General features: G+C 43.4%; 1 protein-coding gene across 2 annotated transcripts; it reads right to left on the bottom strand.

Moving 5' to 3' along the window:
- Nucleotides 1-39,675: 39,675 nt before the first annotated feature.
- pcdh18a (protocadherin 18a) lies at nucleotides 39,676-47,914 on the bottom strand. 2 transcript variants are annotated; one of them, XM_035183499.2, is made up of 4 exons: nucleotides 44,910-47,914; nucleotides 44,091-44,179; nucleotides 43,260-43,432; nucleotides 39,676-41,370 (listed from the first exon to the last, which is right to left on the bottom strand). In XM_035183499.2, exons 1-4 carry the CDS (start codon nucleotides 47,397-47,399, stop codon nucleotides 40,526-40,528), a joined length of 3,597 nt encoding a protein of 1,198 aa, XP_035039390.2. In that variant the 5' UTR covers nucleotides 47,400-47,914; the 3' UTR covers nucleotides 39,676-40,525. The 2 variants fall into 2 exon arrangements, with proteins under 2 accessions (XP_035039390.2, XP_035039398.2); XM_035183507.2 differs by having other exon boundaries at nucleotides 44,091-44,146; nucleotides 44,910-47,912.
- Nucleotides 47,915-72,089: the final 24,175 nt, after the last annotated feature.

Below are 72,089 nucleotides of genomic sequence, written 5' to 3'. Positions count from 1 at the left end.
AGAAGAAGAGAAACACAAACATATTATATTGATTTGAATTTATTACAGCAAACACAGCTGTCCCAGGTATACAGATGTGCTGTCAGTAACTTACCTGTACCACAAGCTCTGGAGGACGCCACCTATCCATTGCTTAGGATTGTTGCAGGCTAAGCCAAAATCAATGACTTTTACTTTCAGTGGATGCCTGACATGATCCACCATCATAATGTTTTGTGGCTTCAAATCTGTATGAACGATCCTTGCGCTTTTCAGGAATTCCAAGGATGTCGCCAGCTGAAATCATGAATAACAAAATATAAATCATGAGCTACAGAGTTCTTCTCATCTACAAACACACATGTTCATTGATGGCTGCAAAAACAGAAACAACTGACTATCAGTCAGATATTACAAACTCGTATAGTTGACTATAGGAACAGGTAAACAAGATAGTTTGGAGATAGACCAACATACACAGCACTAGTGATTGTACACTAAATGTAAGGATTGGAAGAACTGAAGGCATCTTCAGTCTATAAGGAAATCATTTAACTTAACATAGTGCAAACATCTTTCATTAGTTGTTACTGAAACAACAAAACTGCATTTTAAATGGAAGTTACAACTGGGATTTTGACAACTGTAAAAGACACATTTAAAAGTTCACCCTACAAAGTAGTTAGTGTAAGAAACAAACCTGCTGCAGAATGGGGCGGATCTGCTTCAGCTCAAGATGTTGACCCGGGCTGATCTGCATGAATTCCTGCAGATCGATACCCAGGTGCTCAAACACGAGGCAGTAATGTCCCTTGTAGGTGAAGGAGTCTTTCAATCCGACAATGTTGTACATTTCTGAGTGGAGCTCCATCATATTTTGAAGGATGGCCTCCTCTTCCTCCCCAAACTGCATGTGTGCCGTGCTTTTCATCATTTTTAAAGCCACCGTTTCATTGGTGATCACATTCCTGCATTGGACGACGATTCCATAGGTTCCACAGCCGAGGTATTTCTGCACCTGGTAAAGTATAGTGGGGGAGGGGATGAGGTCTCCCATCTTTAATTCTAAAACCCTGTTGTCAGACATGGTGACGGAACAATTCTGCGGTTGATTTCTCACACCTGTCGGGAGAATAGAAAAGAAGGAATTTAGACACTTCAACAAAATCAGTCATTTTAAAACTAAAACAACTCCCTTAATCAAAGATACATTACAGACCAATAAATGTTGCTTACTTCTGTTACTAATACTACTCCTTTGACTTTATGTACATATTTATTGTACACAATTCAAATTGAGTATACCACGTAAAATATATATGATGATAAAACTATTAATGACACACATACTTTTTACTTTTACTCCCACCAAGCTCAAATTGTAACAACACACTTTGTAATAACATACTTAAGCTGCTTAATTCAATCAAGTGTCAGGTGGAAAATATTCAACTCACCAAAGGGTTGATCCAGGGAAGGTGATGTTTGTTTGGGCAAGAAGTTTAAATCTTTAAAAACAAAGTGTTAGTCTCTGAAATCATGCAAAAGATTTTCTCCAACTACTTCTCAAGTAAGGATGACTGAAAATCAGGAAGCTTTGTGTGTTTATCAGCATATGGCTGTGATGTCCAATTACAGGACACATTTGTTACCTTTTATGGATTCATATAGAGACATCAAAGGACATATGTCCTTTGATGTCTCTATATGAATCTTTGTTAAACATCATGATTTCAACAGTAGGTGGCGGTAATTCACCTTGACGATGGTTGCCACCCGCCAATAAATCAACCAAAGAAGAAGTAGAAGGCGATCGTGATTTGTTACAGAAACACTAACACAAGGCTCCCAATAAACTCAGCCTGTGCCAATCCAAGTGTGTTTTATCTCTTTATTCAGTGAAAGCTGCACTTCTGACATACACAGTTTGCTAACTTAGTTACCACCTTATTAGGTACAGCTCAGAGTACTGCAGTTTAATATTGCAGTTGTGCAGTCAACCCGACCTTCCTCTGTGGTAATTAAGCCGATATAATCAGTTTTGCGCCTGAGTCACGGCAGGCTGTTTTTCATCAGCTATGGTGGTGTGTTGGTTTGAAAGTAAAGTGTGGTCAGGCACACTGTTGGTGCCCTGAGTGCACTTGTGCCATGTGCTTAGCTAGTTAAAAAAAAAAAAGTGTTCTAAACAGAGGGAAGCAGTTAGTCAACTCTAAACACTGGACTGGATCAAGGACTCTGGTGTGTCATGCAGCGCTTATCATGTTTTTTATGAATGAAAGGCCATCTGTGTATGCAGCAACACATGCCAATGCTGCCAACATGACCTTTGTGGCTTTATGGCTGTGACTACAAATGAAGCTAGCGTAAGTTCAGTAAGGAAGACCTAACCTGCATATTAATCAGCTGATGTGGGTGTTCCTAAATGTCCAATCAGGTCTGCGCGGTCTCTTTCAGCCAATCATTCAGCACCTGTCAAACTTTAAAAATCCCTTCTCCTCTCTTCCGCAGTCAGCCGTCTTTCAGTGACGCGCATAACGCAAGCTTTCGCTCATCTAGCTTATTTCACATCGGTTTCATCTCGATGTCGGATCCTGACAATGATTATTCCCCAAGAGGTTCGGACCCACCTTCCAAGAGATCGTTCAATCCTACGGATCGTCATTGCAGGAGCCTTCGCCGAGCGAACCCGACGAGTCTCCCACGGGGAGGCCGATTTCCTCATCGCTCAGCTTCAACATCGCGGCATCATGCCAGCTTCAGGCCGGCCTCCTTCTCGGCTCCGTAACCCAGCGGTTCAAGTAAACTGTCCATCGATTCTACCTGATCGCAGATTGAGCACGATCCAGCAACCCCAGCCGGGTCCCCCGCCGCGTCTGTTCGCGGTCGCAAAAGTTTCAACTAGCGACTTGTTCCAAAGCCCCCTCCTGAAGATAAGTATCACATCGTACTTCTTAACACTCCTGCAACCACTTTAGCTTTAGATAATATTCTGACGACCACTCTGCAGCCCCCGGTCCTCACCGTGCAGAACATTGACACTAGTCTAAAACCCTCAAACAGCGCCGCTTATTGCTCAGTGAACATCAGCGCGCCTCCCCGATGCAACCAGGCACAGGTCACCCAGCGGCCCGGCTCCGGCTGAACGTGGCCACACACACCTCAGTCTGCTGATATTCGCACGGCTCAAATCAGAGTATTACAAGGCAAAAAACATAATTCAGTCAGCCTCATTTCGCCATCCAAAAGTGCGATAAAGCACTTTGGCTGTCTCGCATATCCTGAGTCCATTTGGAGCGTCAGTTGTGCACGTCCTCAGAAATTAACGCTACGCGAACGCCAGATGCAATATGCACTTGAACGGCAGGGTAGTGTAGCAGAAGGTGGGGAAGCTCACTTTGTGTCTTGTGGTGTATGATCAGTGGGCCAATCGGGCGGAGCAAATAATCAAATACTGGGTGTTTCTCCATTAATTTCTTGCATTGGTGAACGAGAGAAACATACTCGCACTGTATTGAAACGCCTTACAGACCATCTACGTGGCGCCGCTGTCTCTTTTCTGCTGTAATCTTAAAATTAACAAAACAGTAACCTCCTAGAGTGTCACATGCTTATTGTTTACGTCATGCAATTCCAGAAGTCCTACACGGTCTGATTTCTCCGGTGTGCCCTCCAATGGTATCCTCCGGTAACACGCGTAGTACGTCGGCAAGTATGCCAACAACATTTCAAGTGTCAAATTGATCCCCTCATGTCCTCAGTGCACCGACAGGCCCCAGGCGCATCATTCAACAAGTTTCCAATTTGAAATCAACGAACTTGGAAGTTCGTACATTCCAACAGCTAGTTCTTAACAGCCACAAGACTCTCATCCCGGTCAGTCTGTCCAGGTGCTCGATCCCATCCCGGATCCTACATATTCAGGAGACAAGCGATGATTTCCGACCTCTCACGCAAAAAATGTGAATATAATATGCTTGATGAAAGTGCCGATCTGACCTGCATTCTGGTCCCATCTGCACGATCACTGAAGTGATCTCACTTTCTTCAAAAAAATTAAAATTAAAATAAAATATATTAATAAAAATAAAATATATAAATAAAAATAGCTAGTGCATCCCTCTGATTCTCTGCAATTATTCACAAATGCACTCCATCTGTGAGTTTTGGGGATTTTCAAGGATAGTGGCTGCAAGCGCTGGCCCACTCCTTCCTAAACGAGTCTAATTAAAGCAAACTTTTGCCTGCACTCTATTCAGCTCATGCAGGATAGGAGCTGCTACTTCTTCAGCCAACCAAGGTGTTTCCTCTGGTTCCGTACAACAATTGGGAAGATGTTCTTCTTCTGCCTTCACTTCCTATATCCGTCCTCATATAAACGCACTCCTTCCGAATCAAAGTTTTAAAAACCTGATGTCGGTAAATCTTGCATATAACTGGTGGTGGTTTTGTATTATCTGCTCACTCTTTTGAGTCACGCTAGCTATACAGATAACTTGTCATTAAACACACACCTGGGCACTCTCCTCACTCATTGCCTACGCGGTCTTTGTGACCCTGCTTGGTCGGAAGGACCCATACATGCTTCGCAACGTATTGCACAATTTATTTACTTTCGGTCCAGCGGACCTTAATTTCTGTTTGTCATGCGACTTAATTTCTGTGGCGGTTGCTGTACCGATTTGCATTTCTGTTGATATTTTATTTTATTTGGTCTTGGACCTTAATTTCAGTTGGTCAAATGACCTTTTATTTAAGTTTGGTCCTTGCTGACCGTTTATTAAGTTCTACATTTAGATCTTGCACTCACCATGGCTTTAACTTGGTCCAGCGGACCTTTATTTAAGTTTGCCATGCAACTTAATTTCTTTTGGCGGTGGCCGTACCGTTTTAATTTCTGTTTGTCATGCGACTTAATTTCTGTTGCGGTTGCTGTACCGATTTGCATTTCTGTTGACATTTTTATTTTATTTGGTCTTGGACCTTAATTTCAGTTTGGTCAAATTACCTTTTATTTAAGTTCAGTCCTTGCTGACCGTTTATTAAGTTCTACATTTAGATCCTGCACTCACCACGACATTCAATTTCGGTCCAGCGGACCTTAATTGTGGGTATCAAGCAACCTAAATTTTGTTGCGGTTGCTTTACCGATATATATAATTTCGTTAGCATTTTATTATTTAGTCTTAGACCTAACTTTATTTATGTCTGATAACCTTTAGTTATGTTCTACATTTTAGATCCCATATCATACCTGCACATATGATCTTTTACTTGGCGGTCTCCAGACCTTTATCTCATGACATGTTCACTCGGGCTGCAGATGCACTCTAACGAGTCATCTCTATAATTCTATCCGATAAATGTTATAACGATTGTCTGTTTTACCAAAGCATGTATTATTTTGCCTAGAATACTACAACACGAGGTAAGACTCATCATTATCTCACTTCTCCTGATCTACCTTCTTGGTCTTACTTTCTTTTGGGGGTATTCCTGTTCGATGCTCTGCTCCACCCCCTTCTAATCCTGATGACATCTCACAGGGGTCTAAAATGCCAAAGACTGTAAACATTCACTTTGCTTCTGTGCATTTTTCAAATAAACATCGTTAAATTGTGAATCAAGTCTCTCCTGATTGAATTGCTGCAACGTCTTTGGGCTGCTTTGTCAATTTTGAATTTCCTCTTCAGAGGATCACTAAAGGTACAGCTCATCTCATCTTGTCTCATCTTCTGTTGCAGCTCAGAAAAGAGTAAAACCACAACCTTCACTTTCATAAAGAAAATCTGTATTTCAGCTAAAAAGAAACTAAACAACAACGACACATTTATCACAATAATTATAAATTTCGACTGATATGCACATTTTTATCATGGACATGTGACCCAGGCCTGGTGCAGACACACAGAGGCAGGAAGTGCAAGGGGACATTTTCACACACACACACACACACACACACCTGTAGATTAGTGAGGAGCATACACACACACACGGAATAATACACACTTTGAGCAGAAATGAAGTAAGTCAGCAGACAACTCTGCCTCATGCGACGCTCACACACTGCACATGCCTGACATTTTCAGATGGACGCACTGTTTTCACTTTCAATCATAAGCTGCACGTCTCAACACCTAATGAGTCAGATTAAATCAGACGCATTGAAGAGACAGCAACTTGTTCCATTAACCTCAGTCAGTCCACCACATGACATCCGTTGGCCTTCTCCCCTGATTCTATTCTCCACATCAGTCTGATCTGTGTGTGGACAGGTGACCTGCCACTCACTCTGTTTACCGACGACCACCATTGTGTTCTGCTGCCAATTAGCCAGGCCACACACACCCTGAAGAATGAAACCCAGCTATAAACATGAACACGCGGTAACAAGAGGGCGCTGTCTCACCTCTCAGCTGTGTTTAGTCTTCCTCTGCACTAAAGTCTTCATCACAGTCACTGACGCATGCTCTCCACTTCCTGTGTCAGTCCACAGACGTCACCTGCTCCAGGCCTGGTGCAGCACATGAGCTGTTAGCACATGGGAGTTTGTCTCTTGCTAAAAGGTCAGGACTGCTCCCCAAGGGTGGAGCCCCCTGGTGGCTGATTGAATCCTGCATCCTCCATGGTAGTGGGTGGGACATGGCCCAAACTAAAAAGTCAAAGCACATGTCAGATAAATATTTCTCTAGGCTGGTTCGATCTTTTACAGAAGGGCCTAGTTCATATCTATGGAGTCCCTAAAGGGTCAAGGCAAGTTAAAAAATATTTGTTTTTTTAGAACTTACTTTTGCCTTTCTCGCAATATTTTCCTATTCCCATCATGCAACATTGTCATTTCTTTAGACCTTTAGGTGCAGTCATCTGTAACCATCCACTTGTCCTGAGTGCAGTAATGACACCCTGCAGATCACCATACTGCATTCTTGCATTTGGAAGAATTTGTTTAATTTGACTTTCATTAATTATAACAATTATAACAATGTTTATTGATCATTAAATCACCAACCTTCATACCCAGTTCAGAGTTAAATTCCATAAGATGATCCATACTGCAGGGTTGTAGCACGAAATGTTGAAATGTCGAGAACCCACAGGCCAGGACCGGGTCTACCAAAACATTTTGAAATGCCATTTCGGTTTGGATCATTCACATTAGCTGCACATATCTGTAATCATGGAAAACAAGCAATAACCATGTGTGTCAGGGACATGGTAACAAATTAACTACTTACTTAATTTTCACTGTAATTTGGGTTTTCATTAGTTATTTGATGCTATAAACAAAGGGGGCTTCAGTTACTGGAAATACTCTGTACTCCCATCGCTTCACCCTTCACCTACATCAGTTTGCTGCAATGTGTTTTCCTTTCTTTACATTAGAATTATATTTCCATTAATAGGAATTTGATGAACCAGCAGCACCACCAGACACATGTGTTAATCACATCAGTCCCGCCCACCTTGGTTACTGTTGCTACATCTGTCCAGAGTTCTAATCGTAGATATTTACAGTCACTCCTACAACAATGCCTCTTTAGAGACTTCAGAGAGACAAAGGTTGTTATAATTTCTAAGCAATGAGCATCCGTGTGACCTTCTACAATGACAACAGTCATTGTTATCAGGTTTTATCAGCTGCAGTTAGCTGATCAAGCTGTTAGCTCGTTGAGTTTGATTAAAACTCTATTGATTTTTTTTCATTCATTTTTCTGGATTCATATATTTGCGTTTTAATTCAAAATCCTAACCACTTAATGATTGTTGAAAGAGTCTGTGAAATAAAGAAATAACTTGTCGTTGTATTGCAGTGTGTTAGCCCCAGGCTGCTATTTGTTTCTAATATAACATTTCTTTTGAAAATAATATTTGCGGATGTTTTACTACGGCAGTGCACACCAAAGTGACTCGTAGTGAAGTTGGCCTCAGTATGTAACTGTAAGAGAAAAGAACATACCCACTGTGATTTTTGTTATCTGACACCATTATTAGCGATGTTACCATTAGTATATTATACGGATGGATGGATGGATGTTGTTTCAGAGGTAGCTTGTTTATTCTGTTCATTTTTTTCTCCATATTTTTGTTTTATTATCATCATTCCCATTTCCAAAGCAACGTGTCGTGGCCAATGTCTGTTTCAGACGTCAAGCAAGAGACCCTGATATGTCTGTTAATGATGGGGTTCAGGGCTCAAACCAGATAAATGAACATGTAACTTTCTTGATCCAACGTGTGGTTTGCGTCGCACTGATTTCTCTTTTATTTGAAGACACACAGCCGCTGTTAGGATGTCAGAATATGTAGTGAGACTTTTTGGTAAAAGTGGGAAGTGCAGTTTAGTAAATCTTTCTTCCTGTCTGGCTTTTCAAGGACATAGATTTTCACACGTCAACCCTGAATCTCTGAAATGTAAGTACAGCAAAGTAAACTTGACCCAAGGCAATCATTGACATTGCCTCGGAGGAAGGCCACTCTACTATGTACTTACTGATTTGCATTGACAGAGGATGCAAATTGAACAAAACAGACTGTACATGCGCTCCATGTGAACCTGCCACCATTGTTCTGCAGTAGCTCCATCATCAACTTCAGCAAAGGTCACAGTACTTGAACTGTTTCATTTTTAATATTTGAAAAAATAAAACGCTGTGATACCTCGTCTGATTAAAATGATTACTGGCATGAAAATAAAGTTCACTACGGAATAATGTGGAGCATGAATGTGAAGGAGCCTTTAATTCTGCTCATAATTATTACACTGGGCTTTGAAAGGAAACAACAGCCTTCAGAGTTTGTGCAACTCATTTCAGTGCAAAGGGGTTTCTGAATTAACATGTTTCTTTATTGCACTTAACAAGGATCGCTTTGGTAAAAAATTACCCTCCAGTGACCTGTTTGAATATTTATGCTAAAAAGGTCATTTTAAGGACGGATTCAATTTGATGTATTATATTTTAGAAATGTGTAAAACTGTATTTAATTTACTAATTCATAAGACTGCACTCAGAAATAAAAAATATTTCTCTTTAAAGAACTCAATGAAATGTCAGATATTATTACCTAATTGGCAAAAGTTTGGTGTTTTGTTGAAAACGGCTTTAGTTATAGTTTCCAAACAAGATTTCAAACAATTTTCATGGCTTTAATAATAGACATTTCTTGTCTTTTTCTTTTCTAGTTCCACATTAGGGCAGTGACATTACACTGACACATACAGTAATTACTTTTTGGTGAATAATTTAAGTAAAAGCGATTATTTACTAATAAAAACTATTTTTTTAGTTCTATTTTTGGTCTCTCAAGGGAAATAAATGATTCTTTAGCTGCCAAATGCTCCTCCATGTTCAGCAGCTGGTCACCAGCTTTTTGTCTGTCTGTTACTTAGTGTGTTTTTTTCCACAGAAAACAGATGCAGCTGGAATCAAGGTGGATGAGAGCAGCAGGGGTGGAAGTAACTCGTTACTTTCACTCTTGTTACTGTGACAAAGCTGTTATTTGTGTATTTTTCATTTTCAATCAGTAATTTCTACCCTAAAATATTTCCCTCGGCCACATTTAAAGTTCGAAATCATTACGGAGAATGTCACATGAGGAAATATGTGACACTGATCAACCATGGAAGGATGCAACGAATGAAAATGGACAAATCAGCAGCTGCAGCAGAGAAGAAGCTGCTGCTGGTGGATGTGTAGCATTGTGGTCTGAGGCTGCAAGAGGGCAGAGCTCTGTGTTCAGAGACGAGCTGCTCTCAGATCACTGTCAACATACAAGTTCTCTGGCAACAGCTACATGTTGGGCTGTGACTCCTCTTTCTGCTGCTGTACACTGACGATGAACACGCAGAGAGGTTGGAAGAAGAGGTTGAGAATGACAGAGGGACGTTCATGCAAGTGTGGAACACACGACTGATTGTTGTTAGTCTTTGTACAGAGGAGAGCATCAACAACTGCTGCGTTTCCTGGCAACCCAGTGTTTTGCCCCTGTTTGTCAACTGCAGCTGATGTGGAGTTTATGTTCTCAGCATTTTCTGCTGCTTAATTCTGCTATTAATTATATTACAAGCAGCAGGGCATTTGATTTATGTAGCTGAATAACGCTACATAAAGTCTATGGACACCAGCTGTGGTATACAGATATTTCTATTATTCTGTCCATGCTCTTATATAAGTACATAAAAGACAAGTCTTTCTTGCTTGATACAGTACAGCTCAACAGCCTCACACACATTTTACAAAATAATCAACAACTCTCTAAAACATGTTTAATGAAACCCAACATTACAATTATCATGAAGGGAGAATTTATAACTGGACTGTTGTGTTTGATGCTGTTGCTCCATGTACCTGATAAACTGACAACTGACTGTAGTTATTGGTTGTTTACACAGGCTGATAATCGCCTGACTGGAATTTATTGGTTGCTTTCGGTGCATTTCTCACCTGGGAACCAAGTATATGCATTAATGTAGCAATTAATGTACGCCTGTAGCCAAAACATGTTCTGTAATACACCCCTTTAACACCAAAATAAGTGGGTCTGATGACACTAATGTGCCGGAAACGGAGCAGCTCTCTCACCGCGCTGTCTTGCTAGAGTTGCTTTTCGTATGATACGAGGAAAGTAAGCGCTGTTGCACGTTGTTCCCAAGATGTAGAAAATAATAAGTACACAAATGTTCCTGGCTGTTTATGTGCTGACGTCCAGACGTTCAATGCACATCACAATTACACACAGAGAAAGTGAAGCGCCTGAAAAGAAAAGAAGTAGAAGGACTTAGAGTGCATTCATTTGAGTGTCATGTTTCCATGTTTGTATCAGATGTTAGTTAATGTTAGTTTTTTTGAGCAATGGGGATCTATATCAGAACGTTTTTATTATTATTATTATAGTAATGTTAATAATAATGTTCTAACTGTATTTGTGTAGCACCTTTCATAGAAGACATGCCACTCAAAGTGCTTTTACATACAAAATGACTTTACACAAGTCATTTTACTTCTACTGGAGTAAAACTTTAAGGTAACAGAACTTTCATTTAAGTACAATGTGCCAGTTCTTTTTAAAACCCAGGAGAACAGCACAGTGAGAGTGAACCAAAGCTCTAATGTTTTGGACCATACAAAATATATTGAAGATGCTAAACCTCCATTAATCTGTATGTCACTATCTGAGCCAGTTCCATTTTAAGTCTGCGATTCAAAAATGCGAGTATTCCCATAATATATTTATTATTTATCTCCTAATATTTTCCTTACTGGGCAAGGATGCAGGAATTTCTTGCAGAAAAAACAGCAACAACACCTTCAGAACGCATAGGTGTTAACCTTGTCTTGTTAAGGTCTGTTCCATCTGGGATCAGTCATGTGTGACCTGCAGCCGCCTCTAATATAAGGAGGCCACTGAGATGTTAGGATATATGATGCCCTGTAAAATACCTTCTAACCGAACATAAACATTGATGCTGCCATGGTGAGCTTTCTGGGATGAGCAGCTCTAAAACAAAAGCATCAGAAGAAAGTTGATGCTCTGTATATATGCTTTGTGCATGTGTGTGTGTGTGTGTGTGTGTGTGTGTGTGTGTGTGTGTGTGTGTGTGTGTGTGTGTGTGTGTGTGTGTATATAGGTTTATGTGTCTGTGTGTGTGTGTGAGGGGGGGACGTTCCATTTAGTTGTTTTCCATCATCTGAATGCTTCTTGTCTCAGTTTATATTTTAGACCCTATCATTTCAACGCCTTCACATTTCCTCCGATACACCTCTGTTGTGTTTTTAGCATCACCTCCTTTTCCTTACCTGTCTCTCTCCCTCCTTCTTTCCCTGCCACTAATGTGCCTGTGACTGGTGAGAAGGCAGGTATTGTCATTGTCAACTATTTAGATGGCAGATCCACCAACATGTCAACAGGGTGGCCCTCCTGATGGCCGCGTATCATTGATATGGACTCTGCCTCTCGGGTGTCTCACTGTCCCCACTCTGACGTATGCTGGTGTGTGTGTGTGTGTGTGTGTGTGTGTGTGTGTGTGTGTGTGTGTGTGTGTTCTTATGCACGCTCCGTCCACTTGCCACTGAAGGTTGCTCCCAGGGTCTCCTCTCCAAGTAAGAAATGACAGAGACGACAGCCGAATCTCGGCCTTGTCCCTCTCTCTCTCCGTCCCACTTCCCTCACGGCCTCACGGCCTCCCTCCCTCCTGCCCGCCCGCCCGTCCGTCTATTGACAGGTCTGCGGCCACAGCACCGTGCTCACAATGAATCCCAATGATCGAGCACGCATCAGGAACCATTACCTGCGCGGCACAAATGTACACTGTGAATATGAATGACCGGCGTGGGTGTCACTGACCACTTGAAATACACGCACACATGCCAAAGTGTGAATACTAAATATCTCCTCGGTGCACCGCCGCGCTCCACTCCTCTGTCAGTCTTGGAGGGAAGAGGATCCATGCACAATGAAGCTCATGAATTATCTGCTGAGCATGAATGTCAACTATCGGGCACACACTTGTATCCATCATTCTTATATGCTGATATGTCGAAAGATCAGCCTGTGAGTGATATGTGTGCAAAGCTTTTGTCATTTACACATGCAATCAATTATACAAATCACATGGGGGCGGGGGGTGGGCATACATGTGCATACAACAAAATCCCAGGACACCACCCTGGATCTGTCACACTGATAGCCAGCACTTTCCATCACATCTTCCCATTGTCGCCTTTTGATTGGATACATTCAAACCACTAAATTTGCTTGAAATGTCGGGGCCAAATGAAAAACTCAACCCAGGTCACATCTTTCATAATTCTGTGATGTTTCAGATGCTACGCCGTTTGTTTACTACCTCCCGCCGTGCACATCACCGTAATGCCTGTAGGCAGGGGAGCAATTCACATACACGTAATGTATGTCTGGAGACTGTGATGGAGGGAAGTCTACTACGCTTATAAGACTGCTTAATGTTACGCTAGCTGTTCGCACACTGTGTCCGCATGCAAATGCTCACAACAGTAAAAATCAGCACAGTAATGAATGAATAACATTTACATATTATTTGCTAGTCATCAAGTTACCAAGAACCAGCTGGCCACATTTGACCTTGGATTTAATGACAACTGCATGATACAATGTGTCTATTCAGATGTTGAGAAAACTGTAAAGAAACATTTCTTTTTTCTTCGTTATGGTCGTGTAAGAGCACAAGTCTCCCTCTGAGGCACGGAGAGAGAAAACGACACCTGAAAGGAGCTTTTTTTAACAGAAGCGAGTGTGAAAAAAAAAACGCATTTTCCAATAAATTCTCAGATGTGGATGAGCCGTCGGACTGTAAAGGATTTGTACGTTTATATATGCATAGCATGGTGTGTGCAGTGGAGGGGGAAAAGGGGACTGGGACCGCAGAGTTGAGAATTACAGCATGCAGATAGGGATCAGGGTTTTGGGGATGATACATATTCATACGAGGGATGGGATTGGGGTCGGCCTGTGCTTTGGATTGTTTTCAGTGCCCCGCGTTGACTTCCCCGAAACATGCACACGCAAGATACAAAAGGGGCAACACACACACACACTCGGAGAGAGAGTGAGGGGACACTGAGGTTGCATTTTGGCATCAACACAGTTACATAATTGTCTATTTAGACTTTGGTTTAATCTGAATGCGGCATGTCTCTAAATTTTTCATCATCCTTATCTGTAATGGCATCACTCTAACTAATCACGGCAGTGTTGGAAACGGTCTGCGGCGTCTGGCTTACTGCTAATCCCCCCTCTCACGTGAGAACTCACTTTTTACCCCCCCCCCCCACTTCCCTTCCACCTCTGTCTCCGTCTCACAAACCCACTGTTGGCCCCCGCCCAACCTCTCCAACCTCCAGGAGCCCATCAACTCCCGTTACGAGCCAGTGTAAATTGAATGCTGTGAATCAGGGCCGGCTGTTACTGCATGTGACTGGAGGGAAGGGAAGTGGGGAGGAGAAAGGGACTGCATGTCCCCGCAGCTTTATGGGATGGTGTCTCTCCAAGATATATCACCGCCTGGCCAGATAATACCATCATGTACATAACTACCCTGTGTGTGTGTGTGTGTGTGTGTGTGTGTGTGTGTGTGTGTGTGTGTGTGTGTGTGTGTGTGTGTGTGGTGTGCATGTTATGTGCTTAACGGCTGACCTGCCGCTCAGCTCCTAATAAGGGGCATCTGCTGCTGTTTTACAGGATGGAACCGTGGAGGAGGAAATGAATTGTAGGGGAAAGCTGTGGAAAAAAAGGGAACGCCGCTCTACGAGAAGTGCTTTTGTTGAACGGTAGTAAAAAAAAAAAAAAGAGTAACATTTGGCGACATGTGCGCGGGCAGGCAAAGAAGTATAGAAATTTGAGAGAGAGTGTGTGTGACAGAAAATGAGGTCTGGGAGGGTGAATTTAGAAGAGAAAATGAGATAGATAGAGAGAGATGCCGAGAGACGAGCACACAAACAGAGTGCGAGCGAGCGATGGAGAGCCAGAGAGAGCCCAGATGAGGGAGTTGAGATGATGGGCTGGCAGTTTCCAAGCACCAGGCTGTTTTTCAGGGCTGTCAAGCACATTGTGAGGCATTGTTTGAAATGCCCAGGCTGATGGCTGACATATTCCCCATGAATCTCGCATGCCAGACCGCTGTCCACAACACTACACTCAGACACACACACAAGCTGAAGTGCCGTGCGCTTTTTGGTGTGTGTGTGTGTGTGTGTGTGTGTGTGTGTGTGTGTGTGTGTGTGCTCGCCAGGAAGGGTAATTGGCCGACCTTGGCCCATCAGGGTGGCTGGGATGAGGCAGGGTGAGGGAAAAGGGAGGGAGGGCAGTTGTAAATTTTACCCCACATCAATGTATTTCAGTCAGTGGCACTCCACTCTGGCAGTTAACCAGTACCCCTGGACAATGTGCACAAACACACACACACACACACACACACACACACACACACACACACACACACACACACCAGAAATCCGTACAAACATATGCACACATCCACACGCACATAGGAAGAAGAGGCATGCTGTACACAAATCCATAACTCACTCAGTGGTCTCACACACAACACACACACACACACACACACACACACACACACACACACACACACACACACCAGGTGAGTTAGTGTTTAATCTCTTCACCAGCACTCAGAAGTGTCTTACATCAAATCCAATCTACACATGTGGACATGTGTTTAGGGAAAGAAAAATCTTTAATGGTGATTTTTTTTTTCCTTCCCTCTTCTCCTCTCTTTTTTTCCCTTAATCTCTTTCTTCATCCCTCCGCTGTCTCCCACAATCTCGCCCTCTCTCCCTCTCATCTCTGCTCCCCTGTATCTCTCTATGTCAGCTCACGCTCTTCGTCTGCCTTGTTTTCTCTTCTTCCCGTTCCACCTCTCCTCTCTGCTCCTTTCTTTTTGCTGTACCTCGACCCATCCCTCCCGCTCGCCTCCACCATCCATCTTTCCTTGCATGCAATTTTGTCGCTTCTCCCAGTGTTTCATCTCCTTCCTTCCATGCTTTCTCTCCCCTGTGCCTCTGTATGTTTGTAATCCCACCCTCTCCCTATCCCTTTCACTCCAATTTCCATCCATTCTGCCGGGATGTCTCTCTGCTGTTGTTTTGTCTTTTTGTTTTTTTCTCGGTTGCCTTTGTCCTATCTTCCCCATCCCCATTTCACCCACAGCCATAGGGGGACAGCTGTCGGAGACAGACCTGCAGAAATAACTGTGTTACTCCTCTAATCGATACAGCCAGGCACCAGTGGCTACTGCCTAGTCTTGTCCAGTGTGAGTGTGTGTGTGTCACTGTGACTGTGTGTACTCCAGTCCTTTGCTCGAAGGCAGAAACAGCAGAGAACCAAAGACATATCTACCTTCGCCATCAGAGACGGACAAGATTTAATAGATGTATATCCCTTCCTCATGCTGTCCATCCATCCCTCCGTCCTGCCATTCACCCCTCTTGTCTCCCCTTCTCCCCATGTTGTCATCCCCAGGCTTTTCCTATGATCTGACAGGAAATTGAAGGGAGTGGGATGGCAGGTGTTTCATGAAGTGTGTGGGGTTTAACCATAAAGCACTAACCTAAACCCGACCCCCCCATTGCCTTAAACCTGACCCAATAACTTGAACCTAGCCCTTACCTTATCCTTACCTTAAAACATGTCTTTACCTTAAATATCAATGTTTTATATTGTTGGGAATTGTCCTTCTAAAGAAGACGAAGCCACAAACACACACACACACACACACACACACACACACACACACACACACACACACACACACACACACACACACACAGCTGCATCTGTATTAACACTAGTAGCATGTGTAGCATCTGTATAAAAACACAAACACTGGAAGTTGTAGGTTTTTTCTTTCTTTAGGATTAACCATCATATCCAGTATGTGAGGTCTGTGACAGTCTCATTTATTAGAAAACAGTGTAGCATGTGCCGGATTTGAATATTCTTGCAGACAGCAAACTGAACATGTCGCCCTCCAGACCCACTCCAAGAGGCTCACAGTGACAAATAATCACTTTCTCTGCTTTCCAGGACTCATTCAGCTCAATGGCAGGGAGTTGGTCCATCTGTCTATAACTCCTCTTAAGAAGTTTCTCTCCACGCTCGTCCCTGGCTTTCTCCCTCCGATCATTCCTCTTCTCCGGCTAATGAGGATGTTGTCTACCGGGAGCTGTGTTTCTCCTTTCAGTCTTCTTCCAAAGGCGGTGGCTGAAATTTACTCCAAAGCGCTGCTTAATGGTGGATGGCAGTTTATTGGAGGAAGGGGAGAAAGGGATCGGCTTGGCGGCGCAGATTGGTTAAGATTTCACTTGTTGAGCTCGCTCGCTGAAAGACAGAGATGTGAGAGAGTGTGAAGACGTGAGAAAAAATGTAAACTTTTGCCAAGCGGGAAATAAAGATGAGAAAAGTGATAATTGTAAAAAAATTTGGATGTGAGAGTTATGTGAGAAGAAAAACACGAGAAAAAGAGGCAAACAGATAAAGAGTGGATTAAAGGGAAAATGGAAACACGTAGAGACTAAGAAGGCACTTTAAGCTAATGGCCTACTGGCAAAGAATATTCAGTAATCTGTTGGTTTTATGGGATTAACTGTTCAATAGCACTTCTTTGGCTTTTACAGCTCTACACAGGTTCTATTTATAAAGCAGCTTTAGAGGAGAGGGGTATGTGATCATGGCTCACATCAGCGTTTCTAATCATTTTAAAAGACAGGAAAACGCTTTAAGTGACAGGGATTCTGGTCCTCAGGGGCTGCGCATGTGTCTGCCGGCCATGTCTCTCCAAAAAGAGACGAAAGAAAATGAGAGAATGTGAAAAAAAAAAGAAAATTAAGGTTATTGTATTGTCAGTAAAATACATGCTTTTATATGCCTAAAGTGAGGCTTAGCGTGAGGAGGAAGCCAGAATTTAACCAATTTAATTTATTATTCCCTAACTTTTTTTCACAAGCCCGGCTGCCAGCGCCCATGTAACACACAGTGAAAGCACAACAGCATGGAACAAACAATGACAAAAATAGAAAGCGGGGTATCACCTGTGATCATGTTTCATAAATGCATCCAGAAACACTCAGCTTTTGCCGCTTTTTTTTGGTTTGTGGCTATTTCAGGTCATTCTACAAATGGCAACGTGACAAACACCTTCACCTCCAGCGCACTGATCGAATTAGTTGGTAAACAGTGCTGCTGTTGCCAGACTTTGACATAAAGGCTAAAACGAGGTGCGTTCAGAGTGTCTGCTAACTCAGTCAGTGCTAATGAATCACATGCACACAAATACAAACACATCACATGGAATGCCTTCTAACTTTACGAGGCTACTATGCATGATTGTCGTTATGTATGTTTTGTTTTTAATTTGGACAATACTTACATCAGTGTAATTTATCAATTTGATTAAATTGACCAACTATCAGGGTTATAATGATTTGTTTTAGTTCCCTATCAGGTATGCGTTGGGCAAAATGACTATATGCGAAACATGCATGTGTGTGTGTGTGTGTGGGGGGGGAGTGTTTTTAGTGTGTGCTTGCTCTTCCCTACTGTGAGCTGTTGCCATGGTGACTGTATTAAACATGTGCTGTTTGTCTACCTCCAGAATTACATTTCACACAACCCCAATGTTTGCCACCTTTTCATGTTTTTTTTTTGTAATGATAGAGAGAAAGACAGATAAAGGGAGGGAGAGAGGAAAAGAGCGAGAAAAATTAATGATGATTGTTTTTTCGCATTTTTATATTTTTTGTGATTGAGGATAAGGAAACACCTTTTTTATATTTTGGAACAAGAATTAAACAATTTAAACAGTAAACGTGTAAACTTTGTTCATTTGTTTTTGCAAGGCACACTCAAGAGAAGAGAAGAGAAGAGAAGAGAAGGGTCAAGAAGAGAAGAGAAGGGTCAAGAAGAGAAGAGAAGAGAAGAGAAGAGAAGAGAAGGGTCAAGAGGAGAAGAGAAGAGAAAGGTATGATTTTTGGAACACACCTTCAGCATCAGCATAGCCTCTATGCTATAAAAGAGGCTCTATTTTGATGCCATAGTTCTCCATGTAGAGAGGCGCCTCACTGGCTGTGGCTCAGTGGGGTAAGGCTTTACTGCCATCTTCTGGTGATACGAGGAATGACTTATTAAGAATGCAACACATTGCCCTCAGATAATCGAATACAAATGGGATATGTATTGACCTATTGGTAGACACTGACATGACATGTATATATCCAGACACACACACACACAGAGAGAGAGAGAGAGAGAGAGAGATGAGAGAGAGAGATGGGGGAGGGAGCGAGAGAGTCTGTGAATTAAACTGTAGTTTTAATCTTTTAGAAATGTGAGCCTTCCTGAAACAACACACACACACACACACACACACACACACACACACACACACACACACACACACACACACACACACACACACACACACACACACACAGGATCCACTCATACATGCACTATTACTGCATACCGTCAGCATGCAAAAATCAATTTTTAATTTTGTTTGGGAAAAAATTGAAGCACAGTGAGCTATGCAAAATCATTGGAGTGCTGTCTTCTAAAATGTGCGTCCATACACATGAGCACACTAATGCAGAAACACACACAAGGTGCACGCCATGCACCCCTGTCACAAACACACCACTGCTTATTGATCCTTCCACATTCGCTATTTGATTATTGGCGCCCTTTAATGAACTGACCACCTCGCTCTCGGCCCGTTGGCTATTTTTGACCTGTTGCAGGCTATTATTTCCTTGCTGCTCTGAGGATGACCAGAAAGACTGTTCATTACAGCCAGGATGCGATTAGACTTGCAAATGCCTGCCCTGCCCCGCTCTCTCTCTCTCTCTGTCTCTCCTCTGAAAGTGCAGTCATTAACAGAGCCCTTCTTAACCCTGCAATTTGCCTCCTTACCCATGCTAAGAAGCACCAAAGGGTGGAGAAGATGAGCCTGGGTATCGTGGCATGATGTGGTGAGCACATTTTCTACAGTATCACACTGCTGCCAGGAACTGGTGCTCCAGATGATAAGGGATTAATAACAGACAAATGATTCGTCTGCATTGAAAGACTGAGATCTTGAGACTGTGCCTGGTGGTCACTTCTAGAAACACACTGACAAGTGGAATGGGTTCAAAATTGTGTGTTGGAAATAAAGCAGCAAAAGAAAATGTATTTTCAAGAGATTTTTTAATTTTGTAAGAGAGGAATACTACGAGTTTTGCACCTGTATTACTAGTTTGCAGGAAGGTGCTTGTTAAATCATGCAACAATTTTTTTTACTTCTTTGTGGTGCTCAAAACTTCGAAATTTCCGCTATCAGACTTTCTGGACTCCTCATCATCAGGCATTCTGGTCCGTACCCATCATCAATCCCCATTAAACCCTCAGTCCATCATTCTGTACTCGAGCCTGCACCTTAACATCCCCCCAACCATCCCTCCCTCTGTGTCTTCTACTTCATCATAATCTCATTTTAAACCAAATGTGCAGCTAAGAATCATGTTTTAGAATAAGAATCATATCATCACTTCATTAATCGATTGATTAACAATGTTTCCTCTTTCCTCTTCATCCTCTGAAAATACAAGATTCAGTTTTTACTCCTGATTGGACAGAGAAGAACATCTTCAAAATTAAAAAGCCGATAACAGAAAATGGTTAATTTTTGAAACAATCAGTCAAACACAAGGCCAACAGTCAACTTAAATTCAATCACGCTGCACCACATTTCACACACTCACAGATATCAGTCCCCTTAAGGGCCCAATGGCATCATTCATCATATCCATGAATTATTACCTGGCAAAACGGTGTAAATGAAAAATCTCATTCTTCCACCAAATGTTGTGTTAATCTGTCCAGTAGTTTTTGTGAAATCTTGCTTACGAACAAACAAACCGACAAACAAATGGAAAGAGGTGAAAATGACAAATTGATGAGACTTCCTCCGGAGAAAAAAAAAGGAAAAACAGTATCTTGTCCATTCAGGTGGGGAATGAAGGGCTTATTCATGAAAGAGACAGCGGCGTAAGAGAGATCATGAGATTGACTGCTACTAAGGTGCGAAGTCTGAAGTAAGGCCAATCCTTATTGCCTCGTGCTGGTAAGTAAAGAGCTGATCCATGACGCAGAGCTCCCAATATTTTGCCACTTCCTGTTAGATCTCCCTGTCACACCTCACTTAACGGCCACCGACAACTGAAAGAGTCAGAAGAAAGCTCCGAGCAGTCAGAGTGTCGCCTCTCGGCAGTGTGCAGACAGTCTCAGCCTCTTACAAGAGGACGAGACGTGCAGAAATCCAAGAGGACCTTTGAGTTGAGCGCTGAGTGGAGCCGACTGAACCTGACAAGGATGGTGCTCAGGTATCTGCCTTTGGTCATAAAAGCAGCCGAGGCTGACTCGGAGGGGGACCTGAGGAAAGATTCAAAGAACACAGAGAGGATTACATCTCTCATCTGGCCTGGAAGTGATGTGAGACTCCCCAAAAGCAGCTGGATGAATTGGCCCTGAAAACATTTAGCTTGTTTTAACTTGCTCCTTTTTGTAGCTCAACCCTCACTGAAGATAAGTGGCAAAGAAATAGATAGATGGATGGTCAGAAACCAAGGGAAGAACATTGGGTTTAAATTGGGGGAGTTAAAGTTAAATTGAATGGTCAAATACTTGGTCCGTCTGTCTTTCTGTCTGTTGGCCTGTATGTTTAACACATATCTCTCAACCCGTTCATCTAATCGGCCTCACACATGGCATGTCTGTTGTAAACTGCCCATGACAGTGTGGTACCAAGTGGTGGACAAGTCCTCTTCTACGTCCTCGGATAAAACACAAGCAGTGGTCGGCCACTGGGTCAAACCGTGGGCCAAAAACACCACCAGATCATTTTGGTAATTAGATCATTTTTATTTCACCATGTCAGACTAACACAGACACAGATGGACTGACCCATGACGGTTGATGGCAACAACATTAAAAAAATTGTTTGTATTGTTGCTGCAATGTTTTACATTGAGCGGAATTCCATAGCTTTTATTTTGAACTCAGAACTTGGGACTTAAGATTGCTTGAAAGACTTTAGATATACAATGTATCAAACTTTAACAGCAGTTCAGTAAATCATTGAAACTTATATATAAACCACACACGTCAATGGATGAACATAAAGTTTTCTAACTTCATTCTGCAACATATGAAAAGCTCCGCACACAACGTCCAGCACACACACAATAAAACGTGACAGTATATTGTAGAACAGTTTGAGGGCGACTCACTAATGACAAGGAATAATTCTGAAGTATATCTGGATGAAATGAGAAAACCAACCACTTTACCAGGTTTTACAGCTGTCAACAGTTTTCATTCAGTGTGACGGGAGGTGGGGGGCAGGGTAAAGGCCGGTTTTGATTATGCCCCCTTGTAAATTATGGCTTAGTCAAAAGCTCTTACCGACTTGAGAGAGCAGATATGGGTCCATGCCCACTTGTTCCCAGCCAGGTAGACTGCAGGAGTGTTCTTAAGGAAGACTTAAGAGTGGAAAGAAAGAGAAGGTGCCTGTGCTTTTCTATTACTGGCAACTCAAGAACCTCCATTATAACAAATGTATTTAATGCACCAGCCTGTTGACATAATCACATTTTCACCTACATTACCTGTTAGGTAACGTAGGTTTAAATATACATACATGTCTTATACACTTTGAGATGCAAGGATGGTTTGTATCTGGTTCTTCTTATTATTTGTATAAATATAGTTTACATAAATAATGCATGTGTGTGTGAGTGTACATAAAGATATAGAAAAACTTCCCCCCTAAAAATATCCCAAATAATGTCAACAACTTACGAAGAAATAGAGGACATCAGACATTATAGCTACGATTCTAAAAGGAAACATGCAACCTTTGAAAAAGGTAAACATAACTTGTTTTCTACTGATTTAGAGATTTTACCAGTTAACATCCCTTCATCTTCTCTCCATCCCTCCTTTCATTGCCAAAATACCAGTAAATACTCGAAAAATACCAAATGAAATAAAAGATAGAAAAAAGAAATATATACCAGAAAATTACAGAAAAAATACCAGGAATATATCCTTTAAATAACCAGAAATTACTTTAAAATTACCAGACAAATACAAAAAATACTGCAAATTTTAAGATGATATCGGAAATAAAACAACAAGACTGTTACACCAGAATCTTTTACTATGAAACTATACTTTTATGATGGATTTTGGAAATTTTATGGAAAAACTTCATCATCAACAATCTACGACACAAACACACAGAACATCCACATCTCCTTCTAAAGTTGTTATCCTGTCATTTGAATACATTACCTTCCTATTCTGTAGATACCTTCTACAGCTTTGCACAAACATACACACACACAAAACTATTGGTACATCCCAAAGTCATTAAGATCGCTGGAGCTCGGGGCCACAATTAAAACTATTGTGGCTCTTGTAATCATTTTCAAAATGCTATCATGTGATTGGAGCAGACACATCCAATCCTGCGGCCAGATTCTTTTCATAAAGAGGGCCAAGACCTCCGCTCGGTTATTATTGCTGTGAGCACCTACTGTACGTGTGTCTGTGCGTGCGTGACTGTGCCAGATGACACATGGGAGGGAAACTGGGAGACTTGGTGTGTCTCATAATAACCTGAGGATGTGCGTCCTTACAGAACAAATCATTTCCAAGCTAACGAGCTTCCATCAAAACAGAGGACGTTCAACTGTGTGAGGAAACGCAGTGACGTCTGCCGTCCTGCAATGTCCCACAATTCCTCTCTGTGGTGGAGCTGCGGTGAGACTCCTAATCAACATTTAACTAATTACCCGAACGTCCACAAATTAAGTTGTCGGCACAAAGCTGCAGAACACAAGATTAGTAATGATAAAAGTCTGGAGGAAAAAAAAAACCATTCTTTTTAAATCAAACCTATTGATTTTCACAAAAAGGTTCCATCCCTTGCAGTCCGCAACCCACTGCTAAGTAGCGGTGTACTTATCTCATCAGCGCACGCTATTAGATGAAATTACAGAGATTTTCAAAGATCTCCCCCTCGCCGCCATCAACACCACCACGCCCGCTTCCCCAATAAAAGTGCTGCCTGGTCATTTTGGCTGCATTACCTGTCTGCTCTCGTATAATAATGTAATTATGTGGTGACCGGCGTAATAATCTTGCTGAATTACATCGTGACCTCTGTCTGCTTTCACAGCTCGTCACTCTGCGGGGTAATGGGGAAAGACTGAGCCCAAACGATCTGCGCCTGACAAACCAGCGAGCGCATGTGTGTGCGTAATGGACATGGACGTGCTCAAGGACAACAAGGACATAAAGTAGACCACCCCACAAATAAGCAGTTGTGTGGAAGTTACTCGGGAATCATTCATCTGTTATTTCCTCACTATGTTTCCTCTCCTCTTCTCTGGGTTTTGATTCCATTTTTATTTTGAATTTTGAATTCCGCCCTTTCAACTAGAACATTGTCGTCTAAAACCTGACTCATGTTGTTTGATATTAATATGTCACTGAAGGAAATGAGACAAGGGGGAACGCGATATGTCACGAGGGGATCCTGAGACAGAATATCATAGAATGTATCTCGTCTCACATTCTCGTCTCGTCACGTGACCATAATGGATTCCGTCTCGTCTTGTAATTCTACACTACTTGTCTCAGCATGAAGCATGGTCAGTGGCATTAGTTTGGAATGAAGACCTCTACAGGAGGTCAATGGGTCGCCGTCTGCCTTCGATATTTATTATCCCCTTTTCTTTTCCGCACTCTTGCGCTTGTTGTATTATGAAGTGCCAGATAAATGCCAAACAGCTCGCTGTGTATGTGAGCTATATGAGTGATAATCCTGTGAGACATTTAATCATGAAGTGACTATTTAACAACTGTTAAGGATTCTTTTTTTCCTTGTTTTTCATTCAGCTTGGCATTTCAGGACATGCAATAACAGAGGGACAAACAAAAAAAAATACAATGATAGTGATAGAGATGCAGGAAAAAACATTAAAGAATGAGGCCGGTGATGTTCTGTCCCCAGATATTAAAGCTCTTAACCTATTTTCCTCTTTCAGTAACCGAGAGGGAACCAGGTGGCGATTGAGACGTGTTGGCTTCACATTGTGGGAGCCATCATGTCGTCCATCTACAGTCTGTGGTTGTAAGTCTCAGTCAGATTGATTATTCGTTTCACTATGGACCACACCACAACGATGTATCGTTTATATCTTTTGATGGAAATTCAGGCTGTATAGGATATTGCGGATGGATAAATAGTTGTGAAGGGCGACGATGAAGATGGATGAAGAATGTCTCCGTTAGGCTGGTCTGGGAGAATATGCTGTGGACTGGGTGGATGGAGTGTGGGGGGTTTCGTCTCAGGCACATTTCCGCCAAAGCTAATGTCGGACCCCAGACGGAACCTAGGGAGAGACAGGAGAGAAATATTCACCTGATTGAGCTGGAAGAGATGAGGGATGAGGAAAGGGATGAGGATAAAGTAGGGATGAGGTAGGGATGTAAATGGATGAGGGAAAGGGAGGGTGGGTCGAGAGATCTGAGACCAACGGAGCAGAATGAGTTGACCAGGAACAAGAAGGGCTGATGAGTAATGAGAGAAGTGGTTGAGGTGTGGTTCCGCTCCCAAACCTAAATTATTAACTTCAGTTCATGAGGTTCAAGGTCTTGGTTTATACAAGAGACGTAAAGATGATGCGTGTGATTATGGAGGGCCTGAATCTGACTCACCCCAGTGAAGTATGTATGGGGGCACGGGCTGGGAAAATGTAGAGTTTTGGGGGAAAAAATATACATCAGAACAGACAAGAAAGGGAAGGGAGCTGGCTGAAGACGAACAGAGACAGTGGGAGAAACTAAGACGTTGACAGAGAAAGAAAGAGATTAAGAGCCCTGAGTAGCTCCCTGTGCCCCTTTTGGAGGGGGAGAGAGAGAGAGAGAGAGAGAGAGAGAGAGAGAGAGAGAGAGAGAGAGAGAGGAGAGAGAGAGGGGAGATGACAAGACAACAAGACACCAGCATCAAAGCGGGTCAGAGGAAACCAGGCTTAGAAAAAATATCAAAGCCCTCAACAAGGGGCACCAGAGAAGAAGACAAGCGCTGGAGTGGCAGCTGACGCATGTGTGTGTGCAAGTGTGTGTGTATGTGAGAGAGAGAGTAAGTGTGAAAGTAAATGTGGACTTTGCGAGTTTTGCAAGTCTGAGCATGTCTAATAATTTTTTCTCTTCTCCTCTGTGCTACGTTCTGGGCTACATGTATGTGTGCTGTGTGTTTGCATATGTGCTAGTGCTATGCGTGGGTGTGTGTGTGTGTGTGTGTGTGTGTGTGTGTGTGTGTGTGTGTGTGTGTGTGTGTGTGTGTGTGTGTGTGTGAAATTCTGGAGTGCTGACAGAGCAAACACATCAGTGCTCTCCTCTCGCTTCAATATGCAAACCAGCCCTTGGCAGCCCAACTTGTCCGAGCATCAGAAAGCGAGGCGACCAACACAGATGGTCAGATGCTGGAAAAACAAAATGATTTCGCAGCGCACAAGAGGCAGTCGGCCAAAATGCCAACAAAGCCGAGACTAAGAGGTCTCACCAACAATATGTTTACTTAGATACGAGGATGTTAAATGGGTTTGCAGCGACAGTTCCCTGCGACGACCACTGGATGTCTTTTTCTTTATTTTCACTTGGCTGTGTGCAGTGACGGAGGCGTGTGGCTGAAACTGCGAACCAGGCTTCAGTGCAGCAAAGTGATGAGTGGAACGCTCTGTAGCTTCCGAGCTACTTGCAGGAAAATAAAGACTTTTAGTTGTTGTGGGCCTCCACAAGTTACAGGATAGTGTTTTAAAGTAGTTGTTAAGTCGTGGTCATATCATTAAAAGCACGTCACTCACAACAACATTAAGACGCATCTTGAGCATTTGCCCTTTTGCTGCATTTTCTGTGTTGATCTGCAGATACTGAGCTGTGCTGCCACTGTGTTGCAGTAGAGGGCATAATGACTTTAGCACAGAATTTTGTTATATAGGAGGTAGAGATTTTATAGGAGGCAAAGTTACCTGAAACACATTTCACTGAGGAGCAGGACTCTCCCATTGCACACGGTTAGGGCTTAACTGGCACATAACCAGATGGTTGGTGGATGTAAAGATTGGTACTGTAATCCCTCCTCTCTGTTTTAATCTCTCAGACGGTTTCCTGCCCACACCTCAACATGGATGGAATTGCCTCACCTCCCTGTAAATTGTTGAAGCGACTTAAGGATCAGGACCTTTGAGAGCCAGTGGCTTGCAATGAGCAAAAGTCTCTCTCTCTCTCTCTCTCTCTCTCTCTCTCTCTCTCTCTCTCTCTCTCTCTCTCTCTCTCTCTCTCTCTCTCTCATAGATAAATCTTGAAAACACAACTCAGGCATGTATCCTACCTAAAGCTTTCTCTATTGTCTGGATTAAGCCATGTGAATGACTTCTCCAATAATTTGAATGATTTTTCCGGATTTAATTATAATCCTAATAATTTGATATATTGATTAAGTAGATGGTCATTTCAACTTAATTTTGCAGATCATGGTGCAGCAGCTGGAGACGATGTCAGCTGACATTGGGTGAGAGGCAGGGTGATTGTGTCTTGGTCCTGACACAAAGCCGAGCTCGTTTCACAGCCATGTCTTGTGTTAGTCGGAGGTGTGTCTGGGTGAGTCAACGATTCTCGTGGAGGAGGAAGAGCTCAACATTCCTTCAAATTGCTACAAATTTAAGCAGTTTACATTTTTCCAACAAAATAGAGGATTTGATAAGACACAATCTCTCTGTATCTCAATCATGAAAGTGTGTAATATAGAATTAGCTGCTTCATATTGATTATTTGAAATGTATCGAGACCCTTATCACATCCAGCTCAGTGATGGAGATCGACATTAATTAGATAAATAGATAGATAGATCGATAGATCGATAGATCGATACATGGATAGATACTTTATTGCTCCCGAGGGAAATTTAGGCAATGACATTACAGGCCATTCAATCTTCTGATTTCCACACATGACGCAGTGTGCCAACCAACACTTCTACTTTTGATCATATAATAATATGTGCTTAAGACTGGCCACTGTTAAAAATTCTTAAATGAAATTAATTAATACATTTAGCATTTTTAGATTTGTATGTCTATAAATACATTTGGTTACTGCAGGGCTCAAAGTACTGTGCAAGGGATGAATTAAATATATTAAATTTAACTTGTAACCTACATGTAAAACATTTTATACTGTGCCAGTATATGGTACTATTCTTTAGATACAGTTCAGTATTGCCTGTATATGTAAAGATTGACGACATTTTTTTTATGTGTACAAACTTTTGAGGCCTTGATGCATGTGTGTGTAGGAGTTTTCAATGAATTTCTCAAATACCTACTCAAAGGTATACTGTGTCTGGATGTGAGGAGTGTATATAGTGGGCATTTGAGTGTGTGTCAGTGTGAAATGGGAGGTGGTGTTAACAGCAGTGAGGGACAATGGGAAGGTAGTGAGACGGATACTGGAAATGACAGAAGAGCAACAGGGAGCGAGAGGAGTGATATGAGACTGAGGAGCAGCGGGTTTGGGGCGGAGGGGTTTCGGGGGCTGTGAAAAGTGAAGCAGAGTATAGGTCAGCGAAGGAGAGAGAACAAATTGAATGGGAGGAAGAAAAAGGGGGAGAGATACTGGAGGAGACAGATAGAATAGTGGTAAAGACAGAGGCACTTAAGGATGAGAGTGAAAGAGAGAGAGCAACAGACAGTGGAGGGAGAGTAAATTGACTGCTGCATGTCACATGGAAACAGTCCTTAATTGGCCAATCAGCCGACCCCAGATTGAGCCTGCCGTTTTCTCTGACACTGCAAGAGCACCTGTAACTCGCTGACAGCCACGAGCACACACACACACACTCACATGCGCGCACATACACACATGTTCAAACATAGCATCTGCCACCATTACCACCTCTTCATCTTCTGCCTCCAGTTCTGACATGTACTTTTAAGAAAGATCTCTGACAGCTGGGAACTGACAAAGAGTCTGAAGGAGAGAGAGAGAGAGAGAGAGAGAGAGAGAGAGAGAGAGAGCGATGAAGAGACTGTGAAGGAGAGAAATGTCATCTTTTATTCTTCAAGACGAGGTGGGAGTAAGTCATCAGCTCTTCACTCTTCAGCGAGCTAACCTTTGCGTGGAATATTAGGAAATAAATATCGAGCATGTAAGATTTCAAATAAAAAAATCTCTTCTTAAAATGAGAGGTTTGATGGTTAATCAGAGGAGAACTTGACGTGAGAGGAGAAATTTTATCTAAGTGTCGCCATAATAAGCCATTAATGCAATTTAGTCCCATGTCAAAATGAGTCACATGGAAATAAATGAAATTAGCTCCTTTTACGCAGAATGTTCAAGGTGGAAATGTTATATGTGGGGTTTGGGATTGTCGTGACGAAGCCACATCAAAGTCCGTGACAGAGGTAGAGCCGGTGTGGTGGGAACTGACACAATACGCAACTGATTCCAAAATGGCAGCTCTGCTTTAAAAAACCACACACTGGGACAGCAATAATGCCGGCTTTGTTCGTCTCAGTGTAAAAAAGTAAAGACTTAAAGAGGTACATAGTGGGGTCTCTGTGAAAGTGCTTGAAGACGAGGTCGTGCCGAGACCACGCTGCTTTGTTCTGAAACCAAGAAAAAGCTAAAAGCAAGAGGAGGAAGGAACAAAGAGTACAGCTCCCATTATATGGACATGCTGTGGGTTTGAAAAAGATCATACAAGCAGAAATTATATTGTATACAACCTTCACCCTTTCTTCACTATATTGACAAAAGCACCTGGTGTGTAAAATGGTAAAGCAACGATCCACTATGATACAGTTTGAAACAATTCTTCATTAAAATGTCTAAAAACAACTAGACCTTTGATATATATGTTGTTCCCTGCAATGTTCTAACCCAGAGACATTTTTCTACCTGTACAGCAATTTAAGAAAAGTTTTATCTATACTAATCTACCTCCCAATTCCATTAATCTATGTCTACATAGGTCTGTCTGTCTGTGGAATGCATCTTATTGGCTTCACACTCTGCATTTGTATTGTTCAGGGCCTGCTGGGAAAGCATGACAGGCAGGAGTTGAACATGTTTTCTGCTACGTCCTTCGATAAACTACAGCTGTAGTCGGCAACTGGCAGCAATAATACCTGGCCCACCAGATCATTTTGACTGAAACATACACTCACAGTTGATCTCCATCATGGCAGCAACATTCATAGATTCACTTCCTCTTTGGTAATTCATCTTCAAAGCAAAGGCATGTCTGTTTTGTTGCTGTTATGATTTATATGGAGCTGAATTACAGAGATTTGATTTAGGTCTGTCAAGCAATGTATGAAAATATAACAGCAGTTAAAGAAGACAATAAAATTGATATAAAAACCACACACGTGAACAGTAAACACGCAAAATCTGTTTCTTTTTCTGAAAAACACTGACTGTGACTCACGACTGACAAGGGATCATTCTGAAGTAGATCCAGAGCATTAACACAGTAAAGAGAACAAGCATATTTAGAACGGGCACTGCACTAGTATACTGTAGATACAGTTTATAATTCCCGCTGCCCCCTATGGATGATACATGCTAATCCAAATGAAAGACCTATGCTGTTAAAACACTTATCAAGCATCACTAAATGAAGCACAGGCTGAAATCTAAAGCTTTAAATGTACCTTAAAAAATCTCTGTGATTCATTGTGGTGCAGCTCCCAGTAGCATCCTCCAACCCACAAACCCTTTCCAGCTCAATGCTGATACTTCAAAAATCAACCGTGAATTGTGTTGAGTTTCATTACTTCATGAACATTTTCCTTATTCATGTTTGAAATGGGACATGACATTTTTCTGCAGGTTTAAATAATTCAACAGCCACGAGCTAGCATGTTTGACATGTGCAGTAAGTGGCACAAAACTTCAGAGACGTGCTGGCTGTTCTCTTAGTGCAACTCAAAAACATGTCCAAAATAGCTCCACTTGTTTACTTGAGGAAAACATGACACCGCGCTGGAGCTGTAGTCGAACATGAAGCTTCCTCAACTTGACAAAAGAGTAGTATTGTAGTGAGGTTGTCTGATTTGTGGGTTTCGCGAACACACACACACACACGCTCATCTCTCTACAGTTGTGAGGACACGCATTGACATAATGCATTACCTTACCTGCTTACCCTAACCTTAACTATCCAAACTTAATGCCTAACCCTAAAACCAAGTCTTAAACAGCCCATTGAAAAAGTGAGGACCGTTAAAGATTTCCCAAATGTCCTCACTCTGTAGGGTCTATATGCTTCAAATGGTCCTGACAAAGACATAAGTGCAGGAATACACACACACACACACACACACACACACACACACACACACACACACACACACACACACACACACACACACACACACACACACACACACACACACACACACACACACACACACACACACACACACACACACACACACACACACACACACACAGGGTTGATTCCATGCTAAGAATGAGGCAGTACAAGGAGCCAGGTCTGCTATGATCTCTGGATAAATGGCCTCTGGTATCACTTTAGTCCTCTGAATATATGAACACACACACACACACACACACACACATAAAAACAAGAACACACACAATGGATCTGTATACTGCTATAGAGGTTGACAAATAATTCTAACATTACAAGAGATATATGCATGGATGCATGCTTCCTCCTGCCTTCTCTCTTTCTCTCTCTCTCTCACACACACACACACACACACAAAGACAAGAACACACACACACACACACACAAAGACAAGAACACACACACACAGAAAAGGGAGATGAATTACTAAGTGGATGGGATCTGACGTAACCCATAGTGGAAGTAGGTCACATGGGGGGAGAGAGGTCATCAGGGAAATAACACTGCAGTTGCACTACCTTTCTCTCTGTCTGCAGAATCATTGTCTTCCTCCTTCTCTGTCCATCTGTCATATACACACAGGATGCTATGTTAAACAGTATGATCCAAAGTGAGCTTACACTATGAACCACTCTGTGTAAATATTTATTGTAAACTTTTGTTTGTTGTGATTTATAATCTATTTTTCTGCTGCTGTTCCTTTGTCACAGTTTACATGGATGCCAATATTCACACTATTCAGAGTAAAACATTATTTCTATTATGGTGTTAACATGAGTTGCTAATTGAATAATGGTTTCATATTCCAGTTTACATGTTAGTCATTATGTCCACTACACCATTACATCCGACATTATTCCGCCAGTTTTAAACCCTCAACATGAAATAGTTCAATGCACGATGCTATCATATACAATTTCTGTATCCAGTCCCTCGGACTCCAAACTTCTCTGATTGCTTCTGCATGTGATCAGAAACCTGACCTTCTATTTCTTTTGAATATGTTTAAATAATTTTCTGTAAATGTATTGTGCATCTTTCTCTTAACCCAAAATCAAGATAGTCAAATATGAAAAATGTGCATTGTGTATCTTTTATTTGTTAAATTAACTCACATTTTTCTTTTTGCTACATGAATTCAAAATACAGATTATCATACACAATAGATTATGATATAAACATAATATATGTATTTACAGCCAAAGTTAAAATAGCATCCTGTGCATTATGACAAATCCTGTGTGTTGCCTTAAATTGTACTTTCTCTTCTTTCAGTTCAAATGGTTTCAACAGACGAAGTAACATGCTAAAGCTGAATTTAGAGCTGAATTGAAAAAAACGCAAACACATCTTTAAAAGAAATGATATCATGACAGCTGGTGGTGAACCTGATCTTCTGTTATCTAAACTGTACCTGCAAAAACATATGTTGCCAGTACATGCTTTTTAGAGAGATAATACAAAACAAAAACAAAACCTAGGAATGCAAATTTGCCAAAATATTCCTACAAATTGAAATGCACTTTGGGGAATTGAAACAGTAAACAGTTGCTTCATCATCCAGGAGCCTCTGCTGGTGGTGATGTTAAGAGTCAATGCGCCTGGCTGCCAAGAAAGTATTACAAGGCCCAGTACTCTGTTGTTTATATTTTGAATATCTGGTTGTGTAAAGATTAAATAAACAAGCCACATCTCCCTGTAATTACATTCAGGAAATGTAGTTGTGACCTTTTTTATAAACGCTAGGAGAAAATGTTAATTTACATACACTAAACACCAAGGCAAGAATACACTAATACACAGTGTATCATCAAACATGTATATATTTTCTGTCAAAATATCCATCTGTAGTAATTTTTGTCTCCTGTTCCTCCCTGTGTCTGCATGGGTTTTCTCCAGGTACTCCACCTTAACTGGAGACTCTAAATGTCCTATTGGTGTAAATGTGGGTGTGGATGGTTTGTTTCTATGTTGGCCCTGTGAAATGCTGCTAAAATGTCCAGGATGTACCCTGCCTCCTGCCCAATGTCAGCTGGAATCGACTCCAGCTAACCTCCCGTGACCCTCAAAGGATAAGCGGTTTGGATAATTGATGGATGGATGGATTTTAAGGCCGTCACAGCACTGCTTAAGTTAGGTAGAGAGCGTCGTCTGGTTTAAGAGAAAACAATTCCACACAAACGGTAAAACCAAACCCAGTGGAAGCCAAGAGGGAGAGGGGCTGAATGCCACCAGCTTATATGGTGCAGCCAGCAGGTGATCTGAATCTACCTGATGACCAAACTCCGAGAGAATCATCACTACGTCTACACCGACACCAACATTCTGACTATTGACCCTTATCAGAATAAGACATTATTTATATTATGGTGTTCACAAGTTCCTAATAGAATATTCCAGTCATATTCCTGTTAATATGTTACAGAGCATAGACTATCTAACCAGGTAGGATGATCACAACGTTCTCTAACTTAACTCTGCACCATTGACTGTTTATAAAAAGCTCTGCACACAACGTCCAGTTCACAAACAATAAAAAAGTGGCAGTATATTGTAGGACTGTTTGAGGAGGACTCACTAATGACAAGGAATACTTCTCAAGTAGGTGCCGGAGTGTATCAAACTGTCGTTCTCAAAATTATAATACACATGTATTATTCACAATATGGAAAGTGGAGATAAAACAGATTGTTAGGAGCATTTCATGTGTTGAATAACTCCCGACATGCCTGTCTGTCTGGCAGTGTCGACAGGCACTCATGGAATACATTACAGAAACACTGACACAAAATTGAAGTGTATCTGCAGTTCATTTGTATAGAAATTAATTTTATAGGACAAGCAACTGCAAACATCATATAATATAATATAATAAAATATATTTATTTCTCATATTTCTCATTCTATTCTCCGCAACGATGTGAAGAAACCTATTTTCCCAATTGTCAAACTATTTCTTTAACATGTGATTTATTAGTTGCTTTAAGTGCACAACAAGCCCCCTCCCTTTACATGTTAAATTGGTTTGGCTGTTGTTTTTTGGACAGAAGAGAGATTACACCTCAGAAATCTTCAAATATAGACAGAAAAGCATCGGAATATGTTTCCCGTTGTAGAAGGGACTGGTGGAAACTTAGCCATCAGCAGCTAAGGTAAGAACTAGCCTACAGAGACGTCAGGACTTCAGTTCTCTATAAGGCCCAATTAGATGTGGACTTACGGTTGTACATTCTACATAACAAACATGACTCTCTGCTCTTTTCCTCTCTTACTCTCTTTTATGCATTTTCTCTCAGTAGAAATACGACCCAGAGGTACAATCTGAATCTGCATCAAACTCTGCACTCACATTCTCATTATTCGCTCACTTTAATACTGTTGTACCTCTCCATAATTTACATGAGGCCCCGGATAAAGTCACAAGCCACAACAAAACAGTATCTTCCTAAATCAGTATCCTCCTTACACACACACACACACACACACACACACACACACACACACACACACACACACACTAGTGTGACTGTCCATACACTTGCAGTAATTAAGCCATCTGGATATCAAACTAGCTAGCTTAGCCTTGGGGTAAAATAGCCTGGTGTGTGTGTGTGTGTGTGTGTGTGTGTGTGTGTGTGTGTGTGTGTGTGTGTGTGTGTGTGTGTGTGTGTGCGCGTATGGGGCATCATGTGTACATGTGCATGTGAATATGATGTGGCATAAGGCCAAGCTACTGGCTGCAGCAGTGAGATTCTGTCTTTACTCTATCACTCTACACTAATCCAATTGTCCAAAGAGAGAGAGAGAGAGAGAGAGAGAGAGAGAGAGAGAGAGAGAGAGAGAGAGAGAGAGAGAGAGAGAGAGAGAGCAGTCTACAATTGGCTGCTCTCCAGTTCTAAATGGCAAGCTGGACAGGGATATCTATTAGACGGCGAGAGTACAGCCAATACGCCCCAACCTCCCCCATACAAACACATACAGTAGATGCATGCATGCATACACACACACACACACACACACACACACACACACACACACACACACACACAAATACACACACATGCAGAGTCACATGCCCGAAAGCTTCACACGCACAACGATGACAATAAACATCATCTCACTAGTCCTGGCTGCATAAAATGAAAGGGGACAAAAAAAACCTGGAGATGCATAAACCGAGATGCAATTAGAATGACAAACTGACTCGACCTTAGCACCCCCCCCCCCTGTCCCTCTCCCTCTTTCTCTCCTCTCTCTCATTCTCTATGTCTCAACAGCTCTTCAGCAGGGCTTGTTGATGGTGTGGCAGTCTCTCATGGTGAGTGTTTCAGTTGTGAAAGCATATCCCTTTTTGTTGGAAGATAGGTGCCACAGTGCCATCTGCTGGACAAATCCTTTTCTGGTGGCTTATTTTGCATAGTCTAAACACTGAAATATCTATCATATCATTCGTTCAGTATTGAAACTATATGGATTGTAAAAAAGTTTCGTTTTGTTACTTTGTGTTTCAATAATTGTTGTTATCAACATAAATGCATTCATACGTAGTATCCATACACTTTTATTTTGAAGGAAATATTGCACTAATAACTTGCCAAATGTGTAAGTGTAGATGCCTTTAACACATCTGTGAAGATGTAGAGTGAAAATTAAGGTATATATATGAAATTAATGTGAGTAAAATTCACCTCTAAGATTCACCTATTTTCACGGCATGGTCTGACATACCAATCACAGGTGAGACTAATTACATTGCTTTACATTAAAAGCTGTATCAGAGTCTCTGTGAATGTTATAAATAACACCCATGTTTTTCATCTGGGAATGCAACAATGGAAGTTAGTATTCATATGGATGTGTTTACTAGGCCGATTGTACAGTTTTAGATGGGTTCCCGACAATGTGGAGAAGCTCAAATGTAGAGAATATACAATATATATATAATATACGGTATAGTATTATAAATTTAATGAAAACAGAGGCTTCAATCATGGTGGCTAGAACCTCAAGAGGTTACCAGGATAAATTTGAGGTGATATAAGATCAAGAAAGAAATCTATACTCATGTCATAAATATTATGTTGGTGTGTTTTGACACCAAATTTCAGACAAGGAGAAAAACTACTTGGTTGAGCTAATAACTCAACTCTACAGCGAGCCACAACCTGTGAGGAGGGGTCACAAACCAGAGAGCCAGGAACCACGGACTTAACTGGCAAAATTACTAAATTGCTAAGAAAAATTAAGAAATTATTAAGAAAATAAAGTTGAACCAATAACATTTTCTTTGGTGCATTGAGCATTAATATCTCTGTAATTCACATCCAAAATATGGAGACGCCTCCCTTTCCCATGTGGGTATTGTCAATATACCAAAAGAGACATGTGTCATTTATTGTAGGCATGAAATGTTTTGACAGAAAGCGTTTGGGAATCCCTGATTTAATTAAACCATCATCATCATCATCATTTTCAACACAGACATCTTTGTCTTTCTCCAGGTCTCAGCTGAAAAAAACCTTGGTCTATTGCTGTTGAGGTGTAGCCAGTGAAAAAAGAAGCAGAGACTTGATTCCCTCAGTCTGCTGCACTTTCCATCAAGCTGGGTGATGGACAAGAAAGTCTTTAAAATTAAGTTGGTGGGTGTGATAGATGACTGGGCCCCCTGACGAACACATATTTATATGACATCACTTCAACAGTAAGGTACGAGACGTAAAAGAAGTTCCATCGTGGCAGTCTTATCACATCATCTGTACACAACACCTGAGTCCTGTTTATGTTACACGCTGGCCAGTACCCTCTCCTCCCTGACACTTGTGGTGCATGTGTGTGTGCACTGAGGGTCACCGTGGTGTGTTTGACTTGTGAATGAAAGGTGACCTCCCTCAGATGTGAGTAACCCGGGCTCCTCACCTTCCTATTTCCTGTCAATAACGAGAAGACGACGAAGGAGCGTGTCGGGATTTCTGTGGTTTGTCTTGAGGAAAAAAAAAATCCAAAAAGTAATAGGTGTGATTTAATACTTCTGACAGTGCCGATGATAGTAAGAAAAAAGACAAGCAGCAAAAAAAAAAGAACGATCAGACAGAGGCGAGATGTGATCAAGTAGAGAAGAGCATTAGAAATTCTTAAGTCTGTGGGGACACGGGGCTGTCAAATAAACTGAGAACGTTGCTGGGATTTGGACGAGCATGTTTGCCTGTTTCTGTGCGAAGGGAAATATTTATGTGTGAGTGTGTGTCAGACGGATGGACAGACAGAAATAGCAAGAAGATGAGAGTGAGATATGGAGGTGTGGTGGGGGGAGGAGGGTGGTCGTTATGAGGGAGCGAGGGAGCGAGGGAGCGAGGGAGCTATGGGGTGGACACTGGTGGAGGAGGAGAGCAGGTTTGAGGATGAAAAATGAGCGCAAGTCGAGTGAGACTGACAAACAATTTAATGCTGGATTTGCTAAGACAATAATAAGCTGAAGTTCATATTTCAACATCATATCAGTGCCAGTGTTGTATTTGTGTAAAATTAATTATGTGAGTGGTAATAAATGAGCGGCAGCGGATTTCACACCCGGCGTGTGCGCGTGTGTTTTTTTCCTATTACACACGCCATTACCATATGCTAAAGAAAATGGTTGTGCTGAAGATCATCCATCATGAATTGCCAGTCTTATTTTGAAATGACACACACATTTAGTGAAAGTATTAAAAACATTACATATCTTGTGTTTATTTTCCTCCTGTAACATTTGTGAAAGTTTGTCATGGTTAAATTGATAGTTTTGCAATTTGTTCTTATTCTGGTTCCTTGACAAATAGCTACAGTAAAAAAGATTGATACTGCTGAAGCTGAAGATGACGCCTCAGCCAACAATCAGCTAGCTTAGCTTCAGCATAAAGATTGGAAACAGGAGGACAAAAGTTAGCCTGGCCTGTAACATTGTCCACCATTCATAGCCTTTATCCTAAGCTAAGGCTAAATCTCCATACATATATGAAACAGATGAGGAAGTGGTAAATAACACACTACTCCTTTACTGTATTAAAATCATGACCATACATCAAAGCTATTTATGACACATTAGCTTACTACTGATCTGCTACTGTTTAATATTAAACCATGATTTGGTTTGCAGGCAGCTTTAAGCTAATTTAGCATATGGCTTTAGTGTACTTCACTCACACACAGTGCTTAGCCTGGCGTAACATTTCCCCACACTTACAGTAGTTATGCTAAGCTAAGGCTCAAGCTTCATACACATATGTTACAGATGGTAATTTAAAACTATTCCTTTACAATATAAAAACCATCGCATGACCTTACATCATAACTATCTAAGAGGAGCGTGTTAGCTCACCTGCTCTGCTGCGGTTAAATTGTGAAATATTTTGCTATAGCTTGTTTTGCAAGAGCCTATAACTAATTTAGCATATAGCATAGCTTCCTTCACTCGCACACACATTGCTTAGCCTGGCATAACATTTCCCCACAGTTTTTAATGCTAAGCTAAGCTAAAACTTCATATGACACAGATGGTAAAAAGTGTCAAACTATTCATTGTACAGTGCAAAAACCATCTCATGGCCATACATCAGAACTGTCTATGAGGAGCGTGTTAGCCTGCTACTGCTCTGCTACTGTTACACTGTTAAATATTAAAGTGTTGGGATTGCAAGAGCCTTTGCTAATTTAGCATTTAGCATTCTTTAGTTTCCTTCACACACACACACAATCACACACATACATACACACACACACACACACACACACACACACACACACACACACACACACACAGCCAGTGCTTGTTGTTTATTGAGGCTTGGCCTCTTTAATGATGAAGACAAATGAGCTCATTATCAGGCATGTTGAGTGAGTGTGTGTTTGTGTTTTCACGTGTGCATGCACCTGCCAGTCTACTGTATGTTCTCATAAATGTGTGTGTGTGTGTGTGTGTGTGTATGTGTGTATAGCCTTGTTTTGAAGGAAAGCTCCGTCTCATGAGGTTAATTTCTTCATTCAGCCTTAGTTGTTCAGTGATCCCTCTTTTAAACAAAAATCAGTATTCTATTGTCTGTCGACAGTGTGCGTAACATGTGCGTGTTCTTTTGATTGTGTGAGTATCAGCTGAAGATTAGGCCTCACGATCACCAGCAGAGTGAGTGAGGGGAGGCGCTCACCTCCCACTTTCTGTTTAATTGTATTACAAGGCCATATGGCTGCTGATTCCCCATCATGTGCAGCTATTATCAGACGCTGCTCATTTTTGTAGCATATTTGAAGTGTGATGCTTTCATGGATGAAAGAGACGGTGAGACAACGCATCCCGACTCTAAATCTAAATTAATGCCTAAATGCATTTTAATTTAAAGAGATCATGTGGGAATAAATTCATGAAAAATGGCACGTTCATTAGCAGGATCGTGCATGTGAGATAAGGTATAATGAGGTTTGCTTGGGGAACACCCAGCAGATTTTGACTGTGTGCAGAGCGCTGCAGTTTTAATGCTGGACATTAGGGGGTGCTAAGAGACAGGGGGGGGCAAATGGAAACTCTTAGTGAGGAAAAGCTGACATAAGAAATGAAACAGAGAATTTGACTCAAATAAGTCGTAGAAACTGCTGAAATAAATGAAATATCAATGATATTTTTTCAGACACAATCCTGTTATGAATCCCTTCACTTTATTTACCATCCACTGGTCACAATGATATCATACAAAACCAAATTCCAACATGGAACCGCTTTGGAATGTGATTATTATTAATACGCACACACATACACGCACACATATTCAATAAGAAAATTAAATACAGTCGTTTTATCAAATAAACAGGGTAGAGGGAAAGAGACACATTGAGTGATATTAAGACATGCAGTGACAAATATAAAAAATAGACATTTGTTTTCTTTTTCTGTACAAACATACATGGACACATATAAATATATAGAAGTAGAAAAGAGTGTATTTTTAAAATACAAAGGTCAAATTGTACAGTTACATTCCATAATAACAAAACAGGAGACGTAGCACAATATTCAAGTGAGTTTTCCTTTTTCCCACAGACACTGTACAATATTGTACACTGTAAAAGCAGAAATTAGATCACACAGCTGTTGGTTTCTCCCCACGGAGTCTGTTCTTGCTGCTGTAAACATTACAAATGAAGAAAGGGTACAGTTCTTGTGGATGGATTTCCGTTTGAAATCGAAGGGACTGTAATGACAACTGAGCAATGTGTTCTCGGCGCGCTCGCTTTGATGCCGTTAAGTCACCTCGATCACAACTTCAGTGCCATGTTTTACTTTTCTCTGCGAGTCTCTCAGCACTGAGCAGCAAAGAGGATATTTGGTAAAACAGACGAGACAAGCATTACAGTGAACAAGAAGCAGTCATCATGAAGTTTATATGTATACGTTGGCACGAAGAACAAGCATTTGACAGAATGTGTTGAATTGTTCTCTCCCCTCACATTGTGAAAGCACGCCACGCCATTGTTTTCTCTCTCTCTCTAGTTCTGTCTGACATCCTGCAGCAGTTTGTTGATCTCATGCACCAGCTCACTAGCGTCCATGCCGGCCTCGTGGCGGCTCTCGCTGCGCTTCCCACTTTGGTGACCCTGGTGGAAGACGCCATCAAAGTCGTCTTCCTCGTAATTCTCTGGGATTTCCTCCATGGCTGGTAGCCATTTGAGGTGAGGCGGCTGCCCATTAGTGGAGGTGGCAGTGGGGGTCGAAGATGTAGAGGAAGTGGAGGAGGAAGAAGAGGGGGAAACGTGGTTGGTCCCCACAGATCCACTTCCAGGGTTTAGATAGTGGGTATTGGCCGCCCATGCAGCCACACCTGGGGGATAAGCGGGACCTTTCCCACCTGGCAGCAACCCTCTGCGGCTGTCCTGAGGAACAGCGTTGTTACTGTGGTTAGCGGCAGCATTGCTGCTACGACCACTTCCTCTCTCAGTAGTTGAGGAGGATGGTGGGGGGCTTGTTTCAGTGCACTCTGTGTACGAGTCTATATTGGGGGGGAGAAGTCGCTGGAACACAGAGTTCATCTCTGTGAGGAGGGAGCCAGCCCCTCCTCCGGCCACACATGCATCACTTCCTCCTCCAGCGACGACTCCCCCGGCGAGGGCTTCTTCGCTCCCAGACTCTTTACCAAAAGTGGAGAAGCTCTTGCGGCGCTCCGAGTCGACCGAAGACTGGTCATCGTCGAGCTGTGGCTGCTGCAAGGACTCCTCCCCGGGGATGTACATGTTGTTGCGGTAGTCAGAGGAGGAAGCGGGCGAGGAGAGAGGGGGCATCCAGCACTGGTCAGAGTGTCCCAGAACACGACATTCATCCGTGCACAGTCTCATGGCTACAACAACAAAAAAGAAAACACAGACACAGTCAGGAGCAGGTTCAGCTACACGAAGAAAATGAAAAAAACATGGAACAACTCCAAAACCAGCAACTCTAAGTCAGGTGTTCAAAACTCCTAAGAAAGTGTTTGTTGCTGCGGTACAGAAAATGTCAATACACTTGAATAATACAAGTAATAAACCCTGAGACTGCGGTAAAGTAATGTTACACTTTAAGAGATATACTGCTCATGGAGGAGAATGGTACAGATTTATTTTACACACTGAAACAAGGGCAGGGATGCTGTTGAGTCTGACAAACCATGCGTGCTATTAGAATGCTTCATGCATAATACCTAATTAATATTCCACATGGCAGCGCTTCAGTCTTTTATTACTGTCAAAAAAATAACAGCTCAGCCTGGAAGAGGTTAGTTTTTTCTCTTTATCTCTTTTTGTTCCTGCTTGGAGGAGCAGATTTGGGGGTATTTACAGTTTACAGCACAGATATCCAGGTAGTGCTCATGCAGGTATGTTAACAATCAAAGGACTCTAGACGGAAAAGTAAATAAGTGCCAGATCCCACCCAAATGGCATCACAGGCAGTGTTAATGTAATATTTGGCTGCTCTGCCCAGCATTCACGACGCGTCTCAGGCATGGATTTGCTTGTTTAAGTTCTTTTATCATATCCAGCATGAATGGACACATTTCCCCCCCTCATCTAAATAGAAAAATCTAAACAAATTAAATCTTTTGGAGAGAAAACAGGGAAAATCCTCCCTCCCGGCCTATTATCTCCTTCCCCTCCCTTTTTTTTTCATATTAGCATAACAGATAGTGGAAGGGAAGGGGGAGATGAGGGGGGTGCAACACCTCTAAGTCTTTCTCAAAGGGTGAGAAAAAAGAAATACAGAAAGACTGTCCATGTCCGCCACCCCTCCCTTAATCCATCTCAATAAAGATAGAGAATACATTAACAAGAAAAGGAGAGAGAGAGAGAGAGAGAGATGCCGAGGAGCTCTTGGCCTTCTAGGGTAGAGCGAGGAAGGAATAGTCAGTAAGTGTGAGAGAGAGAGAGAGAGACAGAGAGAGAGAGAGAGAGAGAGAATAACATCATTCTAAAAGCAATTACTATGAATTCTCCTCAGTTCAGACATGAAAGCGCACCACTGTCACTCAAAAAAAGGAGAAAGAAAGGAAAAAGAAGGGAGAGAAGAAAAAAAACAGCACCCTGAGACGCATAGCGATGAGTGACAGGCAACTCATCTCCGCTCCGGGGAGGATTTTACAGACACGACTCTATCTGAGGGGCAGATAACGCGCGCACACACACACACACACACACACACACACACACACACACACACACACACACACACACACACACACAACAACAACCCCACACACAGCGACGCAAACAGCCAGACACGCTGTAACCTCTCTCAGTGATAACGAGCGTGGAAATGAGGGCTGTGTGGAAGAATGGGGCTGGGTACAATGGGGATTGTGTTGGCGGCAGGGGTGAATGGAGCGGCTGTATAGGCAGGTGTACAGACAAATAATAGGGCTTAGGCATGGCGCTGTCCGTGGTGCTGAAATGTGTCAGTTCAGAAGGCACGCGGCACATTAGAAGAGCTGGGTGTGGTCTGGAGGACAACACGAGTTATCAATTCTAGTTCAAATACAACAACAACTTTTGACCAAAACTTTTGCAACATAAGACTTTGCAGAGGTGCGACTGGATGTGAGGCGAGGTTGATGTGTGACTCAGCTGAGTGGGAAAACAATTGCCAAGTCATGCTGAGAAGGGTGCACTAAAAATAAAAAGGAAAAGGAAAAGATGTCGTGGTGTGTCATCACAGAGGCGAGAGGGAGAGTGTGAGAGTTGGTTCCCTGAAGCTCACCTGGGTGGAGTCGATGGTGCATTTCGAGGTGTATCAGGTCAGAAAAGCCCTCCCCCAGCAGCAGTCTGTCCACGGGGGATTCCCTCCCCATGTCACAGTCACTGTCTCCCGCCTCGCTGTCCCCACGGCCACTGTCCTTCAGGCTGAACTTGTCCATGTCTTGTAATGCATACCTGCCGTGGAAAAGGATTACAAACACATCCGAATAAAAAATATGATGCAAATTCCCATTTTGCAAAATGAGTGCTGTGTGCATTCTGTGTCGCAGGCTGACAGAATCCATCTCTCCTCATGGAGAAGACTAATGACAAACAAATCCATCAAATAAAACTTTTGACAAGAATCTTTCAAATCCCCATAGATGAGGCTCTGCCCATAAATTCTGTGTGCAGATATATCCCATCAATAAATCTATCTTAACAGCCGCAGCGGGCGTCAATAAATCTATCGAGTGGAGATCATAAGGGGGAATGTTATGATGAAAGTAGTAATGGATTCACACTTCACAGCCCGAGACAATTTTTTTTTTAAGAAGAGTAGTACCGAGGAAATTGTTGTGACACTCAGACAAATGAGTTGCATACTTTTGAACTGAATGGCGTTGGTATGATAACAACTGGAACATGAAAAGAAAATACATTTACAGGCCATCAAACCATGATCTACATGTAACTGACCAACTGACAGGTAAAACTTTACAACAGGTTGTTGGAACATGTAGTAAACAATGAAACACAAGTGGATTGAAAAGGGAACAAAAGATAATCTTGGTTTTGTTTTTGGATTGGGGTGGGTGGGGGGTTGGGTACTGAGGTAATAGGGGTAAATTACCTGTAGCTGCGGCTGTATTTGTTGCCACGGAAACTGGGTCTGGGCTGGTACTGGCCCTGATGGAGCATGGACAGAAGCTGTGAGACTTGCTACATCCAAAAAAGCAAAACAAACAAAATAAAACAAACAAAAAAAAAAGAAAGGGGGGGATGAATAACAGATGGGTAATTGAGGAGGGGGGGGAAGGAGGGACAGACAGAGAGAGAGAGAGGGGGAGACAACACAGAAGACAAAATAATAGATGAGTAAACACAAAATGGATGATGGAGAGGCTGCTGAAAATGGATGAGACAAAATGGATGATGTTATAACAAAATAAAAAGGTAGAGGTGGGGGGTGAGTCTAGATGAATATGGAGACATATGACTGAGGGGTGAGTTGTGGTTGTGATGGAGGTAATGGTGACGGGGTGTAAACAGGGCGAAGACAGAGACACATCTGTAATCATCAACAGTTTTTAATGAGAGTCAGTATGAACTACAGGGCAGTGTTGATTTAGTCACTGTCACACATGGAGATGAGTTAATTTGTTGCAACGGAGACAGCTGTGTGAGGATGAGAAGACTGGTGTGTGTGTGAGAGTGTGTGTGTGTGTGTGTCTGTGTGTGTGAGTGAGAGAGAGAGAGAAGGAGAAACTGAGAGAGAGAGATGAGAGAGAGAATATTTGGAATGGGGCTGAGGGACTGCATTTAAAATTTCGGAGAGTAATTTACTTCTGAGTGAGTGTGTGTGTGTGTGTGTGTGTGTGTGTGTGTGTGTGTGTGTGTGTGTGTGTGTGTGTGTGTGTGTGTGTCAAAGACAGAGCTTGTGTGTGCTCACCTCCACTGGTGGAGTCGCGTGTGCCAGTTCCAGGGCGAAGCTCTCGGGAATGTGATTGGATGAGATGGTCACCAGGCTGTTCAGGGATTGGCGGCTGTGATGGTTCTGTCTGCTCCCCATCTGGGCGCGTTCCATGGGGGGCGTGGCCGAAGGTGAGCGATGGTGAGCTCTGATTGGCAGGGTCCCATTCACCGTGGGAACCAGAGTGATATCGCCTTTGTGGATTTGGCGAGCAGGCTTCTTGGGATGGTGCTGGTGGGTTGACTCAGCCACCCGGCAGTTGTAGGAGTTCCTGTTGTCCTTCTTCTCGCGATTACAGCGAGCAGCAAACACCACCATGATGACGAGGAGCACAGCGCAGATGGCCCCCAGGGAGATGATGATGATCAGGGATGCGTCGAGTGGAGACTCCCCCTGGTCCATCACCTGGACGTGGTTCTCCATGTTCTCATAGAGGGTGATTTTCAGAACGGCCTTAGCGCTGAGGCTCTCGCTTCCCTGATCTCGGACCACGATGGTCAACTCAGCGCTCTCCTGGGGGAAGTTCTCCAGACTGGCGTTGGCATGGATTTCACAGGTTCTTGGGTCTATGAGGAAGAAACCCTCCTCGTTGCCGCTGACTATGGAGCAGATGAGCTCAGCGTTGACCCCTGTGTCTCGGTCAGTCGCCCTAACCACTGTTACTAGGTGTCCAGCATCTGTGAACTTTGATGCAGGCACATCAGCAGTGAAGTTCCACAGCTGGGGCACCACGATGACTGGAGGGCTGTCGTTCTCATCCAGGATGTTCAGAATGACTGTAGCGTTACTCAGCAGAGATGGTTTTCCTGCATCTTTGGCTTGCACAACAAAGGAGATACGGCTGACATCCTCACGATCAAATGTACGCAGTGCATAGATGGCCCCATTGGAGGGGTCGATGGTGACGTAGGTGGAGATTGAGCTCCCATGAACAGAGTTCTCCAAGATGGAGTAGCTCACCTGCCCATTGGTATCCAGGTCAGGGTCGGTGGCCATGATGGAGGTGAGATATGCTCCAGGGGCATTGTTCTCAGATTTAAAGATCTCATATCGGCCCTTCTCAAAACGTGGCGCATTGTCATTCTCATCAGTCACGTGCACAGTGAAATGCTTGACAGTAGAGAGACTGGGAGTCCCCCGGTCCTCTGCCACCACCGTCAGACTGAACTCTGACCTCTTCTCCCTGTCCAGAGACACATTGGTCAGAATCATGTAATTGTTCTCATAAGTCTTCTGCAGTTTGAAGAAGCCCTGACCGTGAAGTTTACACTCCACCTCTCCATTCAACCCAGAGTCCATGTCCTCCACCCTCACCAAAGCTACAAACGTGTCCAGAGCAGAAGCCTCAGATATGTACGCCGCATCCCCATTCCCCTGAGAGGTCATGAGGTTGATGCTGATGTCTGGTTTGTTGTCGTTCACATCTACCAGTTTGACCAGGATCTTGCAGTGAGCGGGCATTGAGTTTGGACCCATGTCCTGTGCCTGCACATCAATGTCATAGGAGCTCATGGTCTCATAGTCCACACGCCGGACGAGGGACAGGTGACCGCTGTCGGGATTGATTTTGAACGTCTCCATTATCTTTGGGGACACGTGACTACTGAAGGAGTAGACTATTTTGGCGTTTGTGCCCTCATCCAAGTCAGTGGCGTTTAAGTCAATGAGCAGAGTGCCAACAGGTGAGCTTTCTGGAAGATTTATGACATATGAGGACTTGTCAAAAATGGGGCTGTTGTCATTTGAGTCGGCAACATTAATTTTGAGGAGGGTCGTGCCCGTTCTCGAGGGAACGCCCCTGTCTGAGGCCGTGTACTGAAGTTCGTAACTGGAGCGCACCTCCCGGTCCAGCTCCCTGAGCACCACCAGCTCCGCGTACTTGGCCCCGTCGGTTCTGGACTGGATGTCAACCTTGAAGAAGTTGTTGGGCTCTAACGCGTACGTGTACAGCGAGTTCTCCCCGACGTCGGGATCCGTGGCGCTGTCCAGGGGAATGCGCGCTCCCACGGATGCGCTCTCGGAGATCTCGATGGGGATGACGGCGCGGGCGAACTGGGGTGCGTTGTCGTTGATGTCCAACACTTCCAGCTCGACGTGGAACAGCTGCAGGTGCTCGGTGGGCAGCGTCAGCACGTCGAACTGGATGGAGCAGTTGAGGTTCTTCTCGCAGAGTTTCTCGCGGTCGATCCTGGTCTTGATGGTGATTTCTCCGTCCTGCTCGCGCACCGCGAGGTAAGACGAGCTCCCTCTTTGCATCGCTCTGAAGCGGAGCGACACCGAGCTGGGAAGTTTCGCCAGAACATCCGCGACATCATCCCGCAAACGGGCGATGACCGTGCCAACCTTCTGCTCCTCAAAAATCTGATATTTCAGTGTCTTACCGGTGACGTGTTGCGTTGCCAGAGCCAAAACAACCACAACTTTCCACATTCTTGACAGAAAGAGTCCCTTCATCTTCCCTGGTTGCATTTCTGTGGAAGCCAAAAGCAGATCCAGAGGGAAAAACTGCTCAAAAAATGCAGAGCGCAGGAAATTCCAGTTTTAACTTAGTAAATGCTCTCCTCCCTCAATCAGCAGCTGCATTGCCTTCTCCGCGGAGCGATGAGGAAAAACAAAAAAAAAGCCAAACATTCAGATTGTTCAATCTAAGCCAGTACAAATTGCACTATTTTCCGTAAAGGCATCCACATTTGTTTCTACCTTTCCTTCCTTATCATTCAGATATGTTGTGCCTATCTAGCGTGAGGGAGAAGCAGCTGAGTGCCACAGAAAGCTGTGCGCCTTTCACCCTCTCCTGCCTGCGTCTGGTCTGTGCGCCGTGCGCTTTCCTACGCTCCCTCTCTCCGTTTGAGGTGCCTCCGCGCACAGACTTGCCCAAAATAACCCGCCCCAAACCAACTAGTTGTACATGAGCCACGGCCCCCCCTCTTTTCACATCCCGGGAAAGACAAACGCTTTCTTCAATCAAACGCCGCTGCCCACTCAAACTCCAGAGGAGAGGAGAAGGAGGCGCAAGAGGAGGGAGGAAAAATAGAAAGCGGGGGGTAAGAAAAACCCCGTGGGGTTCACTTTCCCCACTCCTGAGAGTAACGACCATGCCGCTACAATGGGAGAAAATAAACTAGAGGAGAAAACATTCATTCAAAGGACTTACCCTGACGTTTTTCACTGCTATAAACCCACGGAAGGTTTACGACTTTGTCGCTTCTCGTCTGTTCGCCCCAGACAGCATGGAGACGTACAAAATAAAGAGTCTAGATTCTCATTAGAAAAGAAAAAGATAAAGTCACCCCAACCACCAGCACTATTAAAGCTCAGCCCTTTTTAATATAAAACACAAAACTCATCCCAGCCACGAGCAGCTGTCACAGCTCACTCCTGCTGTATGACTGACTGATTCATTGGATGCCTTGGCACTGGACCGTATATGGATTCTATGAGCTTATACTGTATTTGGTCTTATTTCTGCTCTTTCAAGTGGCAGCTGATCACCCCCCCATCTCCAGGCACAGGCACTTTGTAGTCGATGTTTTGGGTGAACTATATATTTATATATATTTTTTTTTTCACATGCGTCTCAGCTGCAGTCTATGGGTGAGAGTATAAGCTGGGTAAGCTGTGTGGAGAATCGCGTTGAAAGGGAGCCGGACTCTAATGAATGCCTTTAAAGAGTTGGTCACGCCGAGGAACAGCTCCGTGCCCGCGTGCACAAATCTGTTGAACATCACTTCAATCTCCCAGCAGGATGTTGTTTTGATAACGAGTCCAAAACTCTGCTCAGTTCGGGCATTTATTTCAGTTCACAAAGAGTCTCCTGTGCGTAAACACAGGCGAGGGCAGAGACGGAGAAAGAGAGAGAAATATAGAAACGAAGAAACACATGAGGGGAAAGAGAGAGAGAGAGAGAGAGAGAGAGAGAGAGAGAGAGAGAGAGAGAGAGAGAGAGAGAGAGAGAGAGAGAGATCTGACGTTTAACGAATGCGCACAACTGGGACCGTGCGTTCTGCAGACCATCTGGCGCGGTTTGTTTGGCAACCAGGACCCGGCGATTACAGCCGACCAAACAAGACTCCAGCGGAGACCCGAGCCCCACACAACTGCGAGGAAATGAGTTGTCATGGGGGATTGCGGAGCACCAAGCAGCTTTTCCACATCCATTCACACGTTTTGCGCGCGGGTGCACGGCGCCGTGTCCGCGCGTGCGTGCGTTATAGATAGACAAGAGAGAGAGAGAGAGAGAGAGAGAGAGAGAGAGAGAAAATGCGCTCAACTAATAGGAACTCGCAGTTATCGCAGTAACAGGTTCCCAAAAACCCTCATACATATTCAAATCAAATATTATAGCAGGGGCTGAAGACGAGACCGCGCTAAAGGTGACCATCTGGAGCAGAGCTCCAAGAACACAACTCACAAACTTATAGAAACTTCCCTGGTAGAAACCGGCCCGCTCACCCTCACAGAGAAAGCTCCAAGTCTACACGTCCACCATCATTCCTGAAGACCATAACCTTAAGAGATAGACAGATAGAGAATCTGCAAAACGAATGAATAATTTAGCACCAGCTGCTGTGGACGGTCTGGGTGAGAAATATGAAATAAACCCGTTGATGTATCCATTTGAACCTGGTTATTCAGTGTGGGCTGATCCTTGAACGCATCGCATCTGCACATGCAGGCTCCAAAGCGCATTTTGCCTGGAAACAATAGTTTGCTAAATTATTCAAACAGAAACGTGCATGGACACCGTGCAGAAGCTCTCCCTTTTGAACCCGGGGACCCAAAAATTGGCGGAAAACCTTTATTCCCGCTCCCAGCGTCTATTCATCAGCCTGAGCCATGTATGCAAAATGTTTGCATTCACCCCCCTTTTGCACATCTTTTCACCATAGTGGTATTTAAACAGGTTTGATACGGGCGCGCAGCATTTCCATAGCTCCAAACGCTCACAATGCAGTAATGCAATTACTCCCCTGCGTCCCAGAGAAGCTAATCACATTTGGAGAACAAAGTCAGCTCCGGAGTTTATGGAAGAAGGGAGCAGAAGAAAGAGACAGAGTTGGGGGGGTGCGCTGTGGGTCTTAAACAGTGCGCAGAATAAAACAATTAATGTATAGAGGGGGTATAATCTAAGTGAAAAAAAAGCAGATGGAGGCTTAATACATTTAGGCACGCTACATAACCAGAGCAGCCGAACAAACATGGGCTTTTTAATGCTTAAGAAGACAAATGATTTAGCGCAAACTCTCCGTCGGCTGCAGCAGCAGGTGCAAAGACGCCGCGTCCCCGGGATTTAGTTTTTTTGTTTAACCATTTTCCTGCTTCCAGCTCCAGAGATATTTTCTTTATTGATCCATGGGCGATACAGACCAAACAGATCAGCCCCAAACGCACCAGCAGCTCCAGTGCCATGCCAGTAACTCCCTCTCCGCTCCCTGCATCACACAGTGCGCAACAATTAAGCTCCGTGCATGCGCCCGGGCCTTGTAGCCATAAAATAATAAGTGTGAATTAAACGTCTGTCGCTGACATTCATGACAATCTTTGCAGGGACACCCCCTGCCATCCAAATACACACGCATACACACACTAAGTCAATAGGCACAGCAGGTGCGGTGGTAGAAAATGCGCCCCTGGACCCCCGGTTCAGATCGAAGTCAAGAGGAATGTGTGCGTGCGTGCGTTATGCGTATGAGGGCGCGCGCACAGTGTGCGGTGATGCCGCTGGTGGTTTGGTTGTAAAGGCACGCGAGCATCTGTCGCCTCGTCTGCCCGCTCATTGTCACTTATTCAATTAGCTGCGATTTGGTGGATCCCGTTCCAGAGGGGAGGAGCAGGGCCACAGAGAGACTGGGTTCGCTTTCACTAGGCTGCTGCAGAGAGAAGTTGACACACACACACACACACACACACACACACACACACACACACACACACACACTGCACCACCCCCATCAGAGCAATAATTGTTATTCACCCCAGTTCCCCCCTTCTTCCTGTGCTTTCATTAGGGGTCCATAGAGCTTTATTACTTTATGACTGGTTGGCCACCATTGTCTGTGTGTGTATCTGTGTGCGAGCAGACAAGAGAGAGTGCACTGCCTTGTCCCTGCTCACAGTGCGTGCGGTGATCACACTCTGAGCGCAGCATATTGCAAGCGATGTCAACAGTTGGGGCGACAAATTTACGGCCCAGGCAGAACTATGGGGCACAGAAAGAATGTGTCTGGTCACCTTTAAAGCGAACGCATTACTGCACCGCTCTGACAGGCCCCCAGCCCAGCACCCGGTGAAAAGAACAGACTGTTATTAGGTTGTGTTTTTTCTTTCCTACAGACTTTACTGACTTATGTGGTAGGAGAGGTGTATAAAATATTCATGCATTTCCTCTGCAAAACCAGTATAAAGTGTCATTTTAACTCTGGCATGGATATACTGCACTGTGTGGTTGACCAATGCATTTACTATTGTATTCTATTGCTACCCCTGACGCCTGTAGTGACTGGAGGTTTTGTGAAGTGCCAGGGCTTCGCTTTGAGTCTTGGCAGTTACATTTCCCCGGCAGAACTGCCCTTTTTTCAGTGTTGTCAAAATCAAATGGCAAACTGCTGTTCTATTTTATTTTATTCTGGACTATTCTACCAGATATTCCTTTGTCGGAGGGCTTGGGATAGTGACTGCTGTATTTGTTGACTGACTTGAAGGAGCAGTTTGGGTGTCTAATCATCCAGTCATTCTTTCCTTGGCCTCATTCTCTCTCTGTGATTCATACCTAGCTGACTTTCTGTGCACACACACACACACACACACACACACACACACACACACACACACACTTGGTCTGACTGAACAACACTGACAGCGAGGTGCTTTGCCCTCACCAAGACATGGCACAGAGAAACACAAAGGCTTCACAAATAATCAGCACCACAGCACTCAGGATTGAACCACTTTCTCTTTGCTCTCTGTCTTTATGTAAGTGTAAGACTCCACCTTACGTGTAATAGGAAACACAACAGCTTTGCCCCCACAAGGTCAACACTATTCCAACCGTCACAACGTCAATACAATCAATAGATCCAGCGTTTAAGTCGTAACCAAATTCTTCGGGTTATTTGGGGAATTCTGTTTCATGTGATTTTAACCAGGATTTATACTGGTCATGATAACATTGCACGCAACAGAATAACTGCTGCGATTGAGAAACCCCCTGACATTGTTCCAACAAAGTCAGATTTTGCAAGAAACTAACTTTTACTGAGTTTGCCAGAACGAATCCTCACTGCACAGGAAATCTGTGTCCCCACATGAGTGGATTACTGAACAGGCCAATTGGGCGTGAGGGCTCAAGAGGTCATGGGGCCCCTGCGGGCCAGACCCCCGTATAAGAAGTGACTGTTGTTGTCACTAGTTGAAAAGTCAAACGACAGCAAAGACACCCAGGACGAGTAAACATAGAAGTAAAAAGACTAAATATAGATGATAAATGACCACAGAGATTCACAAAATGACCAAAAGGAGAAAAAATATCATTTAAATAGAGGAAAAAAATGATCACAAACATACATGTTGGAGCTAAAACGTGACACAAAAAGACAATAAAAAGAAACTAAAAAGAAGAAAAATGTTCTGTGAATGGTATGTACCATATAGAACTTTTCTTTTCTTGATGATTGGAGCTCTTTACAGAACAGTTTTGCCATTCACCCATTCACACATACATTCATACAGTGCATCTCAGCACTTTCTCTATCACACCTCACTCACACACAGCCGTCAGGGGCAATTTGGGGTTCAGTATCTTGCCCAAGGACACTTTGAGATGCAGACTGGGGGAGACTGGCATCAAACTGCTGAGCTTCTGGTTAGTGGACGACCCACTCCACCCGCCTTAAAGAAATGAAACATCCACAAAATCCACAGTGCCTCAATAATTCTGTGTAAAATCAACAAGTTGTGGTTTTACATTGTACATGTAACTTTATTCTCAGCAAGATGGTAAATAAGCCTATTTTCCAAAAGTCCCTCAAAGTTCACTTTAATTAACACTTGATTAGAAGCCACATCAGCGCCTGTGCCTGCTCCTCTACACCGTTCCATTCGTACAATGTCATCCTCTGATGTTCTTGTTGTGTGGTGGTTTTTCATTGACTTGCCTGAAGTGGAAACTTGACTATTCATCTACTGTTGATTCAATGCCGTTAAACTCCACAGTTTATCACGACACTGTCTAACAGCGGCAGACATGGGTGACTATTGGATATTGAAAGAACATTTGCTTGACCCTAGAATGGTTTCTTTCTTTTCGAGCCTTTATAAAATTATATCGCAATTCAGCGCGGCAATGTAAATTGCTAATGTATAGGCTCTTAATTAGGAGAGCCCTTGAGAGCCCTCGGCTTCATATCCTTTTTCTAACGCTTTGCAGGAGTCACCTTGAATTAATGAAGAAAACAGAGTTAGGTCCTGTTAGTGTTAGGGGGAAATGCTATTGCATGCCAGACCCATCCACCACTCCCTGTTCATGTGTGTGTGTGTGTGTGTGTTTGATTGACATGTTGTTGATTTGTTGGGGGCTGTCTTTCCCCCGATACGATGTCTGCCTCCAGCTGATGACTGACAGCTAATTTGTGGTCCAGAGATTAGTGTTTTAGAAAAGGAACTCTCTCAGAGATGCGCCGCATCCAAACAGAATCGGGTCCCATTTGGTGCCACTTCTTTGACAGAGCATGTGTGTCAGGCCGGTAATGAGGACAGTCCGAGCTCTGTCGCTCGGTGGCGGTCATCATTCCGGAGTTATCCGTTTTGTGTGCACGGTGACAGCTGCTTTCTGAACGTGTCGCCCAACATGTGCGAACAGTGTCAAAACATTTGCATTAGCACTACTCAACACTGGAGGCAAATCACTTTTGATTGAGACATAGACAACATTTTTAGCAGTTTTGTGTCTTTCTAGCAGTGGGGTTTGTGGCTAAGAACATGTAATGAGGTCGAGGTCACATGCGGTTTGCTGCAGAGAAAGAAAATCAAAGAGTTTTTGCGGGTGTCTCTCATCATGTTTGAATTAGGAAATGTTCGCTTGTAAGTGAAAGTGTTTTAAAGGGGTCGAACAAATAGCGACAGCAGCCGCAGAGCGCACAGCCTAACTCAAACCAGAGATCCCAAGAGCACATACACACACAGACACACACATATAAAAAACACAACATAACTAGCTCCAGAAACTTGCTGGCACACAGGAGACTTTGATGGGTGTGGGTTCATGTAGGAGAAAACCAGGCTCAGGGAAAGTGCTGCAGCACCGCCTGGTCGGTGTGACACAAAGCCCCTGTTGTTTCCCCTGTGCACAAATCCTAACAACTTGGATTGATTAGAGGTAAGAGCATGAGCAGTAATAACACAGACCGATCCTGTGGCTGCTCAGTTTCAAGCCCAGACATCCATAAACCCTGTCTGTCTGTGTGTATGATGTGCACAAGCAAGTGTGTGTGTGTGTGTGTGTGGGCATGTGCTCGCAGTGCACGCGTGAGGCGATTTTCTGGCCGGGGTTAGGCCCTCACTAGAGTGTTACATGTTTAAGTGTCCCCCGGTGACCCACTTCCTGGGGTTGCACCAGATTTACGGTTCTTGGGGTTCTTGAGAGCTGGCAGCTGTGGAATGGAGGAATGGATGTGGAGGGTCATGATAAAAGAGGAGTGGAGCAGGGTTGAAGGAGCGAAGGAAAGTAGGCGGAGGGGGATGATGAAGTGACGGGAGCGTGGAAAGGTGGAGGCAAGGAAAATGCTGAAATATGTTCGGGCTCGATAAAAGCCTGGGCAGAGGGAGGAAGACACGGAGAAGTGGAATGGAACCGAGGAAGGGTCAAGGAGTGTGGAAGTGTGGAGGGTAGCTGCTCAAAAGGGAGGGTGGAGTGAAAAAGGTGGGTGGTGGGTGGCGGGGTTAGCTGGGAGCGTGGAATTAGACGTGGGGGGGAAACAAAGGAGGTACTGAAAGAGTCACGAGAGGAGACGTGAAGGGATGTGTGGGGGGGAGGCGTAGAAAAGAAGCAACGAAAAAAAGAGATGGAGCCTCCTTTGGTGCAGTCTCTGGCCCCCTCAGATGTGATTAAAAACTCTTTCTACTCCCATTCACACACTCCACTTCTCACCTTTGCTCAATGAAAACACAAGTCGGGATTGATTGGTGACAACCTTGAAAGTGCCGGGTTGCTTGAAAACGTGCGCGTGTGCTTAGGCGTGGCTTTAGTAGATTCATTAGTTTCGACACCAGCCGAGCCGCACCTGAGCTCTTGTTGATTCGGTTTATAGAGGAGACAGGGGGAAAAAAGGCCGTTGCAAAGGTTAGGGAGATAAAGAGGATTTAGACAATCATTTCTTTGCTGGAGCGCTTTGGGATGCCAGGTTCTTACAAAACGTGAACAAATTGATCGCATATTTCACAAGCTGTTGGACTCTACTGAGGACTGCTTAACATGGTGTTTCAAGTTAATGCGGGGGGGGGATTTGGGGCAGAATCCAAAACAGCGGACAGCAAATGTTCAATCAGCTCAGCGGGGGGGCGAGTAGCAGAGGGGGAGGCGGGATGGGAGGAGCGCTCGGAGCGGATGGCTTGGAGAGAGCAGCGAGAAATAGGACACGGACACAAAGATGGTCGAGAGACGGATGGAGGATCTTGACAAGCAAAGTGTGTTTAATTTGTGTGTGAGCGTGACGTCTGGTTACTGTCAATCACTCACACAGAAATATGGAGGAGTTTGCCCAGAGATGATCCTTTGAAACATGTCATTTACAAGCTTCGCTAGATCATACATGCTTATTAACCTGCGCTGCAATTATTTTCCGTTTGATATCACGGCGGTTTGATGAAGAGGAAAAAAAGGGAAGAGGAGGATCAGATGAACGTCAAAAGAGACAGAATTTCATTTGCAAAGAAGACCAGGGGGTGTAACAGGAAACTCAATGAAGTGTAAAGCAAGCGTTAATTTGTTCACGTGCTGTAAAAAGTGCTCACCAAAATCATAATTTGAGTCATTAAAATTCATTTGTTTTCTGCTTTTGAAAAAGTTCTCCCCGGCAGATGAGCGGTGCAAAAATGAAACGCTCATCTCAGTCGCTAATCATCAGACGAGTCTTGTCAAGTCTCTTCTAGGCTGTTATTATCATTATTATTGGCTCCTCTGTGCTAACAAGCAATTAATTCACATCAGAGCTTTTTCCTGCGCCGAATAAACAGCAAATGGCATCTCTCGTGGTTTTAGTTCGACAAACTCCGATACAAGAAAGAGGGAAGAAAATACAGGCACGAAAAAAAGAAGAAAACAAAAACATGTTGCTGAAGTGCAAAGCGTCGCTCCCAGGGGCCTCTTCAAAGGCAGGAGAGGAGAGGAGGGAGAGATCTCCGAGAGTGCACGCACAAAACAAACACACACAGAGCGGGGTTACACACAGTCACACTTACAGTACCAATCCTGAAAAATCTAAATAAACCCGAGCACATTTGGTCCATTATCACACCCTCCACACTTATTTTCTCCCTCTCTCTCTCTGTTTTAACGCTCACTAAACAAGCATCCATCATAATTAGCTAAATTAATTCCCACATGGACCACATCATCATCAACACCAGCTTTTTGTTCACGCCTGATTACTTTTATATATAGAAGTGGCTACCCCGTGTTTAACATCTCTCTCTCCCACACATTCCCCTTCAGTGAGCACGCGAGGCAGCCTCCGAGGGATGATGGCTCTCATCTGTAATAAAAACAAAATAGGACACAGTGTGCCCGCGCACTAATCAATAACCATTATCACAACTTCTCACCTGCTTCTAGCCTCGTGCGGCGCCTGCTCTGCGTCTGGTGATTTATTTCGGGGAGATGCCACATAATGACTCATAAGACTGAGAGACTGAGGAGTGGAAATACAGCGCTGCGAAATAAATATCAGCTGTGGCATTGAACTACACAGACAATATGCAGGGCAGTGGCTCTAGTTTTTGTCTTCTGGGGGGAGGGGGGCGACCAACACACCGGCTGTATATTGTCTTCCTTGTCCCCATCCTGTTGTTGGCACACACACACATAAAAGTGTCCAATTTAATTGACACATGAACAGAAATGTCAACTTGCTTCCAGGCAAGCCAACACTGGACTGGAAGGCCCATAAAGCTCCAGCATGAGAGGGGAAGCAGATAATGACTGCAATTTATTACACCTAAAGTTAGCAGTATATAAGCTCAGGATTTTACAGATTAAATATTCGGCTGTATGTAATTATTACATAAGGCAATCGTGTATATCTGCCAGCAGTGCAGCTATAAGCTAAATGGTTTTTATTTTAATGCCATTTATTGCCATAGGAGTCCTAGATTAAAATTGTTAATAATACATTATAATTGCTGTCTTGGGCTTCGAGAGATTACTGGCAGGAACACAAAAAAGGAACTCATCACGCTGGACAAAGTAAAAGTACAGAACAACAGGATTATTTCGGGGTTTAGCAGCTGTGTGTTGGCTCGGCGAACATCTTTGTTCGAGGGGCTGAAACATGTGGGACCCGTCAGCGACAGATAGCAGCTTGTTGTGAATACCTGTGATCCAACATTACAGTGGTTAATGTCAGGTGAGTTCAAAGTCAGCACAACCCAGAGAACCACAGTCACCACATGTCAGGTTGAAATACATTTCCCTCCAATGATTACAATAATCTGTTCATATATCCGCCTTCTGATTTCACAAACGTCTGTCTGTGGAACACATATCTTATGGATCATTGATCCTATTAGCCTCACACTTAGGATGTGTATCCTTAATGGCCCGAGGAAGTGCAGTGTTGAGTGAGGTGCCAGCGCTCTGTAGCAGTCAGTGGGTGGGGCAGTGTGCCTTCAGTCTGTGGGCCGAGTTGAACATGTCTTCTTCTTCATCCTCGGATAACCTACAGCAGCGGTCGGCAACTGATGGATGAAAATAGCAGACACATCATTTTGATGATCTGATTATTTTCATTTCACCATATCTGACTGAGACAGACAGCCCAGATGCTGATCTCCATCATAGCAACATTCATCGAATCCCTTCAAAGTAAAAACGCAACATTCGTTTTGTAGCTGCAATGCTTTATATCAAGCTGAATAACAGAGCATTTATTTTGAAAGGTTTTGAGCTTGGGTCTGAAGTTCAGTTTCACTTCACGAAAAACACTGACTCTAAAATCTGCAGACGAACCAGGTAGGATGAACTTAAAGTTGTCTAACTTCCCTCTGCAACATTGACTGTTTATAAAAAGCTCTGCACACAACATGCAGCACACAAACAATAGAAAGTGACAGTATACTGTCGAACTGTTTGAGGTGGACTCGCTAATGACAAGGAACAATTCTGAAGTAGCTCTGTAGGCGAAGCAAACAGGCAGGTGTAGAACAGGCACTGCACAAGTAATTATTAATTCAGTCTAGATGGACAGAGCCATTTACTGTGTGTGCACGTCTCTGATGTGTGGCAGTTTGAGCTGTTCCGGGATGTGATAAGACCTTCCTGTAGGAGACACTGCGACGTCCGTTGCTGCAGGCACATCACAAGGAGCGTGTACGGGATGAGGTGTCACTTTGTAAATACGTCGGGCCTGACATTTGCGAGAGGATTTGACAGAGTGACTCATTACCAAGTGAAGTGGAAAGAGCCTCATACTGTAGACTAATGCAGGGGGGGGGGTTCTATTTGCTTCCCCGTTTCCCCAAAGCACAGTGCTGACAGTACAGTTACAGACAGAATCGGCACAATACCTGTGGTATTTCCGATGCGATCTGTGCCTTAGGTACCGTTTGTCTTGCTGATGTTGTATCTGAGAGCTCTGCTGTCTTCCTACAATCCCCCCCCCCCATCCTCCTTTTCTATCGACATCTCTTCCTCTTGTTCTGTCAATCCTCTTCCCTCCACTTCTTCTTCCTTTGGTCTCATTTTCGCTTTATCATTTCAGTCTCTCCCATCACCTGTGTGTCGTCCCTGATTCTCCTTCTCTTTCTCTCTCTCTCTCGCTCTCTCTCTAGTTGCCAATTCTCCCGTCTGCCTCGCTCTCGCCGGAAAGGTGAGCATGTGTTTCACCGGTCTACTGTGTGTCTGGCACTTTCCAATTAGCTTGTATACCTGCTTCTGGCTGTGAAGCAGATAAGATGGAGCTGATAGCACTGGGCTCCTGTTATCTCTGTTTTCCTCCTGTCTCACACAAACAGACATATACCTACACACAACTGATCCACATGTGTGCTCAGGGGCCAGGGTCCTAGCTCCCAGGCCTGTGGGGTTACAGATGCATGGGGCGGATAGCTATAGAAGGCTAACAAGGGGTGGACAAGTGATATAATGAATGCATCAGGGACTGTGACACGTTGTCAAACGTGGCGTGCCTGAACTTAGCATAGCTTTGAGTGCTTCCTGGCCGCCATTTTGCAGTTGTGTGTCTGAGTGTGTGTGTTTGCATGCAACAAATATCCCCCCCATCTCCCTCCATCCATCCCCTTTTGTGCATGTGCGAGAATGCACACAGGGTCACATTTCAGAGTGTGTGCGTGTATGTTTGGATGTTTGCTGGTGGCAGGGTGGTGGGCTGCGCGGTGACCCCGCGACCTGCCCAGACTGTTGAATAATAAAAGGCTATTCAGACAGTCACACAGTGACAGCATGAAAGGAGCAGCCACAGAGAGGGAGGGGAAGGGGGGGAGGCAGGGGTAAGGGGTGGGGGAGGTAGGGCAGACATGGCTGTCTTTGTGGGAGGTAAGGGACTCTCATTATTTCTCTCAGGCTCCACTCTCACTCTCCCGCCACTGTCTCTAAGTTTCCTCGGCTTCTCTTGTGTTGTGCCTCCTTCCTCAGAGTCCATCTCCCCTCTCTCTCTCTCTCTCTCCCCCTGTGTCTCTTCAGACTCGTTTCTCCCTTTGAGTCGATCCGTTTGCTGTCAACCCGAGCGTCATTTTATCCACGGTCCCCCATTAATTTCATCCACCTCTCTCTCTCTCTCTCTCTCTCTCTCTCTCTCTCTCTCTCTCTCTCTCTCTCTCTCTCTCTCTCTCTCTTCTTTCTGTATCACACACCAGTCCCTCTCTCCCTCCTGTCCCCACTCCTTTCCATCTAATCAACTTACTCCTTACAACCTCTCATGTCTTATTTCTTTATTCGTTGCCACTTTCTCCCCAACCCTCCTTCTTTTTCAATTATGTTTCTCTCTCTCTCTCTCTCTCTCTCTCTCTCTCTCTCTCTCTCTCTCTCTCTCTCTCTCTCTCTCTCTCTCCTCACTTCCTCTCAGCTCCTCCCTCTCTGTCTCATTAGTGATGCTGTCTACTAAGGAGGTGATTAGCCTGCTTCGGCTCTAATTAAAACACAGAAAGGGAACTAAATGAGACCTGTGATTTGCGGGTTCGTGTGTGTGTGAGTGCATGTGCATACACTTTTGCATTCCTATCTGTGCGCTGTGTGTGAGTGTGTGTGTGTGTGTGTGTGTGTGTGTGTGTGTGTGTGCTGTGTGTGTCTGTGTGTGTGTTAAAGTCACATTTGCAGGGACAGAATGCTAAATAGTCAGCAGCTCTATTGCAATATGAAATGCTCGAGCTTCTGATAGATGCTGCACATATTTGAAAAAAGGGAACTTCTCTTCTCTTGTTTAAATCAAGTCAAAGGAGGAGAACATGAATGAGCAAAGAGACAAAGTAGGAACGGAGGAATATGTGAAGAGGAAGTGTGTCTATAAGAAGTCTAACACATCCCTTTCATCCCTTTCTTTTCACCTCAGTGGTTTGAAATTAAATTAAGTAAGTAAAGTGTTTTGGGTTAAATGGTAGTATGTGTGGGAAATGTATAAATCCCTGTAGTGGGTATCTGGGATGGAGCTGATCTTAAGTCTGCAATTCCTCTTGACCAATTTGATTTCTTTCTCCTTTTCTCCCTTCACTATTGTTGTTGGTGCCGGATAAAACTTATATTCCATCACATTTCTGTCTCCAAACTGTTTTCAAATCCTTTGCTTGCATCACCAGCACTTAATATGAAAACACGTCATGTCAAACAAATATCTTTTGTTGCCGTAAATGTATCGGGATTTCTGACCTTCCTCATATGCTAATAACTCCTCATTTTTGTTGGTGACGTGTGTGTGTGTCTGTGTATGTGTGTTTGTGTATATGTGTGTGTGTGTGTGTGTGTGTGTGTGTGTGTGTGTGTATAGCCAGAGGTGAGACCATAAGCCCGTTCTGAAAGGGTCGGCTTATTTAAACCACCGCCTTGTCATCAAAGTTGCCACATTATGATCAGAGTGCTACATCTGCTGCTACCTGTACATCCTGTGGATAATTATCCCACCGCCCCCTTCATCTGTTTGCTTAGAGGAGACACATCGGGATCCTCTGTTTAGCTGCCACCGTGCATTCACTCTGTTGCAGGGGAAAAGTGAGAATAAAATTTGCATTGATGTGGCAAATCTGTGCCGTAATGGCTTTTAAATGGCTGAGATGAAAAAGACGGGAGGGGTGTCAGCTTTAATATCTCTGAGTACTTAACACCTCTCATTAGATCGTATAAATCCACAAGCAATACCATAATATAATTAAAAATCTATCTTTCACTTTCAAAGGATTTTCATTTTCAAACATTAATGTTGTTGACCTTGTGGAACAACCTGCATGTGCTTGAAAGTGACCACACGAAGCATCCCCTTTATGTGTCGATGTACCTTTTGGAGCATGCTCACAGACCAAAGCTGTCACAGCCCACTGGACCTTCTTTCTTCTTTCTTTTGTGCAGCACCATTTTTTTATTCTCTTTCAGTGTAATATCGACAAATGTCTGTGTTTCAGCTGCTGGATTTGTCTGGGCTTTTATTTTCCGGTGGATCTGTGTCTTTGTGGTGCCAGGGTATCAAAGGCAATGTTGCACTATGTCAGCGTTTAGACCTTTTCTCACCTCTGAGCAGAAACGCCAAGGGCCAAAGAACGAGAGAGAGCGAGGGAGAGAGAGAGCGAGGGGCTCGCGATCTGACGTCTGATCATATCAGGCCTGACTGAAATAGGGCATGAAGCTCACCCTGCTGTGGACACACAGACATGTGAGGACACACACACACACACACACAAACACACACACTTTATTTTCCTGTAGGTGGGGTGCAGGCAGGTTTACTTGGTTTATCCGAGAAACAAAACACAACAACCTCTCAAGAGAACAAAGAAAAGCAGTGCTTCGGAAACTTTTTAAACCAAGGCCACCCTTTTCTCCCCCTTGGCACCTCTCCATGCAGCTGCTAAATATTCAACTGAACAATGAATCACATGAGTATTCTGGTTGGTTAAATGCCTTTCTTATTTGTTTAAAATACATTATAGGCTACACCCACATGTTATCATGCATTCATTGAGTTGTGCATTTGATTCCATGTTACTTTATCTCTGCTGATGAGGCATTCAGGTCAAGGACGGCTACATTTCTCTCTCCATGATAAACTGTCAGTCAAGTCATTTTTCACCATCCAACTTAAACTTTACTTCTTTTGGCCTCAGACTGTGTTTAAGTTTGAGACGTAGCAGCATTTGTTTGAATGACAATTGTCTTTTCCATTACTAACAGTTGTTATTTCCAACTGCCATGCATTTGGAAACCTGGGGTGCAGAGAAAGTGTTTTTGCGTTACTGTGACAACCGGTCGTACGCAGTTGGGATCGGTCAACTTCCTACTTAAAGGAGAACTCCACATATTTTACATACCAAAGTCTGTTGACAGGTGTTGTTGTATTTAGCCTTTTATAGCGTCAAAGGGAGATGAGCTGATTTCAGACATGCACTGAACTCTGGACCTTCTCCTGAAAATATCCAGAGGGGCTGTATGTGAAAACACAAATGTCTGAGCCAGTTGCACCGGACATTTTGTAGGACTTTTCCTGCCAGCGCCCTAAACCCCAGATCCCAGTGAGCCCATGAGAAAATGCAGAACGAAAATGTCCAGAAAATTCACAACGAGAGAATGGATGTGTTTCTAACATGCAATGGACACATACTGTAAGTCCCAGGACAGAAAGAGGTACCATTCATGTAGGAGATACCGAAAAAGATGCCCAAATTGGAAATTCAGCGATACTCGATAGCTTTTAGTGGTAAGAGCCGATGTGCATTGATGTGCTTTAAACAGAAACATGTGATCTCTGCAGCAGCATTTTTCACATCACATCCTTTCTGCATGCTCTACCCAGGCACCACCCATCAGTTGAATGTTCAAGAGATGTTCCTGTTATTCATATGTGAGAGTTAAAATGAATGAATGAATAAATGAATAGAACTTTATTCCACCCTTGGTCGACAATTGCCTTCAGCTCGCAAGTACAAGCTTAAAATCAGACAAAAAGATGAAGGAGATTACATTCAAATAAAAATTCTTAATAACAGTTCAGTTTCTGTGGGTTGAAGTGTCACAGTTGCTGTACAGGAAAAAAAAAACTGCTCATGTCTGTGAAAAACAGCTATAGTCTCCCTCAAGTGATGTCACTTGAGTAAGCATAAGCAGGGGCTGAAGTCTACAAGTTTAAAAGAGAAACACTCTGGGGTTGCCAGACCTTTGATTCATCTGTCAGTAGTGCTTGAGACTACAGAAGGCAGCACCAACTTAAGGCATCCAAATCTCCAACTGTTTCAAGTTAAGTTGCATTGTGTAAGATAGGTGTGGAATCAAAATACTTACTTTTAATACTTTAAAAATCTGTCCAATGAGTCCAACAATATTAAGAATGATGCTAAACTAAATTAATACAGTGATTCAAGGTTCAATAAGTTGCAGCTTTATTGTCATTATAGGATTTAACTAGATGAAGAAATAGTTTATAAAAATGTTGCCTTGTTTTATACAATGAAATAATATTAATAATGTGCAGTGGTAATAAAAAAAAAAAAAAGAAGAAATCTTTCCTCACTCTTGGCTTATCCTCGATACACCATTGTTCTCCAGAACCCGCTTTGGGAACCATAGATTTAAAGGAGAATCTTGGGTCTACAACTTGTGTCTTATTTTGAAGTTTTCTGTCATAACTCACCAAAGTAATTCGATCTGGAAACTTGACAACTAAACCACTTTATTTTGACATAAGACTGAAAGTGAATACACAACAAAGCCCGATGACTGTCTCACCATTTTTTTTCCCTTTTGAACAAAAAGGTTCCCTCAGATCTAAGCAATTAACTTGGCGAATACAAAACCTCAAAAAATAAAACTTAGGTTATAAAATTAGAACTTTCTACTTTAAAGACAGATGGTGACTGGAGTCTGAAAGATAAAGAAAGACCAAAGTACCGAACTGAAACACTGAGAATTGAACAAGGTGATGACAATAGCAACACTCTGGTGCTGAAAATTGTTGCGATTTCGATGACATGCTGACGACGATGATGCCATTGTTGTCATAACAACAAAGCCACTCCGGTGATGGAGACAGATCTGCATTGCTCAACACTCCATCAAGTGTGCCCCCATTGTGTTCCAATCAGGGCCTCCTCTCATTACTCTTCATTGAGCCAATGAGTTTGACGGCGGAAGAAAAGGTGGAAAGTCCCCTCCCTCGCCTTTCTGTGTCCCCCCCAAAAAAATCAATTTCATCTATTAGACCCTGCCCCATGGCTGGCTGCTTAGTCTTCTTTTGATGCAGATTGTGCACACACACACACAAACGCGCACACACACACACGCACACACACAAACACACACACCTCTCTGACACCTCTTTAGCTCTCTTTTGTTAGCCCTGCGTTGCCCATGCCATATGGCAAATGAGAAGGATCCAGTGCCTGTGTGTGTGTATGTGTGTGAGTCGACGGTGGGGTCAGTGGGGGGTTAGAGGAGGCTGACCCACTGACAAAGACTCCCCACTCCATCAGTGAGCTCCATGAATACATGAGGACAAGCTAGGCTGAATGGGAGAGCAGAAGCCGTGGAGACGTCGGAGGCAGACAGAGGAGGGGGTGCCGGTGTTTGGATGATGGGGGCATTAGCAAGATGGATGCTATGCAGGATTAAGAGAGAGGAAGAAAATGAAAGGGACAGGGGGTAGATGGAGGAAGGAGGGGTGTCAGAACTGTGATTAAAATGAGAGCTGAAGAGAAAGCACATGTGAGAAATAGGTACAAATGTGAGCTTGCTAAAGGTTTGGACTGTGAGTCGAGTGCTAGCATGCATGAGTGTGCATGTGTGTGCGTGTTTGTGTGTGTGTGAGAGTTACCCGCTGTGTGCTCTATGTTTGCGAGGGATAAGAGGTGATCCCTGTGGCACGGGGATCTACAATAGGCCAGCAGGTCCCTCTCAGTGTGATGACAAGGCTCCCAGGGTCCTGTGTGAGTGTCTGTGTGTGCGTATATGTACGAGTGTGTGTATCCCAGCAGGCTAGCTCTCTATAGGAACACCGGTCAATGTGAGCGGAGAGATTATCATTAAACACATCTGACAGCCAAAGCAGGGAGCACACAGTCAGGTAGCAGGTCAGGGAGCGTTACAAACTATCCTCTTATTGCTTCTGAAGTTTTCATGTGATGTGTGTGTGTGCGCGTTTGTGACGATGTTGACCGCCTGCAGGAAAATGTCACAAGTGTACTTCAACAACATTCTATACAGTCCTCATCCAACAATTTCCATCAGTCTAATTCTATACAAACAGGGCTGTAGTGGGGGGTAAATGCACCAATGTACCTTTTTAACTACAAAATAGCTTTTACGCCTTTTTTTTATGGTGGTTTACTTACTTGTTATTTTTAGATTTTAAAAGTTTGAGTCAAAATCAACGCCATTGTTTACTGAGCATTATATGATGTTCAGAGCACAACCTCACCTTGTCCCCGCCCCTTCTCGCTGTTACCTGGTACCCGACCCCTGCTCTCCCGCCTCCTTAGCGTACAGCTTTGCTGCTTGCAGACTCTCGAGGTCCAGCCTCTCTTACAAACTGACTGTGCCCCCACCCCCCCTCCATGCTGTATGAACTGTTCCATGTGATGCAGTGCCTCATCCAAACGGGACACAGACATACTGTTGACTTTCCCTTTTAACAGCAGATCAGCTGTTCCTCTGATGTGAGACGCTGTGACATAGGGCAAGAGACGGCTGCGTGCGTATTCATGTTGATTTGTGACGTGAGGGTGAACATGTTATTAGCCGCGTCTGAGCTAGCTATCTGTGTCGTATGCTAACCATTACATTTTAAACCCTGACTTCTAGAATTGCCCATATACATGTAAGTTATTTTGACTTCTAGAATAGCACATATACATGTAAGTGCATCTGACTTCAAGAAGAGCACTTTAATGTCCGTGCCTCTGACTTCTAGAATAGCAAGTGTACATGTAAGTGCCTCTGTTTTATAGAATTGCTTGTGTACATGTAAGTGGCTCAGACTTGTGGAATAGCATACATGACTTCTAGAATAGCACATATACATGTTCTTGCCTGTGACTTAATTGCATGTGTGCATGTAAGTGCCTCTGATTTCTAGAAAAGCACATATACATAAAAGAGCCTCTGACTTGTAGAATAGCATACATGACTTCTACAATAGCACACATAATTGTGCCACAGCAAGTGGCTAAAGGACTGTGAGACAGCAGGGAGTACAAAGGAGAGAAAATAGGCCAAAGCGATGGAGACATGAGGGATTGCTGCTAGTTTTGCTCCCACTAACCCAGTGCAGCCATCATTGCGGTTGCTCCATAATGGTCGCACTATTACACAGCGTTGCATAAGATAGATATGGCTACGAGGAAGCATATTCGCTGCACCAAGAGAACTATCTGCTGATTATGTGTGTGTGTGTGTGTGTGTGTGTGTGTGTGTGTGTGTGTGTGTGTGTGTGCGCGCTAACAGCAGCAAGTGGTACAAGATGAGCTGAGAGATGAGAGCAGGGAGAAAGGGAGAGAGGTGTGATTGTGCTTTGTCATCTACTGTATGCATGTAAGTGTGTGACCACGTGTATGGGTGTGTGTGTGTGTGTGTGTGTGTGTGTGTGTAACATCACTTTCCGCCCCTGCCATTTAGAATTGACGGTTTCTACTCTGGCGTCATGACAGAGCAGAGAGAGAAACAAAGACCCCTTTCACGTTCACAGCCTCTGCTCCTCCCAGCTTCCTCTTTCTCACTCTGCTCGTTTCCTCTCCCTGTCTCAGTTTAAGCCCGTTATTTCTCTACAACTATAATGTATTAGCTGACTCTCGCCTATATATTTTTTTCCTTCCCATGAAACTTAAAGAAGCTTTTTCCACTTTCTATCGTTTTTGTCTGCTCAGCAGCTGTGACTATCATTTCCCTTTCACTGCCCAGCATTACCTTTCCATATCTGTGCTTGACTATCATTTATTTTCTGCCCCATTGCCTTCTAATTCTTATCTTCTTGTGCTTTTCTCTGCCACAAAATCACTCTCTATATCCCCGCTTTCTGCCCCCACCCAGCACCACCACAACCAGCCCCCTCCTTCACATCTGTTTCTGTGGCCCTGGTCCACGAGGATGAATGCCAGCACCCTCCTCCCCATTATTAGCAGAACACAAGTCTCTGACTGCCCACCTCCCCGACTTCTGTCGCCTTTTGTCCCGCAGGCTGGCCTGAGCCGCAGCCTCCTTTTACAGTGGACAAAACCCGACATCGCTAAATAGACAGCGGGACAGTTGGTCGGTTTATTGTCTGCCTTGGTGTGCGTGTTTGTGCTGCCGCTTTGGCTGGTTGGTATTTGTGCCCGAGCATATGTATGTGTGTCGGTGCAGCCGGTGTATGAGAGACTGGTCATTCATTTTACACAGTCAGGGAGCAATGGAGCCTTCTGCTGTGTCACAAAGAAAAAAGAATGACCTGTTCCAAGTTTCATTTTGGCATTTTACAAAACATACAAGAAACCTTTCATTGTCTTCATTCTAATAAAAAATACACTGAGCAGAGACAGCATATGACTGAACGGGTTTGATCCTGTGGTGAGTTAAGGAGCTCATTATGATTAGAGGACTCAAAATTAGGTCAAGACTTGTTTGATCTTTGAAAATGTGAGGGATAAAGTTGATAGCCTACACTTTTATGTAACATTTCTTTTGTCAATTGCGTCACCACAACCCATGTACACACACACACACACACACACACACACACACACACACACACACACACTATAGACCAAATGACTCTTTTTGTGAATTGTTGCAGACGTAAAAAGGACCATAAAAATCTGGTGTGTATATAAAACTCACATTTAAAGCAACGAGCAACTGAGCAAATGCGTTTTCCAGTGGGGTGCAAGTTTGCATCTGCTGCCATTTCCACTGACTTTATAACTCTGTGCTCATCATGTGCCATCGAAGTAACACTGGTATAAACTCACCAGCCACAAATAGGTCATGTAACATAAATGTGAGAAGCTAAATATCCGCTTTCTCACAAAAATTATGATTCACAGCAACCAGATCTGTAATGTAGCCTTTGAGGCAGAAATAGATTTAATAGCCAGGCATCATAGGGGCTTCATTATCATCATATTATATCACCATAACAATCTTCATGCTATCAGAGGTCAAATATGTAACTACACTATAAAGGCAGAGAGCTTGAAAACTCTGGGGCTGTTTTTTGTAATGAAAGAGGACAACTGTGTAATGTAATAGTTTTTTCCCGCAATAGTAGCTGTCATGATCAAAAATTGAATTAGTCCAAATACAGATGTACATGTTTTTTGCAGTACAACAAATGTTAATAATATATGATAGGATTTGAACTCCCTGTAAAACTCAATGGTGTAACATGATGTTGTCTTGGAAACTTTTTATTTCATTATAATGACCCAGACCAATTTAACATAAGTGCAGGATAATTATGTGTTATGGCAGGAACTGGACCCAAGAGCAAACCTGATACAATGGTTGGCAGTATGATACAAGCTTTAATTAATAGTTCTCGAACAGGTTACTGTGTAAGTTTCTGGTACAGGAAGTCTCCGGCGTGGTCTTGGGTTTGGTGTGGCCTAGCTAGACAGGGTGGGGTTGGGGAGCTCTCGCTGAGGGATCAGCTAGTGGCTCGCAGAAAACAGGAAGCTGGTCTGTAGGCAGAGCAGTTACGCCGATGAACAGATCGTCAGGGCAAACGATGATCAGGAAGGACGCACACGCGGGCGAACAAATCGGCAGGCAGCTGGTCACCTGAGGCTAGAAAAAACACAGGGGGTTTATTCAAATAGTCAATTTTCCTTAAGAGCCTTCCTACCTGAAAGAAATAACCAGGAAGTATTTCAATGGCCGCCATAATAAGAGCTGTTTGAATTCTCTAAATGATAAGGAAAGGAGCTTCAATGCTTCCTAACTAATCTCCTTAAGCAAAGGAAACACTGGACCATGAATCGAAAGGAGAAATTCCCATGACACAGTCCAGAACATTTGTCTGAGCTCCTGATTCCTTCTTCTTCTCTGTCACATCTGTCCAGTCACAGTCAACATATTGCACCTAGAATTCAGAACAAAATGCAAATATAAAACTCCTTTCAATCCCCTTATTGTTGAATGGACAAAACAAATCTTGTCTTCACTTATGTAAAGGAGTTCTCCATGTATATTCCTCACATTATTATTTCAACATTTCTGTTTGTCTTTTGATTTTCAATAAAATCCATTTTCTTGTTTTTCTGTGAGCAACTGATGGTAGAACGTTTCCCCTGTATGAACCGAAAACATCTTTTCTCAGGACTGGTCAGGTCATTCTGTTTTGGACAGGAGGTATTACTAGGAGCACAGCCTACAGCACAGTCTAGTATCTTATACTATAAATGAACCTTCATTTCTCTCAGGATCAATAAAGTATCTATCCTTCTATCTATTGCCTCTGCACCACAGTTCTCCTTTCCTAACTCCTTTCAGACTCTACTTCACATCTTTCCTTGACCTCTTGACGTTTTCCATCGGGGTCAAGGAATAGTGGTAAGGAAAGGAGATTATTATTTCTTTTTTCTTTCTGAACGCACCCAGGCGAGTTGGCAAAGTGCAGAGACAAAATACTGGAGCCAATACTGGGTCGCTTCTACCGCATAGTAAAACTGTATAATCTGGCGATGAGTGGAAGGAAGACCAGCGTTCTCATTCGAAATAATGGGATTAGTGGAGATGAGCTGAAGGTGTGCCAGCAAAGAGAAACCACGCCCATCCCCAGACCTGTCTTACCAATCACACTCACACACACCAAGCATGCCAAACCAATCAGTGTTCACTCATTCAATCACATTCACTCACACACAGAGGAGGGAGGGGCCGCTAAGGTGCAGACCACGACATGATGGTTATGAACCTTCAGAAATGTCTGGACATTGATGTGTGGAACAGAGACAGGAGCACCTTAACGATATTAACTGTGAAACTTGTGAGAATGAAGCTGAACTGAAGCTGGCAGGCAGACTTTATGTTTTTCTGATGTCTGGCTCTGGTAAACAGGGCAGACGGGGGGGTCAGGGTCCAACAGGTTTCCAGCAGACAGAGCAGGGCAGGCAGGCGTGGAAAGTCTCAGATTCAAGACCGCAATCGAAGCAAAGCTGGATGTGGCGGAGCGGGGCGGGCAGCTGGATAATGAACCTGAAGCACTGGTAGACATGGTATTAGAGGTGTAGGTACTGAGAACAAGCAAAGCAGGAGGTTTCATGATACAGAATCATAGAGCAGCCACAGCATTGAGACTGACTGGATGAGCTGGTGGAGTCTGATAGGATGAACATGGTTATAAGTACTGCATCAGGCTCCTTGAGTTGATTTGAGGATGAGTCTCATGTGTGTAGGGGAGTTGGCAGGAAGCAATTATGTGGAAGCCACACACAACCCCACTACCATCACCATACACACACACACACACACACACACACACACACACACACACACACACACGGCCGAACACAAACGACAAACAACAAAAGTGAGGGAAATGGCGAAGGTGTACCGTACTGACATTTAAAATAAGTGATCACAGCAGCAACTAAAGGTTGTCATAATTAGATAAATCCACAAAGCACCTAGCAACACATCTAAATGAGTGTCAAGGCTCGTTTATGCTCTTAAAACACACAAAAATTCAAAAAACACAACTGGAACCTGTAAAAGTGGCCGTGGAAGTCCTGTGTCTTCAAATTGACATTGAATGCAGCTTAAATGTGGAGACTTGGAGTGAAGCTACTTTACATCTGTTTGACCTGTACATGAAATTGAATGTGAAAAGTGACTCGCTTCTGACTATTTCTTGAAGAATAGTAGCCTGGTAGTTGCCAGGTATTACAAGAATGCAGAATCTGGCGGCGAGTGACAAGTCCAATAAAGTCTTGGCAGGCTATCGATGCCTGTAGCTAAACAATGCATATGTAGAGCAAAAGAGGTGGAACATTTACCGATATGCATTGGCGCTCAGCTTTTTACGCTCTATTAGTACCTGATGATAGATATTTGCCAATATACCATCTGCACCTACAAAAAGTATAGCTGTTTGTGTTTAGTGTGGAGGAACTCGTTGGACTGAACACAACGTGCGGCCAACAGGAGACGAAGCCTCGGCCCAGATATCTGCTTCCTACACTGGAAGCCCCACAATATTGGCCTTTACCTTCAGAAGCTAATTCAGTGTCAGACAACAGCCGATGGGCTCCAAGATTGCCAGATGATGTTTTTGTATTTATTTCTGACTGTCTGTACATTAACATAGTTATTGATACATGTTTATTGGTAAGTTTGTAGGTGTACTTTTGAACCTTTTGAGTGAGCCAAGCTAGCTATTCATCCCAGCCTTTAGGGAGCAGTAAAGGTCGAGGAAGAACCCATTACATTTTGGTGTGGATATGGATCAGGGAACAGATCCACAACATTTTTCAACATTGTGAAGTAGGGGCACTCTGTGTGTGCAATTTGGTGCAGATCCACATAAAACCCAGTTTGTTTTTTAAAATATGTTTTTTCTCTCTACTGGTTCCTGCATTCAAAAGACCCCGAACAACTAATGGAATAGAAATGTGTTGGTTCCTGACCTGATGACCCCCAAACGTCAAAACATTTTATACTTTTGTAGACAAATTCCACATATCCTCTTAGCCGGTAAGTATATTTCACCATATCCCAATAGAAGTGTTTAGTTTATAGTTTTGAGTTCACTCTGTGGTTAAGTAAAC

The sequence above is a fragment of the Hippoglossus stenolepis genome, chromosome 2, assembly GCF_022539355.2.
Source record: "Hippoglossus stenolepis isolate QCI-W04-F060 chromosome 2, HSTE1.2, whole genome shotgun sequence".
Lineage (NCBI taxonomy): Eukaryota > Metazoa > Chordata > Actinopteri > Pleuronectiformes > Pleuronectidae > Hippoglossus > Hippoglossus stenolepis.
Note: the sequence above shows the minus strand (reverse complement) of the source record. Positions and strands in the feature narration are given on the sequence as shown.

Bases quoted from the DNA above. Each gene is read 5' to 3' on its own strand.
- pcdh18a (XM_035183499.2), bottom strand. From the start codon at position 47,399: ATGCAACCAGGGAAGATGAAGGGACTCTTTCTGTCAAGAATGTGGAAA. The intron at 44,180-44,909 runs GTGAGCACACAC...TTTTGGATGTAG, and splicing joins ACGCGACTCCACCAGTGGAG to CAAGTCTCACAGCTTCTGTC. The intron at 43,433-44,090 runs GTAATTTACCCC...TTTCCACGGCAG, and splicing joins AAATACAGCCGCAGCTACAG to GTATGCATTACAAGACATGG.